At 41.4% G+C, this 72,089-nt stretch overlaps 1 long non-coding RNA gene across 2 annotated transcripts; it reads right to left on the reverse strand.

Moving 5' to 3' along the window:
- Positions 1 to 2,897: 2,897 nt before the first annotated feature.
- Positions 2,898 to 35,723, reverse strand: LOC131402481 (uncharacterized). 2 transcript variants are annotated; one of them, XR_009218700.1, is made up of 4 exons: positions 35,598 to 35,723; positions 35,103 to 35,302; positions 14,708 to 14,800; positions 2,898 to 2,914 (listed from the first exon to the last, which is right to left on the reverse strand). It is a non-coding gene; the product is annotated as an uncharacterized LOC131402481 (long non-coding RNA). The 2 variants fall into 2 exon arrangements; XR_009218699.1 differs by lacking the exon at positions 2,898 to 2,914 and having other exon boundaries at positions 14,641 to 14,800.
- Between the last annotated feature and the right edge of the window lie 36,366 nt (positions 35,724 to 72,089).

Consider the following 72,089-nt stretch of genomic DNA (forward strand, 5'->3'; position numbering starts at 1 on the left):
TTATTTGAATGTCAATTGAAAACTAACGTCAAGTACTTGGTAAGCATGACTAAGAGTTTTGGCTCTTTTTCCCCTTTATTTTCTAATGTGAAAGACAAGCAGCTGAGAGAAAACAGAACCAAATTTGGTTGGTGCTGATACCAAATTTCAACTATTTATACTCCACAGCTACCAACTAAACTTACTTTTAAGAAAATATTAACAACCTTAGCCACAATCTAAATTTGATTGTATCAGCAAACCTCATAAACTCTGAAATCACAACTAATTATAACAAGAGTTAAATCTAGTTTAGTGGGCATGTGAACATATAAAATAACAAAAATCACAAGATAACCGTTACTTTTTCCAATTCATTTCTGGAAAATGCATTATAAACACATTGCTTTTTCCCACAGGAACCTAAAATTGCAATTGCATTCCTGCTCAGTTACTCACCATCAAATAAGTCAAGATTGTAACTAGCAACATATTATAAAAGCAAAGATAAAATGATAAGCCTACAATAAACTTATTAATCAAATTATTTTATAAGTGCAATAAAATTAGAAAAATGTCTTCTCTGTATTTTTTGAGATTCTGCTCAAAAAATTCTACTCAACTTTAAAATGTTGGTAAGTCATTTAAAATTTAAAACACACACACACACCACACTAGAGTGGTCAAAGGAAACATATATACAACCCTATTGGGTGTCATTTTGTAACTTTCCTTGCAGTTCAACCTTCGACTTGAAAAAACAAACTGATACTGAACAAAGTTAAATAACTTGTCGAACATTACACAGCAAGTCAGAGTAAGAGTTGGGACTAAAATTCAGTCCTTCTAAGTTTAGCTAATGTTCCTTCTATGTCAGGAAGGGAACACTTAGAGATACACTTTAAAAAATGGGTAAGACTGTGAGAAGAGAGAGCGTTCTGGGCTGAAGGAACCCCCAGAGCAGGGCCTCACGTATCGTGCAATCAGTGAAACCAGGCGATTTCTGAAATGTGGCAGGAAAATGAACTTGAGCTTATGAATGAGCAGAACCAACCATTCATTTGCTTTCCACAGGCGGTGCTGCAGAAGAGGAGCAAGACAGGTTAAGGGCGATGAATTATGACCGCTGCTCACGACTCCTGCTGCGTGGTCTTTGTAATTCATTTATTCAAATGCATTTGTTTAATAGCTGCTATATTCTACATACTGTGGGGAATATCAATGTAAAGACATGTTTTCTGACATTCAGAAATGGAAAAAACATAAAAAGTAAAGTTAACACACATTTGATATAGATAGAATCAAGATGCTAACTACAACAGCAACAAAACAGTTTACCAGTAATGTTGATCGCCTTCTTAGAATGTAGCTGGGCTTTGGGGACTGATTGGAATGGGGCAGGCAGCTTAAAAACTGTCCCGTGAAGTTTTACTGCTGGCTTGTTTCTGATCAATTTCCTTGTAGCAAGTAGAGACATTTTAAATTATGCTGTTAACCTTACTGTATGCTTGATATTATGTTTGTCGATTTAAAATTTAGACAGTGCAGCATTTAAACACTTAAAGGCATCATTGAGCACTTCAGTCATGGTGGGTGGAAGAGAGTTCCCATCTTACTCTTCTTCTCTTTGTTCTATCATTAGGCCTCTTCTCTACACTCACTTCAACCATGATGGACAGCTTTGAAAGGGAAATATTCAAAGAGGATTTGTTCAAGGGGAGACAGGCAGCCCCCCTAAGTCATATACAAACCGTGGCACAACACAGGACTTTCTTTAGCATAGCTGAGAGGTCTTCCTGCTGCTTTTCTTTCCCTCCCGAGCCTGGAGAAGATTTGTTAGACCTACCTTCTCTGGAAACCATAGACTAGACTAATTAGGTAAAGGTTATGGGAAATGAAGTTCAGGTGTCAATTAGGCAGACTTGAATAAGCAAAGTCTTGATTGTATTGGACAAAAAAGAAAATTGTGTCTGGTACTGTTTCCCAGTTGACAATTAAAATTATTCACATTTTCCACTATATCTTCCAAACACCCTCTATTTTTAACAAGAGGAATTTTTCTTTTTCTATTTTTAACAGGCTTTTCTACTATAATAGACCCTACTTCATAATTACTGAGTTTGTGCTACTATCTATTCATGTATTGGTTTTAGATAAACATAGACATACAGTAATTATCTTTTTTTAGGTAAATGACTAATAGTTCCATTTATGTTTTCTGATATATGAGAAATGTTGATTTTCTCTGATGCAAATCCTAGGTTTGCATGTGAATTGACCACATGCCGTATCCTTTTGTACATACGTAATACTGAAGTGTCCTCATTAGATGATCTTTTCTCTGTCTGGGATTAATATAACATAGTGATTTGAATCCTGGCTCTGCCTCTTGCTAGCTGTGACCTTAGGCCAGTTACTTAACATCCACGTGCCTCAATTTCTCCAATTAAAAATGGGGATGATATGTGCAACTATGACATCCAACTATCTACTGGGGCTTTGGGGAAAAAAATGAGGAGGATTGGCAATAGATGTTAGCTGAGAGCTGGTCTTCCTCAGCAAAAAGAGGAGGATTAGCATGGATGTTAGCTCAGGGCTGATCTTCCTCACAAAAAAAAAAAAAAAATGGGGATGATAGTAATAACAATTTCTCATAAATTTTTATAGGAATTAAGTGAGTTAACATTATAAAACATCTAAACAGTGCCAGACACATAAGTGCCATATGCATGTTTGTTAAATAAATAAAATACTTTTCCCTATTTTACATGTATATGCAAATACCTTTCTAACTCCAAATTTCTTTTCAACTAATAGACTATTTACCTTCTTTTCCTTCTCTTCTTCTTCCCACTATTCTCATATTAGGCTTTAGAGGAGAATAAAATAAGAAATTACCTGGAAAGATTGGCCTGTGTGTGCCACCTTTTCAAACCTGAAAATACAGATCGTATCAGCATACTTTGGAAGTATGTAACAGAAAATTCAGTTCAATCCCACTAGTTTAAATTGGCTCACAAAGTAACATAGAAAGGCAGGATGGGTTTCAGGGCTGGCTTAACACCATGAGTACAACTCCTTTTCTTTGCAGTTTCCTTGGTTTTGTTCCTTCTAGAGTGATGGGATTTCCTTAGGCTGATTTGCCTCTTGGTGGTAAAATGCCTTTTAGAGGTTCTAGGCTCCATATAATGGAGAAGATGCAAGTATTCTATTTTGCTTCTAAAAGCTAAGAAGCTTCTTATCAGAAACATCCAGAAAACCCTCCTTCATGACTCATTGGTCCTTATTAGGTTACAAGCTAATTCCTGAACCAATTTTTGAGGCTAGGGGACTACCACAAACTAATTGGATTAGCTGAACCAATCTCTAGCATGGGGAATGGGATTACTTTTAGATAAGTAAGGCCCAACTCTGGTGCCGGGGTCCATCAAATTTCTTTTAAAAACATTGGTAATTGGGGCCAGCCCTGTGGCTTGGTGGTTAGGTGCGCACACTCTGCTGCTGGCGGCCTGGATTCAGATCCCTGGCGAGCACGGACACACCGCTTGTCAGGCCATGCTGTGGCGGCATCCCATATAAAGAGGAGGAAGATGGGCACAGATGTTAGCTCAGGGCTGGTCTTCCTCAGCAAAAGAGGAGGATTGGCATGGATGTTAGCTCAGGGCTGTCCTTCCTCAGACACACACAAACACAATAAATAAATAAATAAATAAATTTAAAAACATTGGTGATGGTGCGAGGAGTAGATGCCTAAGCAAGAGTGGGATTGTGTTAGAAAAGAGGAAGGAGGAATAGATACCGTGTAGACAACCATGGTGTCTACTACACAGGTTATGTTCTCTAGAGGAGGAGATTAGAAATGCATCAGTGTCAGTAACAGATGTTGAAACGAGGAAACAGTTGTGGCTAGTGCATCTTCAAATTCCATCAAGTGGTCTTTTAACTTATACACATCTTTTTTGGGATTTGGTTATTAAGAACCAGGCATAATCAAGACAACATAATTAACCTTGTCTGTCCATGGTGCTGACTTTGGCATCAGAGCTACACAAATCTAACTGTAGTTTCTGGGTTTATTTTTTCAAAAAATTTAATCACAGTTTTGAGTGTTTTTATTTTAAAATAATTTTAAACTTGTAGAAAATTTGCAAGAATAGTACAATGAACTTTTTTTCTCTGAACCATTTGAAAGCAAGTTACTGACATAATGCCCATTACGCTCCAATACTTAATGTGTAATTGCAAAAGCAAGGACATGCTCCCACCTAAATACCATATAATCATCAAAATCAGGAAATTAACATTGCTACATTACTTCTAGATGGTTGCCTACCCCCTCATGTTTTGGCAGTTGTCCCAATAATATGCTTTATAGCAAAAAGATCCAGTCAAGGACCACATGTTGCATTTAATTGTCATTTCTTTTTAATCTCCTTCAATCTTGAATCTCAGTCATCCTTGACTTTCATGACCTTTACAGGCCAATTATTTGGTAGAATACTCCTCAATTTGGGTAGGTCTGATGTTTCCTTAGATTCAGATTATGTTATGTGGCAGGAATATCACAGAAACACAGAAGCGATGGTGTGTTCTTTTTATTGCATCCTATCAGGTGGTCTATGATTTTAATTTGTTCCATCATTGGTGATATTCAGTTTGAATCTTTGATTGAGGTGGTCTCTATAAGGTTTGTCCATTCAAAAGTTACTTGATTCTCTTTATAATTAATAAGTATTTGGGGAGAGTTTCTATGCAGAGGGTAGATTAGACTTCAGGGCTAGCTTAATGCCATAATTATCTTTTTCTTTTTGCAATTTCTTTGGTTCTTTTAATATGTAAATATCTTATTCTTTGTCAAACTTTCACCCATTAATTTTAGTATCCATTGATATATTTTGGCTGAATTAATGGTATTATTATGATAATGGTTGCTAAATATTTGATTTTTCTGATTTAAGCATTCCTTCTATATTTACTAGTTTCCATTATAGTATAAGATTCTCTTCTCCCTATTTATTTATTTATTTTTATTTATATGGATTCACAAACTCCTATTTTATAAAATGGGCTGTAATTTGTTATTATTTATTTTGATGCTCGCACTGTTCTTGATTTGGTCAGTGGAAGTTCCTTTATATTGGCTTCTGTGTCAGTTTGACGTGTCCTTTTCATTCACTGAGTACTTTATTACTTTCTGGCTCAAAAAGATGTTCCAGACTCATCTTGTACTTTCCCAACTCCAGCCCCAGAATCAGACATTTCTCTAATGGGTGCTGCTTCTTTTAATGGAGAATGGTTTTAGAAACCAAGATTTGATTGCTAGATGTGCTCATTGTTATTGGGGTATCACTGTTCCTGGGATCTTTCAGTAGTCAGAGTAGAGAAAATATTTAAGTACAAACCAATATTTTGTTTCTCAATTCAGCATACCGCAAATCTAATTTTAGCTTTGTTAGAAGGATAATTCTCTTAATCATGTAGAGGATATTGGAATAACACACAAAATGCTTCCATGAAATGTCCAACTATTATTTTCATTTTTTTTTTTTTGTGGTGAGGAAGATTAGTCCTGAGCTAACATCTGTTGCCAATACTCTTCTTTTTGCTGAGGAAGATTGGCCCTGGGCTAACATCTGTGCCCATCTTCCTCTACTTTATATGGGATGCCACCACAACATGGCTTGATAAGCTGTGCATAGGTCCGCCCCTGGGATTCGAACCTGTGAACCCTGGGCTGTTGAAGCGGAGCGTACAAACTTAACCACTACACCACTGGGCCAGCCCCAACTACTATTATTTTCTAATGGCTGCTATAACAAATTACCAGAAACTTGGTGGTTTAAATAATGCAAATGTATTCTCTTACAGTTATGGAATCCAGAAGTACAAATCACTGGGCTAAGTCAAGATGTCGGCAGGGCTGATTCCTTCTGGAGGCTGTGGGGGGAGAATCTGTTTCCCTTTTCTAGAGGCCACCTGTATTCTTTGGCTCGTGGCCCATTCCTCCGTCTTCAAAGCTCATGCCTCTAATCTCTGCTTCCCTCTTTCAGTCTCTGCGTCTGGCTTGCTCTCTTTCTGCTCTGACTCCTCCTGCTTCACTCTTATTAGGACCCTTGTTGGCCTACCCAGATAATCGCCTCATCTCAAAATTCTTAATTTAATCACACCCACAAAGTTCCTTTTACCACGTAGGGTGGCATATTCACAAGTTCCAGGAATTAGGACATGAACGTCTTTGGAACCACTACCACACCAACACTCAGCTAATCAGTTTCAACTTTCTAACTACTTGTGTATAATAAATTTCACTTTTGAATTGCATTAATCAGGACACTTTCATTTGCAAGTGTTATTAAAAAAAACTCAATTTGGCTTAGACAAAAAAAGGGGCTTTATTGGTTCCCCTAAATGAAAGTCGCAGGGCTATGTTCCATAGACCCTGTTGTATCCAAGGGGTCAAAGATGTTGACAGGAATTTTTCTCTCCATCTTGCAGCTCTGCTTTCTTTTGTGTTTATTCTCAGCCCGGCTCTCATCTTCTGTGGGCAGGATGGCCTCTAGTAGCTCCTGGATTTATTCTTCCATTTTGGAACCCCAGGACATAGACAGATTTTTCCCCCTATAGTGTCAATAAAATCTAGTTAGTGAGTTTCATTGATCCAATTTTAATGGGACTCTGTAAATCAAAATGTTACCTGCTCTTACTGAAACTGCAACCATTTTGTATATTTTTAGTTTATTTACCACTTGATATATTATTAGCTTATTTGTTTATTTAAGGTTTGTCTCAACTTCTCCTCTTTTGCTCTATCCCCCTCCTTCTTTTTTCCTTCCCTTCTTTTTCAATATTCTCCTAATTTCAAAAAGAATCAGATAGTATACCTGTATAATTTTTGTTGTTTTTTAAGTTTCTCTTTTAACATTTTTTACTTGTTTTTGGAGATAAAAATAATTTAGCAATAAAATATGATTGTAAGGTTTATTGCAGTTGATAATTTAATTATTTAATAATGACTTATTAATTAACTAATTTGTTAATTATTAAATTTAATAAATTAGTTTTTGTTAAAATTATTTTTATAAAAATGCATTTAAGTAAATTGTTTAAAAAGTCCATTTCTTATCGTGTGTTAGTGAACCCTGAGGTAAGAAAAAAATGCATGGTTGCTAAAGATATTTAGAAATAAAAATATATGAAAAATATGTTTATATTAAAGAGGTTAAAAGCATCATATGCTGTTAGCAGTTTCTGTGGTGTTGATTTCTTTGGTTTTTGTGTTGCTGTTTTCTTTTGTTTCTATAATTGAAATATTTATGATGTGTAAATAGATTTGGGCCACCTGCTGATTTGAATAAATTAGATATAGTATCTTTACTTCTAGCTCTTTTTCAGGATTTTCTAGTATCAAATATCCTATTTTTTAAAAAAATAATTTTATTTATTTATTCCCCCCCCAAAGCCCCAGTAGATAGTTGTATGTCACAGCTGCACATCCTTCTAGTTGCTGTATGTGGGACGCGGCCTCAGCATGGCCGGAGAAGCGGTGCGTCGGTGTGCGCCCAGGATCCGAACCCAGCCAGCAGCGGAGTGTGTGCACTTAACTGCTAAGCCACGGGGCTGGCCCCTCAAATATCCTATTTATTTTCAGGAATAAGCACATGTCAAATTCAAACAAACCCAAGCTTATGTGAGTAATAAAACACACATTTTTAAAACTCAACTTTTCATAAAGTAAGCTTTCTTAACCTCTTCTAATATTCTTTTTTTTTTTAATTTCAAAATCTGTATTGAACTTTTAATTTAATTTAACCACACCTTTTAAGTGTTTTAATGCTTCTTTAATCAGAATCTTTACTCCTTTGAGGGAGAGGGAAAGAGAAATGGACACATAGATGGAGCTTAATCAATACCTTTAGACTGATTGATATGCATATTATAAAGCTGAAGTCTGTTACTTAACAATGCCTCTTTAATTGAAGATCCATAACAAGAACTTGCCTTTTTCCTATTGTGGATATCCAATTGTTATTTGACAGACTGTGACTGTCATACTTGATGCATTGTAGTCTACAGATGCTATTATATTTTGCCTAATAAAAATAACACTTTTCTTTTGGTTTAGTGTAGAATCATTATATTGAAATAGTGGGACACAGAGGGAGTGTGCAATCACGAGGCAGCTTAATTTTCATCTCCCATTATTCTATACTACTTTTTCTGTGGGGCCAATTCTCCTCTTGCTCCATGGATAAACTTAAAGCTGGTTTCATAACTTTTCAGGTTACTTTTTGGTCCTGCGGACAATCTCAGGTCATTCAAATATTTATTTGCATGAAATAGAATTTTTAAGTTCATTGAAGTTAAAGATTCTCCCCTTCTTTAGATTGGCCACCAGCTGTGGAAAGAGGGGCCTAGTTAGCGTCTTTATTTCTCCACAGAGTGCTTCTCCTCCTTCCCCACTCTTGAGGTTGCCTCTCACTCTTTTTCTAGAGTTGAAAGAGGTGTGGGGAAGGCAGATATATTTATGGACACTACTTGTCTGGCACTGATTTGTGTTGGTTTCCTCTGGCCATGGCAGATGTGTAAAGTCAACTTTTACTGGCAAAAGTGTTCTGTGTGCCCTTTGGAGAGCACTGCACCTTCCCTCCTCCATCATTGGAGATACTGCACCTACCTTTCCCTGATGCTGAGGAATACATTTTCTGGCTGACTGTGTATAGCTCCTCCTTTAATTCTTACGAATTTAGAGGGTTTACTCCCTGCTGGATTATCTCATGTAGGAAAGCAATCTTCTTGAGCAGGACAACACCCAGGCCAATTGTCTCTTGTGTCAGGTACACATCGACTACAATGGAACAATCTCTCTTGATTCAGTCTTCAGAGAGATAGGCCAGCCATGGTCAGCCACCAGGCCAGGCAGATTTATCAGGCGTGAGTCTGATGTCAGGCAGGTGTGATCTCCAAATTCCAGAGCAAATATCTCAAGCTTTCTGACTACGCCATCAATGCCCCTCTCCACAGGCTTCAGGGTGGTGTTAGTGCATGCATAGTGGGCCACAGCAACCTCCTTCCTCCTCCTAATCTCTTCTAATCTTTGCCTTCCCTTTTCTCTTCAATCTCATTTTTTTTTTTGGCTGGAGGTGACAGATTGGCTAAGGGGTCTGTGTGACCCCACATGATCCTGGGATGGGGGAGCAAAACAGTTTCTCAGATGCCTTATTTGCATATCCAAATCCTGCTTAGGATTTGATCCTGCTTTAACCTCCCTTTGGAATGTAGGACTGGTGCCATCTATTCTCCAAATCTGAGTTATCGAGTGCTATTTAAATCCTGTCACATTCAAAGAATCACTTACTAGTTACGAACATGATCCACTGCATTTTCCTGTTCAGGGGCCAGTTATTTGACAGCTGAAATGTGATGTGGGAAAATCTAAGTTATGATCGGGTTTTTTCTGCCTATTTGACTACTGAGTATTAAATTTTGTTTGTTTGTTTGTTTTGTTTTGTTTTGCTGAGGAAGATCAGCCCTGAGCTAACATCTGTTGCCAAGCCTCCTATTTTTGCTGAGGAAGATTGGCCCTGAGCTAACATCTGTGCCCATCTTCTTCCCTTTTATATGTGGGATGCCGCCACAGCCTGGCTTGGTAAGTGGTGAGTAGGTCCGCACTCGGGATCTGAACCCATGAACCCCGGGGCTGCTGAAGCGGAATGCGGGAACTTAACTCACCACCAGGCTGGCCCCCTGACTATTAAATTTTTGTTGCTCCAGTTCCTTCATTCATAATATTCCTACTTATCTCCTGGTGAGATTACAACAATTATAGTAGTGTAAAGTGCCTGGAACTAATGTGGGGGAATCTAGTAGTTATCTGACATACATCCCATCATTTTTCTGCCAGGCAGCTATTATACAAGTGCTAACAAGTGATAATAATCTGTATCTTGTCAATGGAGAAATTGAGGCTAAAATGAATACTATTTTGGAATAACAGTGTATTAAACTTGGAATTTGGTTCCTAGAGCACTTACTTTCCAAAGTAGCTACAAAAGATCTGTAGGAGAAGAGAAAGAATAGCTTCATCCTCGAGTAAATATTTTTTACATCAAGTAGTCTGCTCGAATTTTAAGGCATTTGCAAAATAAGTGCTTGATCAAGTTCATTCTGCTCAACAATTAGCCTTATTGGTACTGTGGTTTCATTCATCAACAGTTTGTAAATAACAACAAAAACAGCTTGTTTAAAAAATCTTAAAATGCACAATTGTTAGCAATATTTATTAATGGACTACTAGGAAGCTGCAAAGAAAAATTGTCATTTTAACCATTACTTGAGTGAAAGGGGCAAATAGAATTATCGATGTACACTTGACTCCAAGATCAAGATAATCGCTTTTAAAAAAAAATATCTAGGTTAATATGTTGTGAAATTTGTACATTATTATTTCTAGAATTTGTCATTTTGTATCAAACATTTACATCTGTATACCTTTTAAGTGAGCCATTGTAACTGTAGAAATTTTTCCTTAAAAAAATAGTCAGATAAGTATGATGTGTGTGTGTGAGTTATTGCATTATTTTTTTAGTATAAAAAACCAGAAGGCTAAATGTCCATGGCTAGAGATTGAATAATAACCAGAATTTATGATATGATAAATATATATAATACAATATTATACAACCACTAAAAAGTGATGTATATCTTTATTTATTCACACTTAAATTGCTTCTCAATATATTGTTAATTGGGGAAATGTCTACAATGGATGTGGATAATATTATTCCATTATTGTAAAAAATAATATGAATATTTTTATACATACCTAGAAAATTCTGGAAGCATATGCACTTAAATTTTTGTAGTGGTTGCTTCTGAGTGGTGGAGTTCATCTACATATATATTTCTTTAATTGGGACTGAGCATTATGCTAGGAACTGGGGATACAGTGTAGAAAAAGAGGAAATTGTTGCTCTCAGAGTTTATATTCTAGATACTAAACCGAATAAAAGTAAACTAATTAAAATTATTACAGACTGAGGCAGAGAGTATTTTATACAGGCAATAGCTGTATCTTATAAATTTTGATATGTTGTATTTTAATTATTTCACAATATTTTATTATTTCTCTTTTGATGTATTCAGAACTGTGAGATATTGAGAACTGTGCTATTTAGTTTCCAAGTATTTGGGGATTTCCACATATCTTTCTGTTATTGAATTCAAATTGAATTTCACTGTGGTCATAGAATATACTTTCTATAACTTGATTCACAGCTTTTTAAAATGATAAGTAGTAGATGGGAATTAATCCTATTGATTCAGCCTATTTTCTTCTTAAAACCTTCCCTAACTCTTCTGGCCTTCTTGCCAGCTTGCTTTCTTCTCTTAAATCATCAACAAATGTTTATTCTTTTCCCAGTGTTCATTCACCCAAGTAAATGGCTATATGTCCCTTTGGGGAAAGGCCTGGGAAAATCATCACCAGTATATAATGCAGGGTCTTCTTCCTAGGGGCCTGGCCATCTTTTCAGCCAATGGGTTCCAATTCTGATCCTGAAAATCAGCTCAGGTCTGGAAAATGAGCAAAAGATTGTAAATTTTTATTGGAGCAATCACCTTCAATGTGATGTGCTGTTCCTCCATTCTTGCTCCCCTCTCCCTAACATTAGAGACGTTAACAACACCTTGGTTGGCTGGCTGTCTATTTTGCTTTTTGGTTCACCATTCTCTATTTCCCCCCCACCCCAATGCCCCAGTAGATAGTTTGTATGTCATAGCTGCACATCCTTCTAGTTGCTGCATGTGGGACGTGGCCTCAGCATGGCCGGAGAAGAGGTGCGTCGGTGCGCGCTCGGATCCGAACCCGGGCCACCAGCAGCAGAGCGTGCGCACTTAACCGCTAAGCCACGGGGCTGGCCCTCAACCATTCTCTATTAACTGTCTCAACTCCTTGCAGGTCCAGTGGCCTTGGCTACCCCTCTGACCTTGCTGGTCCTCGTAGTAATTGTAGCCTTGTGGGTCCAGCAGTTGAGCATCACACCACCTGATCTCAATTACTTCAGGATCCCATCATCTCCTCAGATAAAACTAGCCCAGTTCCGTGAAGGTCTTTCCTGCCACCATACCTGGTCTGCGAGGAGAGCTGCCACTGAACTTTTCAGTGGTGCGGGCGCCCCTCTCACCAGCACATTCCTGATGGCCTTGGTGAACAGTGTGGACTCTGGGCCCTCCCATGGAACATAATCCTCTGGTAGTTCTTCTGCCCTCACATATTATTCCACTTCTCCCAGTGTCTCTATTCCTTTCTCTATTTTCTGCTAGGACAAATCAGGCATTTCCGCTTTGTTGACAGTGGCTGTCATTTTTTCCAGCCCTCTAAGAGTCATCCCAGCAGTGAATTGGCCTGGAGCCATTGCTAAGGTGCTAAATCCTGTGTCCCAAGAAAATGCCCCCATATCACTGAATTATTGCTTTTCCAGTCTTATAGTCTTCCTTCACTTGATCAAATACCTTCAAAACCCTGTGCTAGGAGTTCTCCCTTAGCTCCTGCTGGCAAATGCTGACTAATTCTTGCAACTCTTTAGGTATATCATCTCTTTCCTCTCTTATCTGATCCATTATGTATCCCATCCGGTTCTGCTGGGTTTTACCTCTGGTAGTTATCAGCCTGGTAGATCAAATAGGAAGTTCCTGAGAGGAGCACATAATGCTTTGTGAGGGAGAGGCCTCTGCAGCATGTTCTAGCAAGGCAGAAGTGATAGCTCTTATTAGGGAAGTGTGGACCACTTGTGTAAATCTGTAGGTCTCAGGGGTTGCAGAGTCAACATCCTCAGGGGCATCCATTCGGGATGTTTAAGGGCCTTAGGTTTTCCTACCAGGAAGCTGACTTTTACATAACACACCTGCCTTGGCTGAGCATTCCTACATCTCTGGGACTCTAAGACTAACAATTAAGTCTTTAGCTTACCGCTCAGCTATGTCTGTCTGCCCTTCTTCTATTTGAGATAAGGACATCCTGTGGGTTATTAGAGAGGACATAGTGCTTTCACATTTAACCCTTAACGGCTTGTTAACATCCCTTAGTCTCTCATTATCCTTCTGCAGTGTGTCAAAACAACTTGGCAATGACTAGGATCATTTTTCAAATGCCTATCATTGCACATGGCATAGCATTCTCCTCCACCGGGACATTTCCCCAGGTTTCTACAGTTGAAATTTTAACATTTGTGCTGCCACCTTGTGTCAAGGACAATCCGTGCCCACTCTACTAACCAGATGACATCCTATTCAACTGCCAGGTAGCAGGGTAACCAACCCAAATTTTGATCTTACTGCCTTTATCTTGGTTTACTCTTGGTACAGCTGAGCTTAGTTTGAGTCATCCAGGAAACAGACACCGAGATAGGGTTAAATGTAGAAGAAATTCATTAATTAGGGAAATGCCTGGCCTCCAGCATGGCCTCAATAAAACTGTGATGGTTTCAGAGCGCTGCTGGGGCCCTGAGTGAACTGACGCAGTTACACTGCCTGCAGGCAGAGATCTGAGAGGCCCATTCTCATGGCCATCGCGTATGCCAAATGCTAGAAGAAATAAGTTCTGGACATATTTTTATTTTGAAAGCTATACAAGTGATACTAATATATATGTCTAACTTAGATACAATGGTGAATAATGAAATGAAGAAGGTTCAAAGGTAGAAAAAAGTTAATCTTGGGTGACATCGATATTTTAGGGATGGTAAATTAGGAGTCACATGGAAAAAAAGAAGTGGCCAGAAAAGTCAGATCAAAACCAGAATAAAGTGGCCTCCAGCTATTTCTCTTCATCTCCATCACCCCCGGCCTATTCTCAACCATCATCGTCTTTACTTGAACTATTACAGTAGCCTCCTACGTGGCCTGTCCACACTATCCAACCTACCAATGTTTTCTCCTGACTGTAGCCAGGGTGGTCTTTAGTGAACTATTTATATCACGTCCTTCCTCAGTTTTCATCCTTTCTGCTTAGGGTAAAATCTAAAGTCTTAAAAATGGTCTGCATTACCTAGTTTCTACCTACCTTTCCAGCTCACCTTCTGCTATGCTCACCCCTGCTATCTATATTCCAATCACAATAGCTATCCTTTAATTCTTTGATTCACTTCCCTTGTGCCCTGGAGTCTTTATATATGTTGTTGTTTTTGTCTTGAAAGCTTTCTTTTCCTTTTCCATTCCATCCTCCTCCAACACAAAAGCCAAGGAAGGAAAGAGTATCAATAAGACGACAGCAATCAATTTTTTGTCAAAACCAGCTCAAAAGTCCAGTCATTCAAAACTGAGAAATTCCCATTGGGATTATTGATAAAAATGTCACTGGTTAAGTGGGCAATAATTATTTCAATGGCATAGAAGAAGTAGAAGGCACAGGGGAGTGGGCTGAAGGATAAATAAGAGGTCAGAAAGTGGAGACAATTATTATAGACTGTCTTTGAGAAGGTTAACTGAGAAGAGATAGAATGGTGTCTATCTAAGTAGGACATAGGGTCAAGAAAAGTTTGGTTTATTCGTTTGGTATTTGAGAGACTTGGGATAGTCACATATATATATCAGAGGAAAAAATCCAGTAGAAATGGAGATATGAAGAGAAATAAGAATAGGGTATCATTGATTAAGTACAATTCCTGGGAAGTAGGATTGGATAGGATCTAAAATAAAGATGAAGGATTTGCCTTGGGAGAAAGGCACCTACCCTTTCTGTTACCAAATTTGCGAAGAATCAGCCCAGACTTGGATTTTTTTCATGTCTTCTCCCTCTTCTCCCTCTTAACAGGAATCCTGGCATCTGTCTAAGAGCAAAAGGTTTGGTTCAACATACAGGTGGCACAACTTTGGGAAAGTCACTTAATACTCTGAGGCATGATTTTCTCATTTCTCATTACTCTACACATGTTTTAGGGTAATTTTGATGACCACGTGAGTGGTCTTTTGATGTAAAAACTCTTTTGAGAGCTATATAAATAAAGGGCAATATTATGACCATTGTCACTTCAGATGAGGGGGAAACTCTTATTTGCATTTCCTAGATAATTGATTTCCTAGATAATTGATTACTTTTGCCACCTCTCTTGATGAAGGTCTTTCTTCATTCTTAATGGGAGAAACATAGTTAAGAGAGAATAGTTTATAGGTCTCTAGAAAAAAACTACAAGTTTGTAATCTGTGTGTGGTACAGAGCAGTTGGGCAAAATTGGCCTTTATATATCCAATTTTCTCACTAATAACAATTGATAGTGGGAAAAGACAAGTTTACAGATTTTTTAAATAGACTGTATTTTTTGGAGCAAGAGTTCACAGTAAAAGTCATGAGAAGGTGTAGAGATTTTCCATGTATTCCTTGTCCTGACATATGCATAGCCTCTTCCATTATCAACATCCTCTACCAGAGTGGTGCATTTGTTACAATTGATGAACCTATATCAACACGTCATTATCACGCAAAGTCCATAGTTTACATTAGGGTTCACTCTTGGTGTTGTACATGCTGTGGGTTTTGGCAAATGTATAATGACATGCATCCACCATTGTAGTATCACACTGAATAGTTTCACTCCTGTAAAAATCCTCTGTGCTCAGGTTTATGCATTTTATATATAACTTGCTGGCACAGTTGTATCCTTCCTAGCTTCATAAGATCTCTGCCAAAGATGTTCTTGAAAACATTCAAGATTTACACTGAACATAGCTTCTTTTGGAGGGCTGCACACCAGTTTTTGCAGGGCCAGCCCCAGCATACAACAAACCCTGAGTCTTGCAGATGGGAGAGGAAAGCCCTTCACCGCCTCATCTCATTGGAATTGTCTCCTCATTTTAAATTTTTGTTTCTGAGTTCCATACTTGCCTAGCACTCCCTCTATTGACAGAATTCATGAATTTCACATTTTCCCTGGGTTTGATTTTTTTCAATGGCCTTGTCCTGTGATTCCTTCTACTTGTCCTAGGGATGTAATGTTTACCCAGCATCTTCATACCAAAAGCGAACTTATAATATGAATTAATACAGTGGTTTTCAGAGTTTTAAAAACAATGTAACTCTTTATTCAAACAAAATGTCAACACATAAAACTGACAAAATCATGAGATAGCTCTGTAAAAGAAGACGTACGGGAGAGGTAGAGACTCACCCACGCACCTCGTCTTCCAGGAAGTTTATAAGATCCTGTTCCAGAGGCTGCAGGATTCCATGGACGATGAAAATTTCTGCACTAGCTTATACTAACATGGTTATTTCATCACATGAATTAATGTATAGTGCTCCTAATTGAGAAATTAACATTTGTCTTATAAAGGGTCTCTTGGAAAGAATACAATGAAACTAATTAGAGAACATTTTAGACAGTGGTAAAAATATTTTAAGGCTGGTGGGCTATACCATTTAGCTTTTTTCAGTGTTTGTAAGATTGCTCTATCCCTTCAAAGAATTTGAGGACCTCCTTTTCTTGTTTAATTTTAAAATCAGATGGAGAAAGGAGATACTATTTCTTACTTCGATATCATAAGCCCTTCGTCTCCCAATAGTTTTTCTCTGATTGTGATTCTCTGGTTTGGTGTAGTAGACAGAGAATTAGATTTAGAGCTGGGAGATATGAGTTTAAGTCTTGGTTCTTCTATATGGTCCACAACTTCTGTCTAAGCTTCAGGGTTTTTTCTAAGTTGGGGAAGATTATGACTACATCCCCTGCTCCCCCAAAATGGGAAAGTCATATCTACAAATGCATGACTTTAGTGAGAGTGACTTAGAACAATGTACAAATAGGACAAGAAGTCTGATTTTCACTGTTAATCACAGAACAACGTTCATGCAAACATACACATACTCACACACATGCACAAATGCACGCACACATATGCATACGCCATCTTTCCAACACATTTTTACCACTGCCTATTCAGAGTGACCAGAGAGGGGTAACTTCAGATTTGATGCATCTCAAGAAGCACAATTTTTAAGGCTCTTTTATATGTGGAAAGAAAACTAGATTAGACATATCTACTTGGCTCATATCATGTTGACCAATTGATATCCAGGGAAGTTAATACCTGGATAGGTGGGTATTAGGATGGGATTCCTTTAATTAATATACACCCACCAGTCCATTCAGTAAAACCTACTTAGTGCAGCTGGTAGACAGAAAGGCCAGCAAGTGAGGCAGTTTCTCATATTTGACTCCTGTTTGTTTTGAAGTGACAACTTGAATGGCCAGCTGATATTCTACAGGGCCACTTTCATCCTGTAGCTTGTTGTGTATCCATTTTAATCAGTAGAGTCTTCAGGAAACGTGTGGAAATCATCTCAGTGGCACCTGCACTTTGCCTCATTCTCCTTCCGCACTGAAACTTCAGCCTGTTTTTACTGGCAGTGGAATACACTTGTTAATCTCTGCAAATGAAACAATTACATGTTTCAGGTTTGTTCTTCAACATCTTTACACTTTTCTTTTTTACATCTTTTTAAACAATAGCTATTACTAAAGTTACAATTATATTTTGATACATAATGCTTTGCACATCTCACATGATTATTGAGAAGATGGGGTGAAATATGGTCTGAGGAAGTGCTGTTGACCTAAGTAATCAGAGGGTGTGGAATTGGCAGCACGAGTGGGCAAAATATAGAATGATGGGTCAGAACTGAAAAGAAAATGACAGGGGGTTCATAGATGAGAAATGAGGTCTAGAAAAATTGAGATTCAGGAAGGCAAAGCACATCATGGAAATATAATAACATGTTGAAAAGAATGTGAATCTTTATAGACAGATAGGCCTTGTTTTGACTTTCTCTTCTGCCACTTATTATCTGTATGACCTTGGGCAATTAACATCCCTTGGTCTTAGGCTCTTTGACCAATATGGTGAAATGGGGATATCTATCTCAGAGTACTACTGTAAAAAATAAATGAGATAATACTTTATAAATATGTGCTTGTAAGTGAGTAGACACTCAATAAACACTAGTGTGGTAGCCAGCCTCTGAGATGGCACCCAATGACCCCACCTCCTGGTATTCACACCCTGGTGCAGTTCCTTCCTACACTGTGCCTGTGTTGGTCTGTGTGACAATCAAATACAGCAGAAGCGTCACTTCTGAGATTAAGTGATAAAAAGATTGCAGTTTCCATTTGAGGTTCTCTGTCTCTCTTGGTATTACTTGCCATGGGGGAAGCCATGTTGTGTGCAGTCCCAGAGAGGCCTAGGTGGCGAGGAACTGAAGCTTCCTGCCGATAGCTCTCTGCTTGAGCTTGGAAGCAGATCCTCCTGACCCAGTCAAGCCTCGGATAACTGCAGCCCCACCTGACACTCCGACTGCAGCCTGATGGAGAGACGATGAGCCAGAACCACTGAGCTAAGCTGCTGCCCACCCAAACTGTGAGATAATAAATACTTCTCTTTTAAGTCACTAAGTTTGGGTTAATTTGTTAAGCAGCAATCAATAACTAATACATCTATTATTTTGTTAGGATTTTTTTTTTTTTTGGTGAGGAAGACTAGCTCTGAGCTAACATCTGTTGCCAATCCTCCTCTTTTTTTTTTTTTTTTTGCTGAGGAAGATTGGCCTTGGGCCAACATCTGTGCCCATCTTCCTCTACTTTATATGTGGGACGCCTGCCACAGCATGGCTTGATAAGCGGTGCACAGGTCCACACCTGGGATCCGAATCTGTGAACCCCAGGCTGCTGAAGCAGTGCGCACGAACTTAACTACTACGCCCCTGGGCTGGCCCCATCTAGCTATTATTTTGAAGATCTGGGAAGTGAGGTTTAAAATGTAAACTAAGTTGGGGCTAGTGTGGGAGTGAGAATTTTAAGTGGATTCGGGAGTGAGAAGGAAATTTAAGCCCTGGTGTCCTAAGCCAGTTTGCAGTTTGTCATCTAGTGGAGGACTCTGAGGCAGGCCTTCCCAACAGCTATGCTGTGATTGGGTGTGGATATTTGGAGATATTGATTCTTCTCAGTCCTTGGGTGGTTTGGTGAGGTCTGGGGATGCTGGGTTCTTGGGGCCGGTCACCTCTGGTCTTGAGAAGGTTTCTTTCTTTATGCCTGGGTGCCATGCAGTATTATCATTTTCTATATGTGCCATCACATGAAAACAGTCAGACAGCACTGTCACTTACAAAGCTAGCCTCTTTGCTTTGAGTACAGAGATACGAGACAGACAATTTTATATAAAATGTGAATTGTGAAGGTTGGTCTAAGTCAGAAATTTTAAATCTGGGGTCCTGTGGTCCCCTAAGATCTAGAAATGGGATTCAGAGATTCCATAAGCAACACAAAATTTTATGCATAATTGTGTGTGTCTGTTGCTGTGCCATCATGTGTGTTGATGCATTTTTCAGAGGACAAGTTTTATTCCTTTTAGCAGATTTTCAAAGAAGTCTGTAAACCAAAAGAGATTAAAGAGCACCAGATTACATGTTCGCCAAGGCCCTTTCCAGCTCTTAAATTTCTAGAATTCTAGATCTAATAGAATTGGGCTGTGGGAGATCTCTATCTGATTCAAGGTTATGCAGGGCACCTATAATTCTAGGATGGACCCTTTGGGACCAATTTTTGGACTTGTTATGTTTTCTCATAATGTGAGATTAAGAGCATGAGCTGTGGATCCATACTGCATGGATTTGAACCTTCACTGAGTGACCTTGGGGAAGTGGCTCAATCTCTCTGTGCCTCAGTTTCCTTAATTATACTAGCAGTTTTATCCTATGCAGGATAGCTGTGATGATTACGTGAGTTATCCCATGTCAAGTGCTTAGGACTGTGCCTGCCTAGCACATACTTGGTGCTCAATAACGTTTGTCATGATTACTATTATTGCTCCTGCCCCTGAATCCAAACTTCCTCCTAGCAGCTTGAATGCTTGGAACCAAGCTCAGATTAGGTCTTCCTGTATCCACAGCAGAACTGGGTTCTTGTGGCCCAGAGCTGCAACTCTGCTGTCCATGTCCCTTCTCTTGCTTGAGGAGATATGTCCCTAGCAGATGAGTGTCTCTGGGAGTTATCTGTTCATCTCGCCCTGACTTGGCAAGGACAGGTAGAGGCTGTTGTTCATCTCTATGGGTCTCAGATGTCTTCCTTGTAAAATGAAAGGGCTGAACTATACGACTTCTAAGGTCTCTTTCAGTCGTAATAATACATGAATTTATGAATAATAGAAAGAATGCACAAGTAAGTGACATTAGGGTGAAGTGGAGTGAAGGGTTACCAGTCCAATTGCTTTTTCAAGCTTTAAAAAATTGCTCTGAACATTTAGATAAAAACTTGTCTTCCAAGGGTGTCTAGATATATATTACGTATGAAACAAGTCTAGTTTCTGGAAAAATGAGAAATTTCTTAATAATTATGTTATTAAAATTTTATTCTAATTTGATACTAAATTCCATGTTCTGTGTCATGAGGATGTATCTATATCTATATATACACACTTCATCTAAATATATCTGTATGCAGCCACTATGTCAAATAAAAATGAAGTCATTATTCATGAACAAATTTAATTTGCTTTAAAACATTAATAATATTAAAATTAATATTTTCATCCAATAGTCTTACTTTTAATGTTTTTCTTTTTAAAAAGTAAAGCAACTGTTGTGGAAATGAAAGACTCAAATTGCTGAAAGTGCGGTAGAACCAATAATTAAAGTTTTAGGAAGGCAATTAAAGGATTCTAAGTAAAAAGGAATACTTCAGATTAAAGAGAGAGTTTCACCTTTCCTCTTGTCAGTATTATGGTTTAAAAAAAATAATGCCTCAAAACTGCCAGCAGAGGTCCTCAGTCCCATAGTTTATCAATTGTATTTACTGAACAATCTCTCTCCTCGTGGTATATAACAAACTGATTTCAAGGACTCATTTGTTTACTTCAAATAACTAATCATAATGAATGGTCTACAGGTTTAAACTATTAATGCAAAAGAATACATTTATATTAAAAATGCAATTAATATGTACAACAGTGCATAATGTGTTGGAAAACATACAGACAAAAGAACTAGAGAATAAAAGTGCAAGTTACATGTTTTTAAATTGATGGTTTTTAGAAAAATTCAGCAGATAAAGGTGCAGAATGGTGAGGAAAAGAGTCAACTATTATGTGTGGGTATAATTTTTTTTTAATCTTTTCAGTTTTGTTCTTTTCTTGGTTTGAATTATTCTACTTCTGGGAGAAAAATAAAAGGATTCATATAGGATCTCCTCTAGGTAAAAATTCTGAATATTCTATATTTTTTTCATTAAAGATGAATTTTAAAGAGGAAATAAAACAATCAGATATAGAAATAAGTAGTGGGAGGTTATTCTATCTGAAATAATTAGATAAGGCTTTTTGAGTTGCCAGTCTTCCTCAACTCTGTTTCTTTTTTGGCTTTACACTGAGATATCCCTGTAAATTCTTTCAAAAAGAAGCAGTTAATAAGGTGACTGCCAGAGAAACTTGGGTATGCGTCTTGATAGAGCTTATTAGCTCCCTGGTGTTGCATTAGGGGTTAGTTGACAATATATGTGCAAAATATCAAAACTTTACATTTGATCATAAGAAGACAATTAAATTTCAAGGCAATGGCCAAGGCTCAGTCTCTCTGGGCCTCAGTTTCCTAATCTAATCTTCCTAATCAACTTCCTAATGCCTGGGGTGTGGTTGTGGTTATGGAGGGCCTGTTTCAGGGAGTGGAGGCAGAAGGGTGTAACTAAATGATCTGACATAGACATAAATGCTAGGCAGATTAAGTAGGTATTATCTCATGGCCAAGAAGTAATATAATGGAAGTTAGATAAAGAAAAAGGAAAGATTCTAAAGAATGAAATTATGATAATCTCAAAGTAAAAGAAAAGAGAAAGACATTTCTGAGTCTTTTCATTCTTTTTAATTCTTCTTGAGTTTGCTTACGTTTTCTTTTTTTCTGATATTCTCTGCTCCCTACCTTTTTTTGTGGCCCCTGGCTGCCTTGAGAATTAGAGTCTTTTGAAATCAAACTAGAGACAAGCTAATGGAATATGGGAGACATTCTTAGCCTTTCTCAAGAGTTGATCTAGAAGACTCTATCTATGAAAACTAAACAGCCTTTTAATATTTTTTTTTAAGGCTTCTGCAGAGAAGGGGTGGGTGGCACTTAATTAAATTCATGGTAGCTTCTAGAGCAAGTAAACATCTTTGGAGAAGGACTTGTTTATCTTCCTTCCTTCTATACCTTAACCAGCAAGAATGAACTGAGTGAGAAAGAATAACCAAAAGGAATGCTATTGTCATTTTTAATTTGTTTGTTGAGTGTGACTGTCCACTTTCTTTCTAAAAAGCAGGCTCTCAGATATTCTCAGTGCTACACAGAATGATTTGAGTAACTAATTTTCACGTGCATGATAATAAAATAGGCATAGACATGCATAGAGGTTTTCAGAGCTAGTTATCAAAGGCTTTGGTATACATAAAGATGTTTGGGGTATATGTAGTGTTTTATTAATTCAAATGTTGCATGTACATAGCACAGCATCTTTCCGGTGCATTAAAAATGCTGTTCAAGTGTATACATTTTATTAATCTCTGTCTTTTCCTTTCTCATAAAATTCTTTAAGTGCTACTCTTTGTTTGAGGCATTCCATTATACCCAATATTTCTACGAACCACCTCTGAATAGTAATAACTATCTCTAAAATATTTGTTGACCAAGTAAAATTATTATATAACATATTGCGAAGAGTTATAAAGAAACTCATAAACATATCTGTTTTATATACAAATTAGATCTTAAGAGCATATCCAACCATATTATAGAACCCTTAAAATAACATTTTGTTAGACTCAAGCTTTTATGTATTGTTTTGCAATTATACTCATATGCATTCTTAAATTCTCTCCATATAGAAAATGAATCTGTAAATTTCATGATTCACATTGGTAAATTATACTTCAATTCTTGGCTGTTATCCTAGTCTGCTTTGGTGTTTTTCTGTGACTTGATGAAGTTGAGGGGGTTGGATTTTATTTTCTCATTTCTCTATCTCTAAGCAACAGCAAATATCTTAAACTATGGATTAAAAAAATTTGATCCCCTTCTTGCTAACTAAACTCAAATAATATAAATCAGACTACCCGTTTATAGGGTAGGGCATTCATTGTTCAAGAGGCATGAATGTTCTTTCTTCTGTATTTCTTAATTAGTGGGGCTTCTAATCTAGTGTGGTGTTTACTAGTCTTTAAGGGAAAAGAAAAGGCAGGAGAGCTGACCATTGTCCCTAAGGGACTGGCATTGGAAATGCACTAAACATTGCCCAGAGCGTGATGAGAGCAACTTATGTTTCCTTCCTTACACATGTAAATGTTACAAGACACATCCGGATTGCAGTATAATGGAAATTCTGAAATTAGTTTTAAGAAGTGAGTTTGGAAGTATTATTTTCTTTTAGTGCTTGAAAATGTAATCTAGAATACCCAAGGAGTACAACCATTCATTTCCACATATTTCAGAGCCATTTTGTACTCATTTACTCCTGTTAGTTCCTAGGTGGTGAGTTACTCACAGTCTCTTAATCTTTCTCATTTCGTTAGTTTTCAGTTTTGCTCATCAAATATCTTCAATGATGACTGCTTCTTTTCCATAGAGAAATGCTGATGTGCTCAGGCTGTTACAGAGAAGAGTGGAAGGGGGAAAGAAATGGAGAGAAAGCTAATGGACAATTTCTCCCCCAAGGCCACCTAACTGGCAAAAGGATGGATTGGTTCCTAAGTCCCCACATTGGGGTTAGACTTTGGCATTCTAAAAGAAAGTGATAGTGGTGGTGCTGGAAAAATTTGATCTTCTGGTTATATTAAAAATAGAAATAAATTTTAAAATGAAGTTTGAATTTTTAATTTTCACATTAATATTTGTTGCCAGTTCCCTTACATTAGATGGGCAAGAAGAATTATTCTGAAACCAAACCAAGCCAAACAGAAACCAAGAAAACTTATGTTTTATGATTGTGCTAAGAACCTTTACACTGAGATAGAGACAAATATCCTGGGCCAGTATCTAGCCCTGATCATTATTATTATTATTTTAAATCATATTTTTATGTCATTCTATCAGTAACTCAACACAGGTATGTGTGTGAATAAGGAGATTGTAGTGTTCTTTTGATAAAGGGACAATTTGTAAATCTTCTCCTGCTCCTAAAATCATTTACTCCTTTTGGGTATTTATTATTTCTACTTTCTGAAAAAACATATGAATGCTAATCTCTTTCCAATGTTGTACTAACTTTGCCAGGATGGAAAAAGGGTTAAATCAAAGAAAGGTTAAATTTAACATTTGTTAAATAAGCATCAGATTAGATATGGTGGCACAGGGGATGAGCTGACTGGTAGGTATCCCATTGCTTCTGCTTTTATTCAGGTCTTGTTCCTAATGTATGGCCAATAGTGGCAGTAAGACTGAATCTCCTTTTCAGCATTTTCTGGTGGCGGTGGTGGGGGAATCTGGGAGGGAGTTGGTCCGTCTTATGATCAGACTGTTAAGGTTGGTCGACATTTACAGAGGAAATGAAAAGTTCAGAAAGGGAAGGTTCTGGTGGCCGGAAAAGATGGGAAGGAAGCTCATACCATATCAGTCTATATATTTGCCTCTCTCTGTAGTTTTGCTCTTCTACCTTTATCTAAAATGTATGAAGAATTACTTGGGGCAGAATATTGATAGGTCTATTTTCTAAATTGATTATTTTGTAATGCTAAGGCTTAAAAAGTAATTAAGGTTGACAAGGGGCTGGTGGAAAAGGATATATTTGTTTGTAAGCTCTTTTCTTCAAGCTTCCCTATTCTTTTCATTTTAGAAAATATCATGATAAATATTTTCCTGCACACTTAATTTTTTGTTATTTAAATGTTGTCACTATTAACATATAAAATATTTTATTTCAAATTTCATTAATTATGAATGAATATTAATTTGAAGAGGGGCTTAACTGAAATTCACCTTTATGTTTTCAATGAAAATTTTGCTAAGAAAATTAATAGTAAGTGAAATTTCAATGGCATATCTACCTAATTAGGCAAAATAATTATTTTCAGCCTAAAAGTTTAGAAACACTCTAAACTTAATATAGTATAATTGCTATTTATGAAATAAGTATATAAATTAGATTTCAGGTACTTCAATAATTTAATTAAAATTATTTTTATCTATTCATTAAAGTAGGACTGTAATGTTGAGTAGCTCAGTTAATGTAAACAACTGGATAATAAAGCCATACACTTAAAATTATACTATATTTATAATTAGATATATAATAATGGACACTTTTCATTAGATAAGATAGTTTTTTTACAATTAATAAAAACTTGATGAAGTTTTACAGTACCAGTTTTTCAAAAGACAGTAAAGGACAAGGAAGATTTGGAAACACATCAGTTTATTCTTTCGTTAACTCCTTACAGTTAAAAAGATTACATTAGAAGTTACTTCTACATGCTGAAGTATAATATTGGCAAAATATTTTAAAGTATCCTTAGAGATTACAGTATTGCTCATGTAAGTAATTGCTGGAAGTGTGGGTACTTTGATTATTTTTAATAGAAAACACTGCACAGTATAAACATAGTATCAATGCTGCAGTAGTACAAAAACAGTATAATAGTACAAAATAGTATTAATTCATCTTGCGGCATTGATTGAGTCACTAAGCATCTCTGAGTCTCAATTTTCTAATCCAAAATGTGAAGAATTTGGACTGAATGATCTGTAGGGTTACTTGTAATTCTAAAGTAATCTATATCTATAATATTACTATCACATAGCCTCAAAGAACATCAGTGTCATGTAATTTTTAAGGGTGTATTTATTTAAAACAGCAAGACTTCTGGGATATGAGTTTATTCATAAGGTTAGTTTATTAGATCAAAACATTTCATTTTGAGGAGATTGCTGAGATTGCATGATTGTTACTATTCAAGGAAAAGCTACTTTATTCCCTGGCAGAGGGAATGATATGCTATCTGGAAGTTTCATTCTGTTGCTGGCACTCACATTTTAGGGACACCTGGAGAAAGCAAAGTGGCTTTTTCATATTGGTTGTAGTTGGTACTGATGGTACCAAAGGATGTAATCAGTTATTTGGAGTGAGATGTTCAATACTTTCCTTCCTGCATGCAACATTTAAAAAACCTTGCTTGGAAGAGAAGTTTATTTTTCATACAGGAGCTGGTGATCCTTTTGAAATGGAATTATCTTCTTGTTGTCATGGCAACATAGGATTCCATGTTCCTGCTTTCTACAATGTGTATTTCTCTGAGTCTGATTGTAAGTGTTTTATTCATTGGTGGCAGTGTGTGGTACTGGCATCAAGAAAACAGATCAGTCAGATGACATCTATAGTGCCTATCAACTTTGTTTTTTGGTTTTTTATTGAAGCATAGTTGACATACATTATTATGTTAGTCTCGGATGTACAACACAGTGATTCGACATTTATATACATTATGAAATGATCACCACAGTAAGTCTAGTAACCATCTGTCACCATAGAAAATTTTACAATATTATTGACTATATTCCCTATGCTGTATATTTATATCCCCGTGACTTATTTATTTTATAGCTAGAAGTTTGCACCTCTTAATCCCCTTCACCTATTTTGCCCAATCCCCCACTTCCCTCCCCTCTGGTAACCACCAGTTCTCTGTATCTATGAGTCTGTTTCTGTTTTGTTTTGTTTGTTCATTTGTTTTGTTTTTTAGATTCCACATATGAGTGAAATCATACAGTATTTGTCTTCCTCTAACTTATTTCACCTAGCATAATACCTCTAGGTCTATCCATATTGTTGCAAATGGCACGATTTCATTCTTTTTTATGGCTGAGTGATATTCCTTGTGTGTGTGTGTGTATATATATATATATATATATATATATATATATATATATATCCCCCCCAACTTCTTTATGGTATATAGAAGTGTCCGTCTATCGATGGACACTTAGGTTGCTTCCATATCTTGGCTATTGTAAATAATGTTTCAATTAACATAGGATACATATATCTTTTCAAATTAGTGTTTGTGTTTTCTTCAGATGAATATCCAGAAGTGCAATTGCTGGATCATATGGTACTACTATTTTTAATTTTGGGGGGAATCTCCATACTGGTTTTTTTTTTTTTTATTTTGTGAGGAAGATTAGCCCTGAGGTAACATCCCTTGCCAATCCTCCTCTTTTTGCTGGGGAAGATTGGCCCTGGGCTAACATCCATGCCCATCTTTCCTTTACTTCACACGGGATGCCTGCCACTGCATGGCTTGGTAAGTGGTGCATTGGTGTGCGCCTGACAAGATACTGAATGACTCCACGTGAATAGCTTCATATATATGCATATGAATTTAATATGCATACAAATCTCCTGGGAATATTGTTACAATGAAAATTTTGATTCCATAAATCTGGGACGCACAGGGGAACTTTTAGATGACGGAATCATTCTGACAGTACTGTGGCGGAGAATAAATGATTCTATGCATTTGTCAAAGCCCACAAAACTGTGTAGCACAGAGTGTATGTAATACGTGCAAGTTTAAAAAAAAATCAACCCATGTGACTGAGTATCCCAGGATGGAATGCAAACTGTGACAAATGAATCTAACATTATTATAAATTTATGATATCACCATACTGAAGGGGGTTGGGGGGCAGAAGCTAACTTGAGTAACTTTGGAAAACGGGTGTTTTGACTAGAAACTGTAAGGCTAAATATAATAGGAACTGTACACTGTATGTAAACACTGTATTCTAGTTGGTAAATTTGTTTCTTCTGTGAGAATAGCCTAGAAATTCTGCAACTGCTTTACCCATATGCTGAGGGTGAAGAGTATGGATGGTAGGTAGAGGATGGTGGGAACCAGGTTTCTCTGTTGGAGATAGAAATTATAAAGGAGCAAGAAAGGAAGGTTAGGATGAATCCTGTAGTTCAGGATTATAGCTGGAGACATCAGTACAAACTCAAGTTTACCTTAATATGTATACAGATGGACAGAAAGAACTACAGATATGCCGATATACGTGGTTTACTATATATACATATGTTACTAGCTCTGTCTGCTTTGTCTGCTGAGAGGGCCTAGAAGTAGTGACACCTGAGTAGGAATGAGCATACCCCGCACCCAAATCTGCTTTCTAATACCCTTTTCTCCAATAAAAGGGACCAGAGCTCTTTGGAGAAATGAGTGACTCGAGGGCAAAAGAATGGGAATGTGTCAAAAGGACACAGAAGCCAACTCGACAGAAAGCTCACAATGGGCAAGGCTAGAACAATTTGAGCAACAAAATAAATTCATTGGATTATAGCCCAAAGTATAAAATACATATACATAAGTCCATGCTTATATAAATGAATGAGTGACTAAACGGGGGAGAAATGACTTCTCTACAGAAGAATTCCATTATAATATATGTAGACACTCCCTCCCAGCAGGAGATGAACTTAATTTCCACTCCCTCCACCCCCTTGAGAGTGAGCCAGACACAGTCACTTGCTTCCAAAGAATACAGCACGGAAAGGGAAAAACAAACAGTAACTTTACAGCGGAGAAACCTGGCAAATACTACCTTGGCCAAGTGATGGACGTTATCATCAACAGTAATGTCACGTGGATATTATGCTCCCCATACGATGTGACTGGAAGAACACTTCATCTCTGTGATATTCGTGCTAAAAACTGATAACCCTAGTTGATCCTAACAAAAATATCAGACTAATCCAAACTGGGGGACATTCTACAGGACACCTAGCCAGTACTTCTGATGACTGTTAAGGAAATCAAACAAAGGCTAAGAAACTCTCACAGAACAGAGGACACTGGAGAGAGCTGACAATTAAACATAACATGGTACCCTGGGTTGAATCCTGGAATAGAAAGAGAGCATTAATGGAAAAGTCAATGAAATCCAAGTGAAGTTTGAAATTTATTTATTTTTTGGTGAGAAAGATTAGCCCTGAGCTAACATCTGCTGCCAATCCTCCTCTTTTTGCTGAGGAAGACTGGCCCTGGGCTAACATCTGTGCCCATCTTCCTCCATTTTCTGTGGGACACTTGCCACAGCACGGCTTGATAAGTGGTGCATACGTCTGCGCCCAGGATCCGAACCTGCGAACCCTGGGCCGCGGAAGGACAGCATGTGAACTTAACCACTACACCACCAGGCTGGCCCCAATAGCTTTTTTTTTATTTTATTTTTTTTAATGGTTATAAATCTGGTTTCTCCTTCTAGAGAATGGGACTCATAATACTGTGAACATCACAGGAGTTTTGTGAGGATGAACTGTGATACATTCACATAATGCACCATGCCTGGCTCAGTCAGAGTTAAGAGCTCAATGATTATTGGTTGCATTATTGTTTCTAGAGCAATGAAATGTACCCAGCCTCTTGATGGCAGGGCCTATGACACTGTTCTTTGGGAGTTCCCAGAAAATAAAAACGATGTATAACAACATCAGTAACAAAAAAAGCGGCAAGGTGCTGAATGAACCGCTTCATATATATGCGTATGAATTTCATATGAATACGAATTACTGGAGAATCTTGTTAAAATGAAGATTCTGATTCAGAAGGTCTGGGGTAGGGGCCAAGGTTTTACATTTTGAACAAGCTCCCAAGTGACGCCAATGCTGCTGGTCCAAGGACCGAAATTTGGGCTGCAACTTTTCTATTTCTGCATGTTTTTAAATTTTCCTTAAAAAAATACAAAAAAGTTTTCTCCATCTATTCTTTATCTCTTCATCACAAAAAATACTCTCATTTTTAAACCCAACTATATCATATGTAACCCACCAGTCGTCAAGATCTTAAATAAGCAACTATTTCAACAGTACAGTCTTCCCCGCTTATACGCAGTTTTGCCTTCCACAGTTTCAGTTACCTGCAGTCAACTGTGGTCTGAAAATATTAAATAGAAAATTCCCAACTTCGTAAGTTTTAAATTTCGTGCTGTTCTGAGTAGCATGATGAAATCTCGCTCCATCCCACCTGGGACGTGAATCATCCCTTTGTCCAGCGTATCCACGCTGCATAAGCTACCTGCCCATTAGTCACTTAGTAGCTATCTCAGTTATCAGATTGACTATCGCAGTATCACAGTGCTTGTGTTCTAACAACCATGGACATCATCTGCTTATGACATCCAACCATCAACATCATCATGGCTCAATGATCCTCCTCATGTATTGTCAGAAGGTCAATATTAACCTAGCGCTACATCACAATGCCTAGATCATTCACCTCACTTCATCTCAACATGTAGGCATTGTATCATCTCACATCCTCACAAGAGGAAGGGTGAGTACCGTACAATAAGGTATCTTGAGAGAGAGAGAGACCACATTCACAGAACTATTTTTACAGTATATGGTTATAATGGTTCTATTTTATTATTGTTGTTGTTAATCTCTTACTGTGCCTAATTTATAAATTAGACTTTATCACAGGTATGAATGCATAGGAAAGAATATAGTATATACAGGGTTCTGTATTATCCGCAGTTTCAGGCATCCACTTGGGGTCTTGTAACACATCCCCCGTGGATGAGGGGAGGCTACTGTATAAAAAAGGGGTAACTACACATTAATGTTTGCCCCCACATTATCTCATACCTATGTAGATAAAAGTAATGTCTTGCAAAGTCAAGTCATATACAATTCTCTTAGCCTTATCAGTTAAAAAAGCCTAAATACTTTACAGTAACCTAGATTAACCACAATCCTAGGAAATTATGTGAAAATTTTAATTAGGTAAATTCTGCTTGGAAACAGAGTATCCTATTATTAAGGCTCCTGCTTAACGATTTATTGAGTTTTCAAAGGATAAGAAGCGATCTTAGATGATCTTAGATTTAGTAGCATATACAGGATATTTGAGAGAAAAAACAGGAAAAGATGAAGAAAGCACATACTGAACTGAGAAATAGGGAATAACAAAAAATGAGATGTAAAAGAGTCATACTTTCCTGCAATTAATGACATCACAGAAAATTTTAAAAACCAGTTTCCTTAACTCAATGATTTCTAGCCATTCTGGCTTTGTGATTTCACACTTTCCCATCCTCCTTAAAATGTTTCTTAACACAAACTTTGGAAATTTAAAAAATGACATTTTTTTTAAAACTCTGAGATAACTGCAAAATAAGCTCAGCAAACACCATTTTAACTGGTATTGACTTTAAAAACTGTTCAAATTTATTTAGTGAAAGAAACTAACTGATTTTGATGGCAAGAAATCTTTCTGGTATGTGTATACATAAATACAATGTTTCCAAACACAGTATACCATAGTAGAATTCAACAGGACACTAACAGATCCATGGTGCAAACCGTGCCCTGTGTTCAAATTAACTCTGAATCGGTTTTCCTTAAATGTCACAGGTCATTGAGGCTCTAGGGCTTCTCAAAGCCTCTAAAAAGCCTTTAAAACTCTGAATTTCTAAAAAGGAGGTTTTCATTGAGAACATTTCCAGTGATCATAGTCCCTATTCACTGCCTACCCAGAACACTTTACAAGTTGAGATCCAAAGATTCTTGAACCATAAAATGATAATTAAAATATTTTCTATAAGCCAAGGCAATTGAAGTGTTACAGTCCACAAAGCTCCATTGCCAGCTAGAGATTAATTCTAAATGGTTGAGACCATTACAGCACATCACTAACAACCTTCCTCACCCTGTAAGAATTTTTCAAGAGCATAATAGATAGAGACTAATTAAAGTCATTCAAATAAATTCTCAAATTTACATGGACAAACATATTATTAAAAATTTAATCTACAGGCAAGCAGAGAAATTCTTCTGAGTATTAAGCATGTATCAATCATCCAAAAATGAGCAAAATATGATAATATATTTCTGGTCTTTACCCATAAATCTAGTCCTGGAGTAAATCATCATTCAAGATAATTTTAAAATAAAAAATATCTACCCAGGATTTGAAAAATTTGGTTGCAAATAACAACACATCCACACAGTGAGGAACTGATGCTCTGAAATCTTCCAATAGTATCTTCAGAAAGCTTAACTTCAGTTACATAATAAACTTTGTGCTGAGTTGAAACTGACGTACAGGTGCATCCTGACCCAGATTTCTTAATAAAAAAGTTTCAAAACTGTCCGTTATAGCACAGCCCAAGACACATTTTCCTATGTATTCTTCTTCCCTTCAGTCAATGGTTATAGAGAGCTTTCTACATGGAAAGAATCAAAAAACCATTTTTTTTAGTAGAAAGCTAATTATACCAACCAAAAATGCTAAATGACTTCTTAAGTCTATTTCATTTCATAAGCTTCATTTTCATAAAGGAAAAAAGAAACGCTACAGCAAAAATACATTTAAAAATTCTAGCCAATAAAAATCAAATTTTACTTTAAAAACTATTTACAGTGTATATTAATTTTAAAAGGAGAGCATATTTCTCTTCTCATCACTCTATATTAACATTCATAGTTACTGAAACTTTTGTTGTTTGCAAGAAAATCCCTATGTCTGCAAAGTTCACCTCCTCACTCTTTTAACTAACTAGGCACAATCTCCCTTCTCTGTACTGCCCTGTTATAAAAGCTTTGGGGAGGGGGTCTCAGGGTTAGTAACAATGACAGTAGAGCAAAGGAAAAGGATAGCATAACAGCAGTAAGGAAGAAAATGAAAGCAAAATAGAAGCAGGTCTTCCTCCTCCTGATAAACAAACACCAAGGCAGTTGAAAGAATTAGATAACTCGACAATCATACTTCTCAGAAGCACATACCTTGTATGGTAGAAATGGTGACTCAGAATAATTACAGAATATGCTTTGCAATTATTTTAAATGAGTATGCATTATAAAAGACTCCTGTAAGTAAATTTGCTTTCACAGGGTTTAACTTTTTTCAACTACACCATCTAATTTGACTTACTACTCACCTTTGCTTTAGATATGGCAGTAAAATATATAAAAGATTACTCGAAGAGGTAAGCGGTCAGAACATAACAGCACGCGATCTCTCCGCATACTCAACAAGAGGATTTACTCTCAAGAGGCTTACTTCCTATTTTCCAGGTAGTTTTGTTCCTGTGTCTCCTCTAGGTATTTCTACCTATCAACCATTTCACTGCTCACTAATGAATAAGACAATGCGGGACAATGTGACTCTCCTATTCACTTACTATAGTCAATACACCTGTAGAGATCTGAATCAAAACTGAGATTCAAAAGTCTTCTAATTTACCTCTCAACTCTGGTGATTCATAAAGTTTTAGATAACAGAGTTTGACTAGAATCACCAGAAACTCTGTTATCTAAAATTTTATTACACATTGTAAAAGTGATAGGATGAAACTTCAAAATCATTTAGTTCAACTCAATTACTTTACAGTTGAGAAATCATTCAGAGAACTAGTTAGATGGTGTCAACTCAGGTTTTGTAACTCCAGACCAACACGTGTTCTGCTAAATCATGCTGCTTTCTGTAACTACTCCTTCTTCTCTATGATGTTCTTGTTACCCAAACAGTGCACCTGTGAAAGCTGATAAACTCAAGTATTCCTAGAATGACCAGAAAATCCCAAGTCTCAGGTCAAATACATATACCACTGCTTCATTTTCTACCCCAACATTTTTTCTGAAACCCTCCTAACTGCCAAAACTTTCCTGTTTCTTGTCCATCACATTTCTCTATCACTATAATTAATGTTTTAGTTATCTAGTACCCTATGTTACATAAAACATAATGCTAATCATAATAAGCAAATATTGAGTGCTCATTATATCAGGAACTATATTAAGACCTTGAGATGTAGCATCTCACTTAATCCTCAACTTCAAATAAGATAAATAATACCGTAATCCCCATTTCAAAACTGCAAAAATCAAAGCCTCAGAGGTTAATTTTTTCTTTTTCTCTCTCTCTTTTTTTTTTTTGCTGAGGAAGATTGGCCCTGAGCTAAGATGTGTTGCCAATCTTCCTCTTTGGCTTGAGGAAGATTCACCCTGAGCTAACATCTGTGCCAGTCTTCCTCTATTTTGTATGTGGGTCACCGCCACAGCATGGCCACCAATGAGTGATGTAGGTCGGTGCCCAGGAACTGAACCCGGGCCACTGAAGCAGAGCACACCAAACTTAACCACTAGGCCATGGGGCTGGCCCCAGAGGTTAAATAGTTTGTCCTAATTCACAGAGCTAACCAGAAGTAGAACCAGGATAAGTAACCAGGCAGTCTCACTCCAATGTCCATATTCCTGATCTCTACATACAATAAGTATATATAACTACATGGACTTTATTATTAATATGCAGATAACTCAAAATTTGGGGGCTACAGAAGAATTTAAAGAGTCTTTGTATTTGAAGAGGCTTCTTTCACATTAAAATAGCTTAATATGGCTTATTCCCATAAACTATATCTTCCTTAAAAAGACATGGCCCAAGTAAGAACTCTTAACTCACTCATATATAATTAAAACTCAAATTAAAGAAAATAGGAGGAAAAAAGAGTTGCAACAATACTTTAACAAATATCCAGATCAGCATTGTCCAAAAGAACTTTTTGTAGTGATAGTAATGTTTTCTATCTGCACCGTCCATCATGGTAGCCACTAGCCACATGGGACTATTCAGCATTTGAAATGTGTCTAGTGTGATTGAATAACTGAATTTTGAATACTGTGTAATTTTAATTAATTTACATTTAAACAGCCACATGTGGCTAGTGGCTACTATATTGGACAGCACAGGTAGAAGATAAAATGCCAGAAAAAGATGAGGAAAGAAATTCTTATTGCCTTTATTTAGAGAGTGCACTAACAGTCAAATCAATTTAAATCTCTTTTCCTACTTGTTCTAGCTTCAGTTATTAACCCAAACAATATATACCTCCAAGGAGATTTAAGTAACCCAAACTTCTATACTTAAATTCTTCTTTGTGTATCTCAAAGGAAAAAAATAATTAAAACCTGTATTATCAACAAAGCTCTTTATATTAGAAACTTTTTACTGTTTGGATACCTAAGAGGAAGAATTTGAACCTGAAAACTGCCATCTACTAAGAAAACTAAAAAGAGTCACACAAGTTTTCCATTCTCTTCATAATAAATACTTGATAATAAAGTGCTTACCTTGATTCTCCACTACTGTTTCTAACACTTTCTTCATCACTGTGTCCATTCATTGTAAATATCAAGAAGTTTTAAAATAAAACATAAATCTTCCCAGTTTAAAAGATGAATATAAATACTGACTCCTCCTCGAATACCAAAAATTCACAGACGAATTTTCTTCAACATTCACAGGTTTCCTGGGACCCTTTTTGATTCACCTAAAGAAAACATATTAAGAAAATAAGAAAACTTCCTGTAGAGAAAAAGATAAGTCTATTTAGAACTTATACAAATCTACCTAGGCCAATCAGAAATACCTAGGCTTCCATTAACTACATTCCTGACTACTTACTAGAATTTACAGCACACCAGTGCTTATTTTTGACAGAAGAAATCAGAATATCTGCTGAGTAATAAAACTTTTAGACTAACTGCAGCTGTGTAGATACATATATACACATTATGGATAACTAGCTAACTAAAGAAAAACGGTAATATATAACATATACATACATTCCAAGAATAGAAAACGGAGTCTTATTAGATACTTTGTCAAACCAAGTAAGGGGGGAAAAGGTTACCTTTAATCAAACACTAATTCATATCACCAAGAACTTCATACACTTGAATGAGGCAAAGTTTTGAAAATACTCACATAAGAACAGAAGAATAAAAGTATCATACAATCTTCGCAAAAACTGTACAGATCAAAATAAACGTGTACTTTCACAGGTGAGCCGACAGTGGAATGATAAAATTTAAATAATATTTATCCAGGTTGCACTTGCGGAGATTCCATTAAAAAAAAAAAAGGTAATGGAATATACACTATGATTTTTTAAGTAACGGGTTTGGGGCAGAAATCACGGACCAAGACACAGCATTCCCACCTTTCAAGATTTCAGCACAACACTGGAGAGTCACCTACAAGCCATCCACGAATAAACAAAGGAGATCTCTGGCAGGGGAGGGAGAGGAAGAAGCGGGGGAAGGAGACGTCAGATCCTTCCCCAGCCAGAAAGGACCGAGACAGCTGACTGAGAGCAGAGCTGTCCTCCGACCTCAGCAAAGAGAATTCAGTCCTACGATGATTTCCATTCCAAAAAAAAAGAGGAGGAAAACAGGCTGTTGCCAACTTCATCACAGCAAACTCTACATCTAGATCGAGATTTTAATTCTCCAGAGACTAAGGTCCAGTAGACTCTTTGCAAGAACTGGTTATCCAAAAAGTAACTCTTCCACGCAACATTTATTCCTCATGTTAAAGATTAATTCCAACCCCTCAAAGAGCTTTACTGTTCAACAAGTCTTAAAAATCTAGGGACTCTAACAAACCGCCTCTTTCCCGAAAGTCTCTCTGCGTTGAGAAAGTTCACTCCTCTGTTCGTTTTCCTTTCCACCTTCCTTTCGCTCCTCAAAACGGCTTTCTCTGGACATTCTAACTTCCTTTTCCCCCTCATCTGCCTTCCCCGAGTCAGTCCTCTTTCTGAGGCCCTGCTCACAGCCCTGAGTGCTGCAGCTCCAGGCTCACGCAGCTCTCTCCAGCCTTTCCCGCGTCTCAACAATGAAGTCAAACCTCCCCAACCCTCCTCCCCTGTGCCCGGTCCTTCAACAGCTACTCTGCTCCTGCTGAGTTTCCGAAGCGGGGCTCGAAAGGAGGCTGGAAGCCTTCCTCCTCCCGCCTCCGTCCATCGCAGCTTCGCTCCAGTCAGTCTCCCGGCCGGACGCACACTCCCACCCCCGTCCCTCCCAGGGCCTCCCTCCCGGTCCCCGAGTCTCTCTTCCCGCCTCACACTTCCCACCGCCCCGCTCCGCGCCCTCCCGGGCTCGCCTGGGCCGCCGCCCCTCCCCCTCGCCGCCGCCCCCCACGTGCCGGGAGGCCGGGTCGCGGCGGGGGCGACGCGCCGGCCAAGCGCTCGCCGCTCGTGCTCCGCGGCTCCGCCCTCGCGGCCCCGCCGCGCCCACGTCGAGGAGGCCCGGGCTCCGCCGCCCGCCGGCGCTAGGACGCGCTCCGCGGCGCCCCCCGCGCGCCGAGCCCGGCCGCCGCCGCCGCCGCCCTCGCAGAGCCGCCCTGGCCTTCGCCCGGAGCCCCCGCCCCCGCCCGGCCGGCTCCCGGCCTCCCCGCCACGTCCTGACCCGCCCGCCGCCCCCTTTCTTACCGGCGGCCGTGCAGGCTTCGCGGGGGCGGAGGGAGCCCACTCAGGTCTCCGCCGCCGGGTGAGTCCTCGGGCTCCGGGTCTCGGGGGGAAGCAGGAGTCCGTGAGGGGGAGGGGGAGGGGGAAGCCCCGGCCCGCGGCTCCCACGCGCGACCCCCTGCGGAGCGGATCCAACAATCCGTTCATGATTGAAGCACCAACGGCCGAGGGCAGCCAGAGCGAGAAGGAACAGCCGTCGTCGTCGCCGCAGCCACGCGCGCGCTCCCGCTCCCGCCGCTTATCGGCTCCCGGCAGCCGCCAGAACGCCGAGAGAGCAAGCGCAGCCGCTCCGTCATAGCCGCCGCCGCCGCCGCCGAGGTCGCCGTCGCCTCCGCCTCCCGCGCGACGTAATCTCCCTGCTCACTCCCCTTCCCCACTGGGCGCGAGGGGGGCGGACTAGGGGGCGGGCGCGTGCACGCCGAACCGCTCCTGCCGGCGCGCGGGCGGTGGGAGGGGCTACATTGTGGAGTCGTGGGGCGTAGGAAGAAAGCGATTGGTGCTGAGGGGGGGCGCAGAGCGAGTGCGCGCACGCGCGCCGATGGGAGCGCGCACACCGGCGGCCTCCGCCGGACTCTGGCCACAGCCGCGGGCCGCTGATGTGCCCTCCCTCACCCGCCGGGAGTTGAATTCCGGGAGGTGGGAGCTAGAGGCTCGCTGCGTGCGGGTGTGGACGCTGCTGTCGCTCGGGACAGTTGCGCAAGGACTTTGCGGGGGAGAGACTGAGAAGAACCGGGGAAGCAGAGGGAGGGCGAGATGCTGAAGACTGTGTTGGGGCTCGGGGAGCCGCAGAAGCGCCGCGCTGGATAAGCCCAGGGGGCCGGGTCGTGCGTGGGGTCCGGTCGCCCAGGCTTCGGCCCGCATCTCTCTCCGGCCCCCGGCCCCGTCGGAGCGCCTGAGGGGAGGGGTGGAGAGGGGCCCGCTGCGTCACACCAGGCAGCCTGGGACCCCAACTGTTGGGCAGCTGTGGTCACCTCTGGCCGCCTCCTACGCCTAGGCGACCTGCGACAGAGGCTGCCTCGGGGCCGATGGCCCGTGCGGGCGGGGCACCTGAGGAGACGGAGGGAAAACAGAGACGGAGTTGTTGACATCCTGTGACGCTTCTTGATTCCTTTGTGGGTTCAGGAAAAAACTCTTACAACCTTTCTAGGTCCCTCCCTGGAGGACGGGAGGAGGGTGCGCTGCCGAATGGCGACGAAAAAGCTGCTCGAAGGACGTTGATAACTGTCTTAGCGTAGCGTGCTGCCACTTAGTGGACGGTTTCTTCCTGAGCTGTGACTGCGGGCCTCAGTTACAACCCTGGAGATGTGGCGATGGAAACACTGTCTTTTCAAGCCTGGGGATGTCCCGCTTCATTCTTTTTGAAAGCATTTTTTTAATCATTTCTTTTACACTTCATTTTTTTTTCCCCCGTCCACAGATCAGTCTTGAATCGCTCGAGGTTAATGATACTTTTTGAAACTTTCTAATCCCATTCCTCAGTTATTTGATTTGGTGTAAAGGCCAACCTTCCAAGTCAAATGACTTTGAACCGGGTAGCTGCATTCCCAAAATAGTTCTTTTCGCGTGTGGGGATTTCAAGTTTTAGTCTACCAGCTGTTTAAACAGTTTGGGTCAAAGCCTTCAAAAAGATCTCAAAACATGACTCCAGGTATGTGTTCGTTTTATGGAAGAGTATATTCACCCTTGGGAAGGAGGAGGCGGCAAACAGGTACACTTGGTCTACTCCAAAAAAGTGTGTCTGTGACCAGTGAAGAGTGAAACAAAATGGAACACTACCACAGTTTGCAAAATGGTCTGTGCTCCACCTCTTTTTTTCTTTCCTTTTTTCCTAGTTATTAAATAGCTGTAACGCTGGGTTGTGAGGAATAACAAGATCATACAAATCTCCATCTCTGAAGGCCCTAAAAGTAGGAACCAAGTGCTAATTTTTAATATTAAAAATATGATAAAAGTGCCTTAATGATAGGAACTTCCCGTGCCTCTGATTTCTTTCTTGGATTACTGGAGTGGTAAGTGAAAAATAAAAGCCCCTGGAAAACAGTAGCCACGCCAGAGAAAGAATGTTGTGATCAGAAATATAATTCAGATAATAAAGTCCTCAATTATACTACACTTTATAATTGTCTTACAAAAAAGAATTACCGTATGTTCTTAATCTATTTTGTATGTTTTCTGAAAGCCCACGTCAAACCTTTTTTAACTACTGACTTGCCATTTGGATGTGATATGCTACATATAAACTCTAGATCCTTTTTTTGCGGGAAAAAAATCTTGCCAAAATTGTAATAAAATATTGCATCTTGGAGATTTATATTTCTTGTTGAATCTTGGAGATTTATGTTTCCTGTTGAATCTTGGAGAGTTATATTTCTTGTAAAATCATTGTATACTTTAAGACTCCACAAAATTTTAGAATGACTGTTGACAATGTCGAGAAATGCAAGTAAGTAGAAAATTGGAACAATCTTGCCAGTTCAGCTTTTAAAAAGTCACTTGATAAATAAGGCAAAAGTATTTGTTTGACCATTTGTTATCTGCTTAGTTAAATTCTCAGTTTCACTTTGTTTGAATAAACTCGGTCTTTATCTCTACCTATGGGTACTAAAAACAATAGACAAACAGTTGATAATCTCAACACATGACTAGCAAAAATCCCTGAAAAATAACATCAACCAGAAGTTTTTATTCCTATCTAATTTCCCATTTGGGACATTTCATATTCTTTGCAAACAATATTACTTTTACAAAATCTAGGACAGCTCTTTGTGAGTCCTTACTTCTGATATGCTCTTCTAGGGCTGGAAACCCATGAGTTTCCTTAGGTGGGGATAGATTGAGAACCACTTATCCAGAATTGTGAGATGTGTACCATAAAAACAATGATAACTCTTGCTTTCTGTTAATGTTTTGGATGCCAAGTTGGGGTTTTAATTTCATAATTATGTTCTTGTTAATTAGAGGATTTGCATATTAGAAGCTGCTAAAACAATCAGGACAGTATTAAAATACCCTAGAATCTCAACCTATGACGTCATCCCCCAGGTCCTTGCCAAACAGGAAGAGCTTTCCAAATGTACTTAAATTTACAAAGTCCCCTATAAATAGAACGCATGAAATCCTAAGTAACCTACACTGAAAATTTATTGTACATTTTCTGTTTTCTTAATCATAAAAATTATAAGAGAGGAGCTGTGGTTCCCAGTGTTGGGCAGGGAGCAGGAGTCAGTCACCTAGGAAATTTTTTCCTAATTACACATGCCTGACATTCTCATTCCTCCCCTCTTCTGATATGCAGAATTTCTATGTTCTAGGTAGTGCTTGGAAAAATAGCCTAGATTGTTCTGATATCTACCAATAGCTCATCCAGCTTGTTTATGGCCACTGTGTTTGGAGATTTTTACTGATAAATGCTTGAATCATAATAAATTTTAAATGGAAAGTTCTTAAAGATATTGCTAAGAGGCAACTATGTATAAAATCTAATAGGCATTGAAGTGGATACAAAGATTTTACTTCCTCTACAGACAAAATTAAGTGTGCACACAGAGTAAGAAAAAAGTTAAGTAGCTAACCTCAAAATATGAAATTGGGGGCCGGCCCCGTGGCTTGGCGGTTGGGTGCGTGCGCTCCGCTACTGGTGGCCCGGGTTTGGATCCCAGGCGCGCACCGACGCACCGCTTCTCCGGCCATGCTGAGGCCGCATCCCACATGCAGCGGCTAGAGGGATGTGCGGCTATGATGTATGGCTATCTGCTGGGGCTTTGGGGAAAAAAAAGAAGAGGAGGAGGATTGGCAATAGATGTTAGCTCAGAGCTGGTCTTCCTCAGCAAAAAGAGGAGGATTAGCATGGATGTTAGCTCAGGGCTGGTCTTCCTCAAAAAAAAAAAGAAATTGGTGTGTTGATGCTATGTCACTCTTTCCTCTCCCCCAAGTCCTTTATTTACTGTCCATTTTACCTCATATCTGTTGTCTTCAGCCCTTCTTCTTAATCCTCACTACTTTGTTTACTTAGGCCCTATTTTCTCTATATCTTTCCCTCCAGCTCACCCTGTAGGCTCCTTTCAGACCTGAAATCTAATGAAATCACTCCCTTGCTCTAAATATGTATATTTAAATATACTACATACATTTGCATACATGCATAATATTTTAATTACTTAGTCTGTTCACAGTCTGACCCCAGCATCGCCTCCCATCATTCCTAGCAGACACTCGACACTCTAGCCACGTATTTCTTCAGGTCATTGGAAAGGTATCTTTCTCACTGTTAGTGGATATAGTCCATCTCTCCTATGAACAAACCTTGTAGGTTTGTTTAAGTCAGTCATCAAGAACTGACACAATTGTACTGACACCATGTGAGATACATCAGGCAGCTCTCTTACCTCCCTTTTTGGATATCAAATTGTGTATTCTGTAAGTGCAGCATGCCATTATAATAAACCATTTGTTTCCATACTACATTGTGAGCTCCTTGAATACAGACTCTCTGTGTTCCTTATTTATTATATTGACATTCATTCAATAAATTGCATACAGACACTCTGCTGGGGTGGGGGAGGGGAATTAGAGCAAAAACATACTTTCAAGAGTTCAAGTCTAGTGCAGAAAACAATCACACTGCAAAATCATAACTGAGAAAAATGGTATGAAGAAGCATATAGTGCTATGAGGATTCACAATGGAGAACCGTAGTCAGAAAAGTCCTGGAAGGAAGTGACTTGGTCAGAGAACTGAAGAATTATATAGGCAAAAGGGACATGGAGAGCTCCTTTCCCAGTAAAAGACACAACATGAGCAAAAATTCTAGGGCCAGAAAGATGGTGTCAACTTAACATCCCAGTTTGCCAAGGATAGACTTTTTGCACTTTCAGAAGTGGTTTATGGGGCCGGCCCGGTGGGCAGGCGGTGAATGAAGTGCGCATGCTCCGCTGTGGCGCCCGGGGTTCACCAGTTGGGATCCTGGGCACGCACTGGCGCACCACTTGGCAAGCCATGCTGTGGCGGCATCCCATATAAAGTGGAGGAAGATGGGCACAGATATTAGCCCAGGGCCAGTCTTCCTCAGCAGAAAAAGAGGAGGATTGGCAGATGTTAGCACAGGGCTGATCTTTCTCACACACACACACACAAAAAGAAGTGGTTTGGGTGATAAATTACATTGCCATCCTACCTATAAGGGACTGCAAGAAGCTCAGTGCTGCTGGAGCAGACAGAACTGAGGAAGATGAAGCTGCATAGGGGCCAGGCCATTCAGGGCCCAAAGGCCAGGAAAAGAAGCAGGTTCTTCTCTTGGAGCAATGGGAAACCTTTGAAGGATTTTGAACTGGGTGGTAATGGTGAGATTTGCAAATTGAAAAATTTACCTTAGCTGTAAATTCCAAAAAAGGATTAGAGGCAGGTCAAAGTAGATACAATATTCTTAGATGAATTAGGCAGGTACAACAGGTAAAAGATTAGAAATAACTTGATGAACCAGGGTAGTGTTATGGAGGAGGAGAGAGTAGCTTTGGAAGGAAAAGTCCACAGGATTTGTTGATGCAATTGGATTCAAGGTTAGGAGGAGGAGGGAAGCTGTACATACAATGGAATGGAATGGAGCTGATTGATGACATCCATTTGAAAGGTAATATGTTTGGAGATGAGTAGGTGTGGAGATCATTGGTGTAGGACTTACTGAGTTTCTGATGCCTTTGAGTCATCCAAGAGGCTTTTGGATAGAAGTCTAGAGCTGAGAAGTAAGATCTAGACTGAAAACTAACTGTTAAGTATGTAGGGAGAAATTAAAGTCTTGAGTATACATGAAATAGACTTAGCAGACAACCTAGGAGTGTGCAATGAAGAATTTAAATTAATTTTTGGCTAGGTAGAGGAAGATGAGCTGGCTAAGGAGTTGCAGATATCAGATGGGTGTTGTGCAATGGAAGACAAAGGCATAAATGATTCAAGGAAGGAGTGGTGAGTAGTGTCCAATGCTGTTGAGAAGTCACGTGAACTAAGGCCTGAATAATATCCATTAGATTTAGTAACATAAGGGTCATTTACCTTAGCAAGAACTATTTTGTTGGAATAATAGGACCAGAAGCCCGATTGGAGTGGGATATGATAAATGAAGAAATGGAATCAGTGAGTCTCAATTTCTCTCTCAGACAGTTTGACTTTGACTTGAGAGTGAATATGAATTGTTCTGTTTGTTTTTTTGGGGGGGCTTGTCGATTTTTGTTTGTTTAGGTGAAAGATTTAAGGTGTTTCAAAGACAATGGGAAATATCCCTTTGAAAGAGAGGTTGAATGTATTAGAGTTAGCTGTAAGAATTAACACATATACCTTTTTTTTTCCAATCGGGAACTGAACACTAGATATCACTGTTTATAGTTATGGGCTATAGACACTTAATTGGTGTAATTTGAGAATTTCTGTGAGTCTTTTACTCCCCAGCTACATGCCTCATGCTCTACTAATGTTTGAAAAGTCCTTGGTAGAAATCTATTTGAAAGCGTATATTCCTGGGAAGAGTAATATATTAAGAAGGTAGTTCTCAGCTGTGCCGAAGTTTAGACTTACCTAAGGAACTTTAAAATAAAAATGCTCAAGGGGCCGGCCTGGTGGTGTAATGGTTAAGTTCGCGCAGTCTGCCTTGGCGGCCTGGGGTTCGCAGGTTCAGGTCCTGGCTGCGGACCTGTGCACTGCTCATCAAGTCATGCTGTGGTGGCAAACCATGTACAAAAATAGGGGAAGATGGGCGCAGCTGTTAGCTCAGGGCTAATCTTCCTTAGCAAAAAGAGGAAGATTGGCAGCAGATGTTAGCTCAGAGCTAATCTTCTTCACCAAAAAAAAGAAAAAGAAAAATGCTCAAGACTTACCTTAAGAGATTTCATTCCATTGTTCTAAGGTGGGGCCTTGGCATATGCGTTCTTTCAAAGCTCCTCTTTTAAAAAGATGATTCTAATGTGCCATTAGTATTGAAAAACTGTGGACATCATTGTATTAACACTGCATTCACTCACGACATTTGGTTTAGATGAAGTGTGGAGAGGCCAGAATATTTATTTAGAAAATAGTGGTTATTAACAGGGCAGTGGTGGGTGGAGATTTTGCACCTCAGGGGATATTTGGCAAGAATCTGGAAACATTTGTGGTTGTCACAATGAATTGGGTGGGGGCTGCTACTGACATGTATTGGGCAGAGGCCAGGGATACTGCTAAAGATCCTACAATGCACTGGACAGCCCCCCACAACAGAGAATTATCTGGCCCAAAATGACAATAATGCCATTGTTGAGAAACCCGGCTATAAAGGATGGCAAACTAGGTAGTATCTTTTAGTGAAATCTCAGTGGGTGGGGGTTGTGGTTTGGTAAGGGTGCTAATGAATGAGGAGGATCTATTCTATGTAACAACTTAGCCTAAAACTAAGCCTTGCTTGTAACCAGCAACAAAAGAGCCTCAAATAAAATCCGTTTGCAGAACTAAGAAATGTGACTAGCACAATAGACTGATTATATTATTTTCCTTGTTTAAAAAAAGACTATAGTGCAACTGAAAGTATTATTGCTGGTGGGGGTGTAAATTGGTTACAGCCACTTTGGAAAATTCACAGGCAGTGTACATTGTAGCTAAACTTATGCCTATCCTATAATTGAGCAGTTTCACTCCTGAGTGTATATCCAAGAGAAATGAATGCAGGTGTCTCCTAAAAGCATTGTATAAGAATCTTCCTAGCAGTTTGATTCATTTTGGCCTCAAACTGGAACAAAGTGAAGTATATTCATACAATGGAATATTACCCAGCAATAAAAAAGAATAAATTGCTACAAACAATAATTTATGTTGAGTGAAATAGACACAAAAGAATTCATATTATATAATTCCATTTATATGATATCAAGAACAAACAAAACTAATTTATGATGATAGAAGTCAGGATAGTAGTTACCTTTCTGGGCATGGGTATTGACTTGGAAGGGGCATAAGGAAGCCTTATAAAATGATGGGAATGTTCCATATCTTGATCTGGGTGGATATGAGTGTATATGTATGAGAAAGCTCATCAAGTCGAACATTTTAATTTTGTGAACTTTACTGTGCATATGCTATACCCCAATTTTTAAAAATTAAAAATTAGGAAAAAAACCCAGGAAACCTAATTTTGAAGTACTTGAAGTCTTGCATCTCAAATGTTTGGTTAAATACAGGGTCAGCTACTTAGTATGGTCTCAATAAATATAAACAACTCTAATGCATTGTTTAGTGAAAATAAATTTTGGATTTGGAGTCAGATCTAGTTTTGAACCACAGCTTCATTATTAGTTATATGATATTGAGCAAGTTACTCATATCAGGACTTTTTGTGACTATGGAAGAACAGAATAGCAGTGAGTTGAGAGAAGTACTGAAAAATCCTTTTCTTTTGTTTTTGGAGGGGGGGATTTTAGCTTTGATTTGTGATCCCCCAGCACTGAGAAATATCCACAGACGTTTAGGGGTGGCCTCAGCAGGTGTATAGTGTTAGGTGACTTAATGCCTCTGGCTTTAGCAAGGATGAAACCTGACCCCTGTCTGGACCAGTCAGATTGTCCTGAGAATTTACACTTGATTGAGAAAGTTTATCACACAGCTGATCTGTTCTAAGAAACCTGTAAATTTAGGCTAGGGCTACCATGTTTGGTAGCAGCATGTGGAGATTTAGAGGTGTGTTGTAGAAGAAGAATACTCTCAGATCACTTACCACGTCACTCCGTGTTCTAAGTGTTGTAACTCTGTGAGGTTGGTACTGTTATCCCTACTTTATAGGTAAGGAAACTGAGAAGCTTGACTAAATTAAGTAAGGGCTAAAGCTAAAATAAAACTCAGGCAGTGTGACTCCAGAGTCTGTGCTTTCATGGAGCAGTGCTGACATATCAGACACGGATCTGATAGCTGCCTTCGTTCCTGATAGTTTTACTGTTCCTGATCTCAGTCTTTTGAGATGGTCGAGTCTGCTCCCTATCTTTGAATTATTTATCATAATTTATCCTTATAATACAATTTCATGTCTTTGCTTAAACTGGTTTAAGTGAATTTCAGCCAATTACAACTGGAAGAGTCCTGCTCCAGTTTGACTGTGAATGGGGTTGGAAATAACAAACCTCAGAGAAAGTGAAACTGGCTGAATCAAGGTGGCGTAGCAGGCAATAAAGACTTTCCTGCCCTAAAATGGGAACTTGTTTGTGTGTGTGTTATGCAATAGTAAATCATTTACACAGGCTTTCTCCAATAGTGTCTTAGAACTCCAACTGTATAGTCACTGAGGTAGGGCTTTAGAGAACTTGGTAGCCAAATATAAAAAATGTCAAGTGTGGCAGTTACTGTACATGGAGTTTTGGAAACTACATTAGAAAAGAGAGGAATTCTAAACAAAGTTCTCAGATGAAAGTAGATTGGAGCAAATTTGACAATTATTGGAAGCCAATTTGCCTTTGGTCTGAGAATATATAACCAGATCAGGAAGTTACTGAAGAAGCCCATTGCATTGCAACATAATTTTTGTTTTGCCACCTTGTGTCTAACACCAGAGTTTTTACATTGAATGCCAGAAAGTGAAATTTTAGTCATAAGAATGGGACTCACAAGGAGGAACAAATGATATTAAGGAACTCTAATTCCTCAGCTCCCTCCAAAAAATTTTCCACTGCCCATCCCCTTCCATGCCTCACAAAAGTGTGATGATCCTTCACATTGTCTGTCAATATCCACTAGGATTCAGCATCTTGTTACTCCACGTGTCCTGCAACGCAAACGGCGGCCTATTGCTCTGAAGAAACAGTGTACTAAGAAAAACAAGGAAGAGGCTGCAGAATATGCTGAACTTTTGGCCAAGAGAGTGAAGGAGGCCAAAGAAAAACACCAGGAACAGATTGCCAAGAGACGGGGGCTGTCCTGAGAGCTTCTACCTCTAAGTCTAAGTCCAGTCAAAAATGAAATTTTCTAAGAGTAACAAATAAGATCAGATATCCAAAAAAAAAAAAAAAAAGAAGAAGAAGAAAGAAAATCTTCATTAGACAAACACCATAGTGATAATTATCAGAGGCAAAATATATTGAAGGATGCTAAAATTAGTGGGTAAAAGTTTGAGGAGAAGCAGGATATTTGCATAGTCTCAGTATTTCCCCTAAGATATTTTTAATGACAAGGGAAGGGGAATAATTACATGGAGAAACTTGGCAGAGACCACCATGTCTCCTGACTTTATGCTCTGAGAAGGGCACAATGCCATTTCTGTGGTGTTCTTGCCAAAAATACATAACCTTCATCTAAACATGAGAAAGCATCAGACAAACCCAAATCGAGTGATATGCGACAAAATAACTCCACCAGTATCTCTGCCAAAGTGTCAAGGTCACGAAAGAGAGAGAAAGACCAAGGAACTATCTCAGATTGAAGGAGACTAAGGAGATTTGACAACTAAATGCAGTGTGGGATCCTGGATTAGATCCTGCATTAGAAAATGGACCTTAGTGGAAAAATGTTTAAAGTCTGTAGTTTAGTCACTAGTATTGTACCAATATTAATTTCCTGATTTTGATAACTGTACTGTGGTATGTAAAATGTTACCATTAGAGGAAGCTGGATGAAAGGTATATGGAAACTACTATTTTTGCAACTTTTCTGTAATTCTGAAATTATTTCAAATTTGAAAAGTCAAAAGGGCATTTATAGCAGTTCCCTAAATAACTCTGCATAGGTGGTGGGAAAAAAAAGATTTCGATGGCCTTGAAATATCTGGATAATATATCTTTCCAACTCAGTCCAATAACTCTTTACCTGGGCATATACAGTTTGAGAACTTTACCTCTTTTAAACGCATAGAAGGTCATAGCCTTTTTCTATATGAAATACTCTATTTTTTCCTCATATGACATAGGCACTCAAAAAATATTTGTATAAAATGGAAATAATGATTGCTGTCCTGCTTTTCCCTGCTGAACTTACAGTGTGGTTATAAAGTGTAAAAAAGATAAAGGAAGTGGAACGTATTTTGCAAGTTGTAAGCATTATACCGGTGTAAGGTGTTATTTTGATTATTGATGGAAAATTGTCTAAGGTATTTTTGTAATTTATATATACATCGAATCAGTTTCTCCTCTTACTTTCTCTTTACTCTAATCATATTTCCACATGTTTACCAGGCTTAAAATTTCAAAATTGCCCTTGAAAATAAGGACTGAAGGAGAGGGGATGGGTGTCAGTTACCAAAACTCCAGCTAGTCATCTTAAAACATGCCCTTCACCTTTGTCCTTCGCTTTTATTCTCTTCTATGACGTAAGAAATTATAGACAAAAAAAAAGGAAAAAATTTAGAGCAGGGTAGGGCCCTAGAGTAATCTAACTCAGTTCTCTTAAACATACCTGATTATAAGAATCACATAGTGAGGTCATTTCGAATATGAATTCCTGGAACCCTGCAATCATAATCTATGGGAGGGAGCCTCAAATCTGTATTTCAAAAATGAGTTTCGGCTGGTTATTATTGACAAGCAAATTTAAAAGCACTGTCATTTTATAGATAAAGAAATCAAGACAAAATGACCAAATTTATTTAAAAAATAGCATACACTATCTGGTAGATATTAATTTCTGGGATATAGTCTAGAATAGGAAACAATTTTGTAAACAACTCTAGTACATACTTCACTGGGGGACCAACCAAAGCTGAATGCAACTAATCCTTCCTTGGGAGGAAGAGGATCAGGAAAGCCACCAGAGACTTTTGTAATACTGCACCTGCTGGGTAGACAGCAGAGGGTGAATATTCCAAGAAGAAAGGACAATATGCAGAGACACATCCACGTGCATGGCATTCACAGGGACTGGGAGTGCTCCAGTGGCCTGGACTGTGGTGTGCAGTGCTGTGATGGTGAAGCTCAAAGAAGAAAGGCAGGCTGGGCTCAGAATTTGAGAGCCGGGAGTACCTTGCTAAAAGGTTTGTTCTTATATATCACCAGAAACACAGGCAACAAAAACAAAAATAGATAAGTGAGACTGCATCAAACTGAAAAGTTTCTGTGCAGCAAAGGACACCATCAACAGAATGAAGAGGCAATCTACAGAATGGGAGAAAATATTTGCAAACCAGTTATCCAATAAAGGGTTAATATCTAAAATATATAAGAAACTCATAAAACTCAATAGCCGAAAAACTAACAACCAATTAAAAAGTGGGCTAAAAACTTGAATAGACATTTCTTCAAAGAAGACATACAGGGGTCTGCCCGGTGGCGCAGTGGTTAAGTGTGCGTGCTCTGCTTCGGCGGCCGGAGGGTTTGCAGGTTTGGATCATGGTAGCGCACCGACGCACAGCTTGTGAAGCCATGCTGTGGTGGTGTCCCATATAAAGTAGAGGAAGATGGACACAGATGTTATCCCAGGGCCAATCTTCCTCGGCAAAAAGAGGAGGATTGGCATCCGATGTTAGGGTGCCATCCGATCAGGGCTGATCTTCCTCATAAACAAAAAAGACATACAAATGGCCAACAGGTATACGAAAAATGCTCAACATCACTAATTATCAGGGAGATGCAAATCAAAACCACAATGAGATATGACCTCACACCTATTAGGATGTCCATTGTCAAAAAAACAGAAAACAACAAGTGTTGGTAAGGATGTTGAAAAATTGGAACACTTGTGCACTGTTGATGGTAATTAAAATGGTGCAGCCACTACGGAAAACAGTATGAGGTTCCTCAAAAAATTGAAAATAGAACTACCATATGATCCAGCCATCCTACTTTTGGATATTTATTTAAAAGAATTGGAAACAGAATCTCAAAGATATTTTGCGTTCCCATGTTCATTGCAGCATTATTTACAATAGGCAAGAGGTGGAAACAACTTACATGTTCATTAACAGATGAATGAATAAAGAAAATGTGGTACATACATACAATGGAATATTATTCAGCCTTAAAAAAGAAGGGAATGCTATCATATGCTACAATATGGATGAACCTTGAGGACATTATGCTAAGTGAAATAAGTCAGTCACAGAAGGACAAATACTGCCTGATTCCACTTATATAAGGTATCTAAAGTAGTCAAACTCATAGAAACAGAAAGTAAAATGGTGGTTGCCAAGGGCTGATGGGGGGTGGGCTGGAAGTGGGGAGTTGCTGTGCAATCCTGTATTTTCTATTTCCATTTAAATCATAACAATTAGCTAGTTTCTTGAAGTTGAATTCTCAGAATAATCTTGGACCTCTCCTTCAAGATTTTCCTTTTCTTCCTTTGTGCCTTCCTTCTTTCTCTCCTTGTTTCCTTCCTTTCCATAGTTATTTGCCAGGCGCTGTATTAGTCATTGATAGTACTAGTGAAAAAGCAGATGCAGCCCCCATTCCTCACGGAGCTTATAATGTAGTGGGGAATACAGATAATAAACATAATAAATGAATAAAATAATTACAGTTTGTGAGAGGTGCCATAAAGAAAATGTATAGGGTAATATGATAGAAATTTGCTAAGATAAAGGAGCTGGAGGAGCCTAATTCAGGTAGGCCTCCTGAAACTGAGTCTTGAAGGATGAGAAAGCCAATGTCAAATGCTGCCAAAACGTGAGCAATTATAAACATGAAAACTTTTTGTTCTGAAACAATCACTGTTAAGAGAAGGAAAAGATAAACCTACAGACTGAGAGAAAATATTTAGAAGTTTCATTTCTGACAAAAGACTTCATATTCATTGCATGTTCATTGCAGCATTATTTGCAGTGGCCAAGACATGGAAACAACCTAAGTGTCCACTGATGGATGAATGGATAAAGAAAATGTGGTGTATATAGACACTGAAATATTATTCAGCCATAAAAAGGAATGAAATCTTGCCATTTATGACAACATGGATGGACCTTGAGGGCATTATGCTAAGTAAAATAAGTCAGACAGAGAAAGACAAATACTGTAGGATTTCACTTACATGTGGGATCTAAAACAAACAAACAAAAAAACAAGCTCATGCCTACAGAGAACAGATTGCTGGTTGCCAAAGTTGAGGGGTGGGGGGGTGGGCAAAGTGAGTGAAGGAGATCAAAAGGTACAAATTTCCAGTTATAAAATCAATAAGTAGTGGGGATGTAATGTACAGCATAATAACTATAGTTAATACTGTACCACATAGTTGAAAGTTTCTAAGAGAGTAAATCTTCAAAGTTCTCATCACAAGAAAAAATTTTGTAGCTATGCATGGTGACAGATGTTAACTAGACTTATTGTGGTGATCATTTCCCAATATATACAAATAGCAAATCATTATTTTATACACCTGAAACTAATATAATGTTATATATCAATTATATCTCAATAAAATAAGACTTTTATTCAGAATATAAAGAATTCACAAAATTCAACAAGAAATAACTCAAAAGACAGAAACATAAGTTTTGAACTGACACTTTACTCAAAAAGACATATTGATGGTAAATAAGCATATGAAAAGATGCCAATACTCATGATGGAAACACAAAGTAAAATCACAATGAAACACCACTATACGTCTATTAGAAGGTAAAAAAAAAAATCCTGACACTACCAAGTGTTGACAAAGATGTGGAACAACTGGAATCCTCATGCTTTGCTGATAAGACTATAAAACAGTATGGCCACTTTGAAAAACTGTTTAATAGTTTTTTTAACAAACAAATTTAAACATATACAGTGCTTATATGTTTACTTATTCTTATATGGGAGTAGCAGTCTTACTCCCAAATATTTACCCAACAGAACTAAAAACTTATGTGCACACAAAAATCTGTACACGCATGTTTATTTCAGCTTTATTTTTAATTGTTAAAACTTGGAAACAACTCAAATGTGAATAAATGAATCAACAGTTTGTGGTATATCTATACACTGGAATACTACTTAGCAACACAAGGGAGAAAGTAACCCTGATGGATTCATGCAACAACATGTGTGAATCTCAAAGGTATTTTGTTAAGTGAAAGAAACTAGAACTCAAAGGCATCATATTGTATGACTCCATTTATATGACATTCTGGGAAAGGCTAAACTATTGAGATAGAAGACAAATCTGAGGTTGCCAGGAGTGGGGTGTGGGGAGGGGTTGATCACAAAGAGGCAGCAAGCAGGAATTTTTGGGGTGATGAAACTTTTTGGATCATGACTGTGATGGTATACACAGTTCTATGCATTTGTCAAAATCCATAGAAATATACATCACAAAGAGTGAATTATGTAAATTTAAAACATGTAAAGTGTTATTATTGATTTCTAGTTTAATTCCATTGTGGAATTAAAGCATTATATAATGCTTTTATTTATCTCTGATAACTTTCCTTACTTTAAAGTCTGCTCTGTCTGAGATTACTATAGCTACTGTTGCTTTGTTTTGATTATTGTTAGCATGGTATATTTCTCTCTACCCATTTACTTTTAATCTATATGTGTCTTTGTATTGAAAGTGGGTTTCTGGTAGACAACCTATAGTTAGGTCGTGTTTTTTGATCCCTTCTGACGTTCTCTGTTTTTTAATTGGTACATTTAGATCATTACATTTAAAGTGTTTTTTGATATAGCTGACATATATTTGCTATATTCATTACTGTTTTCTATTTGTTTCTCTTGTGTGTTGTTTTTTTTTGTTTGTGAGGAGGACTAGCCCTGAGCTAACATCCAATGCCAATCCTCCTCTTTTTTCTGGAGGAAGACTGGCCCTGGGCTAACACCCGTGCCCATCCTCTTCTACTTTATATGGGACGCCGCCACAGCATGGCTTAGCAAGCGGTGCGTTGGTGCGCGCCTGGGATCCGAACCTGCGAACCCCAAGCTGCCGCAGCAGAGCACGCACAATTAACTGCTGCGCCACTGGACCGGCCCCTGTTTCTTTTGTTTTTTGTTCCTGTTTTTGTCTTCCACTCTTTTTCTGCCTTTTCTGGTTTTAATTGAGCATTTTGTATGATTCCATTTTCTCTCCTTTCTTAGCATATCAGTTACAGTTTTTTAAAACTTTTTTAGTGGTTACCCTAGAGTGCAATATATATTTACAACTAATCCAAGTCCATTTTCAAATAACACTATACTACTTCCTGGGTAGCATAAGTATTTTATGATAACAAAATAATCCTAATTCCTTACTCCCATCCCTTGTATCATTGCTGTTATTCATTTCACTTATATGTAAGCACACATAAGCATACATATTCGTAAGCGTACATAATCAAATACATTGTTATTTTAAACAAACTGTTATCTGTTAGATAGATTAAGAATAAGAAAAATAAGAGTTTTTGGTTTACTTTCACTTATTCCTTCTTCAACTCTCATCCTTTCTTTATGTAGATCTGAATTTCTGACCTATATTATTTTCCTTCTCTCTAAAGAACCTCTTTTAACATTTCTTGCAGAGCAGGTCTATTGGCAACATAGTCCCTCAATTTTTGTTTGCCTGAGAAAGTCTTTATTTCTCCTTCACTTTTGAAGAATAATTTCATAGAGTATAGAATTCTAGGTTGGTGGGTTTTTTACTCTGAACACTTTAAATATTTTACTCAACTTTCTACTTGCTTGCATGGTTTCTGAGAAGTTAGATGTAATTCTCATCTTTGTTCCTCTATAGGTAAGATGTTTTTATACTCTGGCTACTTTCAGGATTTTTTCTTTATTTTTGGTTATAATTTGAAGATATACCTAAGTGTAATTTTTGGGGGCATTTATCTTGCTCAGTATTCTTTGAGCTTCCTGGATCTGTGGTTTGGTGTCTGACATTAATTTGGGAAAATTCTTGATCATTATTTTTCCAAATATTTCTTCTGTTCCTTTCTCTCTTTTTTCTCCTTCTGGTAATCCCATTACACGTATGTTACATCTTTTGTAGTTGTCCCACAGTCCTTGGATATTCTGTTTTTTTTTTTTTTCAGTCTTTGTTCTTTTTGCTCTACAGTTTTCAAGGATTCTATTGATATATCCTCTAGCTCAGAGATTCTTTCCTCAGCCATGTCTGGCCTACTAATAAGCTCCTCAAAGCCATTCTTCGTTTCTGTTACAGTGATTTTTATTGCTAGCATTTCTTTCTGAATCTTTCTTAGGGTTTCCATCTCTCTGCTTACATTACCCATCTGTTCTTGCATGCTGTTTACTTTATCCATTAGAGCTCTTAGCATATTAATCACAGTTGTTTTAAATTCCCAGTCTGATGATTCCAACATCCTTGCCATGTTTGATTTTGATACTTACTCTGTCTCTTCAAATTATGTTTTTTGTGTTTTGGTATATGCCTGGTAAATTTTCTTGATAGCTGTATATGATGCACTGGGTAAAAGGAACTGCTGTAAATAGGCCTTTAGTGATGTGGCAGTGAGGTGTTGGGGAGGGGAAGCATTCTATAGTCCTAAGATTAGGTCTCAGTTTTTCAGTGAGCCTACGCCTCTGCACTGTGAACTTCATGACTGTTTCTCAGTTTTTTTTTTTTGCCCCCTTAGGTGAGACAGGATGGCTAGAATGGGCTGGAGTTGGGTATTTCCCCTCCCCTAGGTCAATTAGGCTCTGATAATACTCCAGTAGGTTAAGCTCTTGTTAGGCAGTTTTCCCTGAGGGTGGGCCTTGTTAAGAAGAACAGAGTGCTCTGGAGTATTTCAGAATGGTTCCTTTTCCCCTCCTCCTGCCAGGAGCACAAGGGGATTTTTCTCAGATATTTACTGTGGGAACCTAGTCAAGCTCCTGGAGGTAAATCTCACAATGTTCTGGGGGCCCCTCTATGGCTGGATCACCCCAGAGTTCTTCACTTTCGGAGTTGTCCACACTGAGCCTTCACCAATCTGTCCATTACAGTTCAGGTTTTCCTACCCTGGCCCTGGTTCTGGAGGTGGTTTCTGCGCGAGTCTCTGCTCTGGTGAGCTGCGGCTCTCTGTGTTTGCCTGTCCATCTCTCCACTCTTGGGGGCCGCAGTTTACCCTGTGTCCTCCCCTGTCTTATGGATCCAAGAATTGTTGTTTGTTGATTTTTCAGTCTGTTCAGCTTTTTACTTGTTATCAGGATGGAGCGGTAACTTCCAAGCTCCTTACGAGCAGAACTGGAAACTGAAAGTGAAAACGTATAAATTTTTTAAAAATCAAGCAAGATAAGGGTCAGGAAAAAACTTGTGGATTTTTAAAGTTGTGTGTGTCATCAGTGACTGAGCAGTTTTGATGAAGTGGAGCTCACTGAATCCAAATTGCTTTATGTTTAAGAGGAAGTGAGGTGAGTAAATGGAAACATGTAGTGTAGACAACTCTTTCAAGATGTTTGGCTATAAAGTGGAAAGGGAAATAGCTGGATGAGAATGTGAGTCCATAAAAGTTTTAAATTTTTTATGTGAGACCGATTAGGACTAAAACTAACAAAAATGTACTGACTTCTACTGGGAAAATTATAGAATTTAATAAAAGATATAAAATGGCCAAATAAGTAGATATATCATGTTCACTGATGGGATAACTTAATGTTATGAAAAATTTCTGTGTTCCCTGAATTAATTTATAAATCCAAACAATCTCAATAAAAATGCTAATAGAATTTTTGTGTGTGTGGATTTTGCCAAATGGATTCCAAAATTCATTAGGACTAGCAAATATATAAGAATGCCAACATATGGGGCCGGCCCAGTGGCATAGTGGTTAAGTTCTTGCACTCTGCTTCAACGACCTGGGGTTCGAGGATTTGGATCCTGGGCGCAGACCTACACACTGCTCATCGAGCCATGCCGTGGCAGCATCCCATACACAAAATAGAGGAACGTTGGCACAGATGTTAGCTCAGGGACAATCTTCCTCAAGAAAAAAGAGGAAGATTGGCAATAGATGTTAGCTCAGGGCCAATCTTCCAAAAAAAAAAAAAAAAAGAATGCCAAAACAATCTTTGAATATATTAGGAATTGCCTTATCAATTTTCAAGACACATTATAAAGCTGTATTAATAGAAACAGTTTGGTACTGGTGCAGGAATAGATATTCGAAATTGAGATATGAGTGGGGTCCCTCTGAGGAAGAATGCTATAACCCTGCCAACATAGTATACTGTAAATCTTCCTCTTTGCCCTTCTGAAAGTGACCTGGGACCCTTTACCAAGGTATCTGTGCATGGGAAGAGGGAAATAGCCAGATTTTTTTGGAATGACTAAGATAGAATTGGAGTTGATGTTAATTCCTGGGGATCCCAAATGCTTTTTGGTCCAATAGTCAGAGTGGAGATTGATAGAGATTAGATGATAAATAGTTCTTTGGTCTGATTCCTTCTCACAGTGGGCCCAGTGGGTCCACACATACAACTCAATAGGAATTCTCTTTGTACCTAAATTTTACCTGAATTTATAGTTCTCAAGAACACATTTGCAAACTAGCAGACTCTTCACACTGGCTCCCTGCCTGTAGAACAATGGCTTATATAATAGGAAAGACCAACTGGAAACCACTGGAATTTCCATGCTCAACCAAAATAATAAATCAAAAGCAATATTGCCTCCCTGAGGAAGTCTGTGGAGAGTAATGCCACCATGCAAGTCTTGAGAGATGCAAGTGTGTTGACTTGGCCTGTATGCATGGTAGTGGGGTTTTGGAGAGTGGTAGCAGATTTTCCTACACTTAATCAGGTGGTGATCCTAAATGCTGCTGCTTTTACAGATGTAGTCTCCTTACTGGAGCAAAACAGCACAGTCTCTAAAAACTGGTGTGCAACTATTGTTCTGGCAAATGCTTTATTCTCTCTACATCAACTGTAAATTATGTTAAAAATTTAATATGTTAACACCTTAAGGGGCAGTTGGGGCGAGTCTTCTATGAATAGAGTCTATCGATCCCAACTGACTCTGTTCGCGGAAGACTCACCCTAAACTGTTCAGAGAAAATTGAGAACAAGGGAGTGCTACAGAGGGATAAGTTTGGGAGGGTCGGGGTGGAGGGGGGCCAGGTGGGGACATGTGTGTGCACCTTGATAGCTGTTTCGCGCCGTAGCAATTCGCACCATAAAATGTAACTGTCTGAATGTTTTGAATTAACCAATCATGTAAAACCGCGCCAACCTTTTCCCGCTTTATGCTCCCAAATCCTATAAAAGAACTTGCCCCCTAAGGCTCGGGGTCGACCCCTCTGTCTCCTGCGAGGGACACGAGTCGACCCGGAGCTCCGCTCAATAAACCTCTTGCGTTTGCATCAAGTTCGGTCTTCTGTGTCTGTGGGCCCGCGTCATCCCGAGACCTGGTGAGTTGGGATTTCCCTCCCCTTCCCCTTGGGAATCCAACACAACCAAGAAGTAATTTGCTTCCACATGATCGGGTCAACAAAACATTCACTGTTGCTTTCAGCTCTAGCCCTCTCTGTCATAATCGAGGCTAAATAATCCATGAAATCATGCTAATAGATTTGTTGGGCAGGAAGTAGCAAATACCCTGGAAGCTTTAGTAAGATATATGAGTGGGAGATAAACCCCATGAAGACTTGGTGGGTTTGTAGGGTTTGTAGGGTTCTGGGGCATACTGAGATCCCTCCTTCAGTGTGAAAGTTAAGTTGATGTATCTTCCACCTATTAACATTAAAAAAGATCCAATGCTTTGTAGGCCTCTTTGGGTTCTGGAGCCAATATGTGTCTCATTTGAGTGATTTACTTCGCATATTTACTGAGTTTCAAATGGGGCTCAGAGCAAAAGAAGTCTCTGAAGCTGGTCCAGGGTACAGTATAAGCTATTCTACCATTTAGGCCATATGAATCAGCAGGTCTTTGGCATTTAGGGCTGTTTTCGGGATCTTCTGGCAGCCCTCCACAAGAGAATGACAATGCATGCACCTAGGATTTTAAAGCAAAACCATGCAGATATCCATTTTCCTTTTGAGAAATGGCACCTTTCTTGCTACTTGGTGCTGGTTGGGACTAAATACCTAATTATGGGACAGTCTGAGATGACTGTTATGAACTGGGTATTATCTGATCCATAAAGCTCTAGAGTTGGGCGTGAACAGCAGCACTTCATCATAAAGTGACATGAAACAAGCAGGAAAAGGACTTCTAAGGGCATGGGCCAGGATCCCAGGAGGATTCCAGTCTAGGCGAAGGGTGAACAGGGAGCCCTAGAGGCGGCCTGATGGGGATGTCCTGTCGGCCCTTAGTCCATCTGCACCTGGTCTTCCTCTGTCCTTGTCTGTTCCACATGCAAAGTTTTACCTTTTTACATTTTTTCCTCATTTAGTGTTGATGCGAATCCAGACACTGATTAGAAAACGGCAAGTTCCAATATCTGATCCAAGAAACCTCAACAAGAGAAGCAAAAAACATTCCTTCTTCCTGGAAAGCTGTAGAAAGACAGCCGCTGTCCTGGGGAAGGACATGGTCCTGGTAAGTGCTATTTGAAAGACACCCACATTTCAGTGGTTATTGCTCTGCCTGGGAAAGTCCTTCCAACCTCTACATCCAGGGAGATCTGAGGGGCTGTCTCTGCTCCTGGCCCAGGTGAACCACACTGAAATCCACCTGTCCTCTGAGGAAGGGGGACTTGAGGGTTTCATTCAGTAGCCAGGGAGGAGGCTGGCCCTCCTCCATTCTCCCACATACAATAAGCTGTGACCATACACAAGTTCTTCATTCAAGGAGGAAAGTGAGATTCTGTGTCTCATTTACATGAGCATAAGAAGTGAAAGAACCACACCACAACACCCAGGCTGTGAAAGAAACAGGATATAATGTAAGAGTCAAATCTACCATTTACTATTAAAGAAATAATATCACTCCTCCCCAATGGGTTAACAGTGGCTGGCGTGGTGATGTCAGGGAGAGGGAGGGGGTGGTGCCCTCCCTCTGGGGATTTAGGGGAAACCAGGGAAAGTCTTAGGATGTCCTCATTCACTCAGGGTGGGAAGACCTGGCCCGGTGCACCCCGAGGGTGCCAGTGTCCCTGCTGGTCAGGAGGAGCTGCACTTGTGGTCTCCAGAGTGTGACGGCTCATCACCAAGGGCATGGTGGCTGAAGAGAAGAAACAGACTATTTTGGGGATCCTTCCTGAGATTCATGGCACAACTCCCTGTCCCCCTGCACTCTAATCCAAACCCTGTACCGAGTGCTCAGTCCATCAACAGCACCTCGTTTGTCCCTGATGCACAAGGCATCATTTAGCATCACCCATTTCAGAGGATGCAACCGAGTCCCAGAGAGCAGAGGGGAGCGGCCTGTCCCAGGCCTGCTCAGCAGTGGAGCTGGGATCCAGGCCCATGCTTAGCCCGAAGCTGTACTGAGCCCCTGGATTCAGTCGCTCCTGGTCCCAACACTCACTCGGCCCTGAACTGGAGGATGTCCGGTTCCTCTTTCTCCTGAAGAGCCGCATTTTGCTCGCCTTCTGGTGTGCGGGCTCCAGCTGGCAGGAGACCCAGTAGCTACAGGACAGAGTGGCCTGTGAGCTACCAGGAGCCACACCTCAGGTGCCCCTCCCAGAGCCTGCCAGCAGCTGAGTCCTGGTGCCCCATGGGTCACCACGCTACGAGTTCTGTGGCTGATCAGCGAGCCAGGCCACAGGCTCTGGAGCTGGACATCAGAGAGAGTCTGCCCTGCCCTCACCCAACTCCTGTCCCCCTCACCTGTCATGGAAGCTGATGGGCTCCATGGCCTGGAACCAGGCCCCAAATCGCTCGTCGGGCTCCAGGTCATACTGATTTGCAGCCTGCTGGAGCAGCTGGATCCTCCGGATGAGTGTGAATTTCTGGGAGGAAGGACAGGATGCAGACAGGGCTTGGGTGGGGAACGCTGTCAGGGACTTGTGCGGAGTGAGGATCTGGTCTGGGGTCTGTGCTCACTCGGGAACCCTCCTTCCTTCCCACTCCATTCAGGACTTGCCTGTCCTCACAGTTGGCTTGAATTAGTTCCTCATCCAGGAAGGTGTCCTTGATGCCAGCCCCTCCCGCACCCGCCAACGTGATGGGATGCCCAGCTTTGTGGATCTGACTCTCCTAATAAATGTAAGACCCAAGGGATGAGGCCAGAGAAAGTCTTGCCAGGGGAAGTCTGTGATTTCCACTTCCCCACCCTCCCCTTAGCTGCTCATGTCACACCATTTCTGAAAGTTGACCCGATTTCCCTGGAAGGGAGACAGCCAATGTCCATCAGAAACAGCCCCCTAAGCCCAGAACCAACCCCCATCCCAGCCCTTCTCAGGCTGCAGGAATGTCAGGGCCCAGCAGAGGGCAGACCTTCCACAAAGAGAACTTGACACTGGGCCAGGCTCTGGGCTCCAGAGCAGGAGGGACAGGGGAGCTGAGGCCAGAGACCTTATGTAGCACACCCTCTCTGATGACAGACAGGGAGACTGAGGCCTCAGGGAGGAAGGGACAGCTGGAACACAGAAGTGCTTCCTCACTTGCAGGGGCTGATGGCACTCCCCCAGGGGCAGGGCCCGAGGGGGAGGCTGAATCCGTCTCAGACACAGCCTCCTGCAGCTCTGCAGGCAGGCAGCTATGAGCTTCACCAGCGGAGCGTCTATTCACGCATTGCTAAGATGGGCGTGACTCCCCAACTCCCAGGGGTGGCCATGGGGCTCTCATGAGAGGAGGTTTGCCAGGTACTGAGAGCTCAGGTCCCAGTGCAGGGCTCTCGCCTCCCAAACCTCAGGATCCTGCTCCCTGGCCCCACCTCCAGGCTCACTCACTTCCAGATCATCCTCCATCCCAATGTCCAGCAGCTTTAGGTGATAGAGGATCATGCCCAGGAAGGGGACGACACCCTGTGAAATCAGGGTGGGAGTGGTGAGATGAGTCCCACCTCTCAGGTGCCCCCATGGACCCTCCCCCAAATCCCTTCACCCCAGCCTCCTGCCCACCACAGACTCTCACAGAGAACAGCCTAGGACCCTCAGCGGCCTCCCCCCAGTTACCCCCTCCAGGACCACCCAACTTCCCCAGTCACCTCCCAGGGGCGGCTTTTGGCAAATCCCAGGGTATGTGGTCCCTGCCCCTCCCCTCCCTAACCCATCCTGGGCCCAGCCCTTCCAGGCCTCCTCCTGGTCACTTCCAGGGCAGGCATTTCAGGCTCTTGGGCTCCAGGAGCTGGGCTGGAGGAGGAGGGACCCCTCTCTTAGGGAGGCCTCCAGCCATGAGGTGAGTGACCCCTCCTCTGACACCTGGATCCTCCCCCTCAGGCCACCTCACCTGCTGCTGCTGTCTCTCCTGAGCTCCCTGGGGGTCCATCTGCAGGGTGGCCCTCACAGATATCACCTCCTGCAGGGTCAAAGACAGGCTCAGGGAGGCCATGTTCCCTTCCCCATGTCTCCCAGGCCCCTGATCTTGGACCCTGGCCATCTGGTGTCTATGGCTGCTCTCATTCCAGGGTGCCCTGATTCTAGATCACTCCCAGCTCCAACACTCCCTCTTCTGTGCTCTCAGGCCTGCCCATGCCCCTAAGCCTCTCTCCTCATCAGGAAAGTGTGAGGAGGACTCCCCATGCATCCCAGGGTCCCCTGAGGACTCAGTGTCATCTGACTGTCACCAGTGCTGTCCCCTCCCCCCTCGAGGAGGAGGAGCACAAAGCTCCTGCACATTCCTCTCCTCCTTGTACCTCATCACCCCTGTCAGGCCTGCAGCACAGATCATCTCCCTCCATTTCTCAGATGAGGAGACCGAGGCCCACAGAGGGGCAGTGACTTGCTCAGGGGCCCACAGAGGAGACCGCTCCCCCTCCCAGCCAGAGGCCCTGGCCCCCGGCCTTCGCTCTTCCTCCAGACACACCTCGGACTAATGTCCTGTCCTCTGGACTCTCGGGGTGTGTTGAGGCCCTCAGTCAACCTGAGCCATGGATGGAGAGGCACAAGGTGTCTTGGGGTCCCATGCAAGTGGCTTCTGTGTTTTCCAGCCCCCTGGGATTCTCTGACACCAGGCTGGACCTGAGGCCATGCCAAAGTCCTAAGCTCCCTAGGATCCCCTCGGGATGGTCCCTGCACAGAACTCCTCCTTCACTCACTCAGGAAGGGGACCCCCGTGTGCCACATCTGAGTGACAGTGTAGGGGCTGACCACGGCACTGTGTAATGGTGACATTTGCATCCTTTTTCACTTGGAAACTTCTAATGTCCCTTCTCCTTTCTCAGCTCTCATGTTTGAAGTCTGTGGTCTGAGCCTTTGCACAATCCTTAGGCCCCTCCTGCCAGGGCCTCGATGGAGGCCATTAAGAATCTGTCATGAAGGTCCATTAAGTATCTGTAGGTTCCTCGATAATTTTCATTGCCATCTGGGGTGTATCCTTGTCGACAAGCACCGGGGGAGACTCACTGGTTTGTCAGCAGTAACCACTATCGGCCTAGAGTGCACAGTCCCAGAGAGCACACAGTTCTGTCCCAGATCCACCATTTGGCCCAAGGCTGTGCAGCCCCTGTGTCCACAAGGCCTGTGTGACCTCACAGTGCCCATCCCTGGGACAGGCAGAATGCCCTCCCCTGCGAGGTGCAGTGAAGACAGAAGGAGCAGCAGGGGCCTGGCTTCCTGAGGACAGACTGGGCTGCTTTAGGAAGAAAGGAACCCCCACCCACTCCATCCACCCGCCAGCCTGGAGGATGATGAGGGCCAGCTGATGGGTCCGCATGGAAGCCAGACACCTGCTCTTTCTGCCAGCTCCTCACCTCTTGGAACAGTCCAGGCGACACCACTGTATCCCGTGACCAAGGCCTCCTGCCCCAAACAGTCCCCACCTGCCCCTGCAGCTCACACCCCCCGCTTCCTGTCCAGCTGGACAAGACAGACCGTTATTTCTCGGGGAACCTTAAGTGAAAAACTTACCAAAGCACATCCTGCCTGGTCCCTCCCCACCTCACCTCCTGTCCTTCCAGTTCTCCAGCCTCCACTCACCTCCTTGAGAAGCTTCCTGCTCTCCCGGTGGCATGTTCGCATGATGTTTTTAAGTATTTGCCAGTTCTTCCTGAGGAGGGAAAAATGAAAGAAACACTGTGGAGTGGTTTGAGGATAAATCCCTTTTGTTTGAAAACCCAGAAGATCCAGACAGCCTGGATGAGCATTTTCACTGTGTCCTCTGAGCCCTGAGGTGTCCGGGACTGGGGAGGGGGCTCTCCTATTGTCACCTGGGGCCTCCATTCTCTTATTTTCTCAGCAGATGTGTTTTAAACAGTCTTAATTTCACGTGGACAGAGAGTTCTGTTGCTGCAAACACTTGAAAATCTTCAATTTGGTTCAAGCCATGATCTGTCACTTAGGGAAACTGATTCCTGAAGCAGAACCACTGGCCTAAGTTTTCAGAAAGACTTCAAGCCTGCCAACCAGGTCAGACCCTATCCCCAGGGTTTGCTGTCTCCCAGGGGGTCCCAACTGACGGAAGGGCAATGCCAGCCCTGTGGGGGGTGTCTGGTCCACCCAGGTGGTGCTCGCATGGAGAGAGGCCTACCCACCTGGACACCTGTCTCCACGTCTCTTTTAAACGTTGAATGGAGGGGCCCTCCAGAGCCCAGAAGATCGCATGGAGAGAGGAAAGGTTCCTCAGGCCTTGGCATTCCTGGGGAAGGGAAGAGAATGAGCTATGAGGGGGAGCTGAGCCCTGCTTCCTCTGGCTTCTGTCGCCTCATTGACGTCTCCTGTCCTGGATGAGATAGCGGCTCAGGGAACCCGGGAAAGGCACAGCTGGAACCTGATGAGGAATACTTCCAGGGAGGAGGATTTCAGCTCAAGCCAAGAAAGGAGCCCAGGAAGGGGTGAGCTTCCCACCACTGGGACCAAGAGTCAGGTCATCGAGGCCTGGCAGGAGGGGCCTAAGGATTGTGCAAAGGCTCAGACCATGGACTTCAAACATGAGAGCTGATAAAGGAGAAGGGGCAGTTCCCCCGACTCCAGAGAGGGGCTCCCAGGGCCTCTCACATCTTACCTTGGCCACCTGGATCCAGAGCTCCACCACCCTGGCCCTGTCCTGGGCCTTCATGCTCGGGTCCCCAATGCAGGTGGTGACGATACATTCAACCACTCTGTTAAAGTGGGTCATGGTGGCATGGATGGTCGGTGCCAGGTGCTCATTGCCCCTGTTGTCACACTGGGACCAGATGGAGTCCAGGAAGTCGTGGGGCCTCACTGTCTTGAAGAGCTCCTGGGGAGGACAGGGAGTGTCACCCAGTCCTGCCACAGCCCAGCTCAGCTTCTGCAGCCCCCAGTCCCAGGCCGGGTCACTGGTGAGACCTGGAGCTCAGGAAGCTGAGAATGCGGCCTGAGGCTTGTGGGAGTCCCTGGGTGTTGCCTGTGTCCCCTGAGGGCACCCAGCACAGGATGACCCAGGAACCCATACTGTGGCGCAGGGAAGTGGCATTTGCTCGCCACCCAGTCTCACTTCCTCTAAGCACCAGAACTCGGCTCCTGCTTGACCATCTCTAGGGGCATCTTCCACCCATTCTGACTATCCTGGGGTCTGACTCCTCTTTCAGATGCACATTCCCCCAAGGCAGGAACAAGCAGGGGCTTTGTTTGTCTGCCTTGTAGTCATGTACACATTAAGTGCCTAATTAGTGTTGAGGCTGTTGAGGCCTCCTGGGCAAATGAGTAAACTACCCAAGGACGAGACAGCACTTCAGTGTGCTCCCCTCCCCCACCAAAGCGCAGACTCTGCCCAACTTCCTCTCTGCTCCACCTCATCCAACTGCACAGCCACTCTGCATGGCAGCTGCTCTCAAAGTCCATCCCTACTGTCCACATGAGGACAGCAAAGGCTTGGGAGTAAAGAAGGCTGCTCAGGTCACATGAGGGTAAGTGGGGAAGCAAGAGGTTGGACCGAGATCATGGGATTCTGGATGAGGAAATGGCAGGTCTGGGGCAGCTGATGGCACAGGGAAGGCCGGCCCCACCTGCCCTGAGAGCCCCGCTGCTCACCACATCCATCAGTGTCAACTGCTCTGCCACCAGCCGGGGAGGGAACTCCAAGAAGTCAGGCTTCTCCTCCCTAAGCAGGTTCTTGTTGGTCACGTCCCAGGGGCAGGCGGGCTCTGGGGCTGGATCTGGCTCTGCTGTTATCTCTCCAGGTGGAGGGAGGATTCTCCCTGGAGCCAATGGTCCAGCTGGCTCCAGCTCAGGAGCTGGCACTGGGGCTGGAGCTGAGGTTGGTGGTGGCTCTGGCCCTGGAGGGACTGATGGAGGTGACACTGGCTCCAGCTCTAGCACAGGTGGTGGAACTAGAGCTGGAGCTGGATCTAGCCGTGGAGCTGGCCCTTGCTCTGGCGCTGGAGCTGGAGGGAGCTCTGGAGATGGTACTGCAGCAGGAGAAAGAAACAGTGTCACTCAAGTAGCTGACTTCGCCTGTGCCTGTCAAAGCCAGGAAAGACCGCACTGCCTTGAAGTGAACCAAGCCTCTGACCACTCTGCAAATTGTCATCCCAGACTGCAGTCGCCTCACCTTCCAGCTCTGCCTCAATGGGCCGTGGATGCTCCAGCTGGACCTGGAGAAGGTAGGCGTGGCCCTGAAGCCCCGAGCCAGGCAAGCTGAGATGCAGAGAGGCCAGCTTCATGCTGAAGCAGGGGTAGTGCAGGAGCTCCCAGAAATCCTGCCCTGGGTCCAGGCAGGTTCCCACCAGAGAAGAGATGGCACTGAGGGAGGCAATTGGGCAAGAGAGTCAGAGGCCTGGCCTTTCCCTCCACACTTCTCACCCAAGGCACCCTGGCTTGGGGCTGGGCCCTATGCCTGCCCCTGTCCATCCAGGTGAGAGCCACATGGCAGCCCTGACCCCTGTGAGGCTGTCCTGGCAGTGGCAGGCCTGCATATCCAGCAGGTTGACACAGAGTCTGTTGTGACTCTCTTCCCACTGACTCTCTTCTCCTGAAGGTCTGGGACACAGCCCACCCCAGCACTCCATGCACTTGTGCAACTGGATTGAGCACTGAGACAGATTTGTGACCAGGTTGCTCACACACCTCCTGTTCTGGGCCTGGAGGTGGTGGTCAGAGGAGGTAGTTGTGGAGAAGGGGAGGCAGATTAAAATGGGTCTGTGGTGGGTATGGGTTCTAGGGGAGAACTCAGCCCAGCCACCCCTCTGGTTCCCAGGGGTCCTGGCACCCATCCATAGCTCTTTGACTCCTGTCCTCCTGGACTGGAAGCCACCGGACCTCTGCCTTCCCATGGGAATCAAAAGATGCGTGAGATGCGTCTTCTGACAGGCTCCCCTCAGCCACAGCCTCCATCTCTCCCCCCACAGCTTGTTCTTTAGAGACAGGAGGCCGTCCTTCTGGACCCAAAGACCACTCACTTTTTTAGGTGGTCCTGCGCTCTGCCCTCCTGGCTGGAATAAGGGGAGGTGCCTCCAGATGTAAAGGAGGCTATGAGGGCATCCCTTAGGATGGACGGTGGATGACAAGACCTGCGAATGATGTCTAATGTCAATGTCTGACTCTCAGACGGAAATTGAGGCCACGCATTGTGTCTCCTTCATTCACTGTTTACTGTCTCCAAATGTCCTGCATGCAGTAGGTGCTTAATCTACATGGTTGAATGAATGTAGTCCACCCAGAACCATCCCAGGCACGTGAGTGGGCCTAGGGCCTCTCTGCTGCCACAGAGATCCTTGATTGGCTACCCCAAGGAAAAGGACCAGGACCAGCTGGATGGAATCTCCAACTCCTTGACAGGGTGGTTTCCATGTGCTTTTCCAAACTCAGAAAGGCCGCATCTCAGAGATGGGTGAGGCAGACTACTTTTCACGGGGAAGAGAGAAATAAACACCATGCACAACCACAGCACGTCCACAGCCCTCTCTGCAGAGCCAGGCACCAGGTAAGCACCCGCCATGGCTGATCCCATTAGTTCCTACAAGATCCCTATGAAATTTATCCTCTCCCACCCTGCTTCTCAGAGGAGCAAACTGAGGCTCAGAGAGATTTGGTGACACTCCCAGGACACACAGCTGGCAGGGGGCAGAGTCACCACTGTGCTGAGGAGGGAGTGGCCACTCACCTAGTAAAAAGCTGGTGCAGGACCTGGTGGGATGTGTCTAAGGCCGAGTAGTTGACCACGAAGGTGGTGAAGCTAGAGATGTTCCTCCTCAGGAAAGCTGGTGCGATGGACTCTGTCAGCTTCTCCATCATGCCTGTCTGGAGGGCCCGCATCCTGCAGGCCTCATTTAAATTCACGGTCAACTCATCCTCACACTGAGGGAGAGACGGAGGTACATACACTCAATGACATCATGATGAACCACCGGGAGAATTGAGGTGACTTTCTACCCTCCTGTGTAGCTGGTGGGAAGGAGTGGAGGTCCAGATTCCTTTGGGAGTGGGACTTGGAGCACTCTAATGAGAAAACCCTGGGGGGTTCCAGGGTTTTGAGATCCAGAGATTTGAGTCTGCATTCTAGTAGTGCCTTGGTCATCTCAGAGTCCTGGGTATGAAGACCCCTCTGCACCCACACTCACCTCAGACCAGCCCTCTTCATTGATGGACTGGTGCACCTGTGTCCTCTCCAGGGAGATGGTGAACTGGAAACCATCTACCAGCTCCTCAACCATCACTTGGGTGCAGCTCTGCAGTGACAGTGCCCAGAAGTCAGGCCAGGAGGCATCAGGGGCCTTCCTGGACTTCGCCACAGAGGGAAACCCCACTACAGTTCAGGCACAGAGGGGCATCTGCATAGTCTCCATCAGGGAAGTAATGTGTTGACACCTCGAGAGCCTTGGATTCACATGTGGGTAGAAGAGCTTGGTCCCCAGCACTCACTTTCCTCTCCTGCAGCCAGATCTTCAGTATGAACATGACACACCACCAGATCTCCACCATTTAGCTACCTGCTCCTGCTCAGGGTCATTCCTCCTCATACTACCTTCTCTAACTCCACCTCCCACATACACACACACACACACACACACACACACACATACACACACACAAAATGAGGTTCAAGGGGTGTGGGGCTGTCCATTTGGGATCACAGTTGTGGCCTGACCTAGAGGGGCCTGCCCTGGGCTACGCTGTTACCTGATGGTTCCTCCTGCCAAAAGGCCACAGACATTCGAGGTGAGGGCTGAGCCAATGTCTAAAGCGACTTAACATGCTCTCATTCTTGGCTTTCCGGGGGCCAAAGCCTCGGAAAGTCACGGGACAACACGAGAACATCCTGCTGTGTCGAGTGTCTCCACTCAAATGAACTGGACAGGAGGCTATGGTTACAGTGTGGGTGCCTGGTAACCAGAGTTCTAAGTTCTGTTGGGGGCTGTAACCAAGGAAGTGAGGTCACTTCTTCAAGGTTCTATTACTTGGCCCCTTCCTTCAATCAGACCCACCCAAAGCCCCCGCTAGGCTGTTGGCTGCTCTCCCTCCTTGCCCATGTCATCTCCATCACTGTACACAAATATCCATCACCACCCTCCCCACATCTCCTGGGAGCGGAACCAGTGGCCAGCTTTGAGGAGACAGAGCTGAAGTCACACCTCTTTTATCCTACCTATTGTGTGTCCTGGAAAAGACACTGTGCCTCTTGAGATCTCCCCAGTCTCCCAACCTGCACAATGGGAATGGTGCTAAAAACAGCTTTCTAGGAACATCGTCAGGTGTATACGAGATAATACCTACAACACCTGTGGATTGGTGTCACATGTGTCTAATGCTGAACCTCCCATCTATGTCAATTCCATCTGTGCAGCCTCCACAAACCCCCACTCCATACTTCTTGTCACACATCATTGGCCTGAATTTGATCTGGTTACTCTTATCTGCAGGAAGGGTTAGGAATTTTATCTTTTAGTTTGTTGAATTGCCACCCAAAATAAAACTGATTCTCTGTTCTGAATATTAAGGGAGAAGTTGAACAGTGGAAACTACCCGTGCTGTCTCCCTACACTAACCTTCAAGTTGAAGGGGAGGAGACGACATTTTCAGATGAATCAAGCGTGTATTTACCTACCACAGGCTCTCTTTTCTTGTTGTTTATTCATCCACAGAGAACAAGAAATCTTGCTTCCAAACCAGAATGTATGAGACGTCCACTGCCCTCTGTTCCCAGCAGAATGACCAGAACCAATTTGTTGAATCAGTTTTGGTAATCACATTTTCAATTTTTAAACTGTACAAGGCTGTGTCTCTTAGACTCCTAAGTGTTTTCAGTTTTAACTCCTTCAAACTTCTCCCGGATGTTTCTGTCTTATGGTGATTCCTCCTTCATGGGAGCTCTGAAGCTCTTCCTAGCTCCCCGGTTGTTGATGGTGGCAGATACACAGGTTTGATGGGGCCGAAGGTGAGGCAGTGTGATTGCCAGCCTTCTGCTACACCATTCTCAACCCACAGACACCCTGCTTCTCTGCTTGTCCCAGAGCCTTCAGTTGTAATTACTCTTCCTCCCCAGGGCTGTCTCCAATCTCATGTTGATATTATTGCTGTTCTCTGAAGCATTTGATGATGTGTTCAAATGAACAAGCATTTTGGATCCTGAACCAAAGAACCATTTAGAAAACACACTCTGAATGTGATCTGCTTTTCCATTCATTAAACTTTTCTCATAAACTTAATCACTTTTCTCCATGTGTGTGGAATTCAGTAAGGATGTTCCAGAGCCCAGGTGATGTTACTTGATTTAGCTATAAATTCTAAGGCTTCAAGAGAGTTGTTGCCACAGATGGAATGAGTTGGCTGGGCATTCTTCCTTAATTAAGTGGTTGCATTGGATTTGAAGATAATTGTGGTTTGAGTCTTTTCCCTAAGGAGCCCCATCCCTCTCAGCAGGTTTCAGTATAAGAACTATCAGTATGTTCTGGCCTTGGTTTTTGCCATTGAGGAAATCAACAGAACCCCCATCTTTTACCCAACATATCTCTGGGAGTTGATCTCTATAATGTCCTGCACAATGAACAGAAGGCACTGGAGAGTTCCCTCATTTGGGTCTCAGGGCTGGGCAAAGACAACCCAAATTACACCTGTAGGAGAGAGAGTAAGTCTCTAGCAGTCCTCACTGAAACAACATGTGCAATTTCTGCCCAGATTGGAACACTGCTGGAACTGTACAAATTTCCACAGGTAAGGCTGTGTGGGATGGGGAGACATGAAATCATGTCTACTTTGATGCCATTCTCAGGTGCCTGAAAAGGAAGAAAGGAGGAGACTGTGTTTATGCATCTCTCACAGGATGTAATCTCCAAGGACGAGTGTATAGAGTCTTAGTGAGGTATGCACATTTCCTTTATTTGGTATCCCTAAGCACTATGATTTCATCCATGTCCATTGATAACAAGGTTCCAGGGACCATCTGCACTTGGCCAGATTGGGTCCCAAGCCTGAGTCAACAAGTCATTTGCATGAACATCATTTGCAGTGATGCAAATGAACTGCATCAGAGGAGGCAATGTCAGGTGTAAGGTGCAAGTGTCAGAAAGGGCCCATGTCACTCAGGGCTCAGACAAGAACATTCCAGCATCACAGCCTCCAAAGTGCAAGACAGGGAGGGACAGCCTCACACACCCAGGGCCCAGGGCAGCCCAGGACATTCTATGTGTGACCCATGCAGGGCTGCACACCAATCATGAGTGCAGAAACATCACAAGCCCATGAGGCCCTGCCTGGGGAAGCAAAAGTCATGCTGAATTTATAAGATTCCAAATCAGTAACTCAAGATCAATGCAGAAATAAAGTTGCATTTTTGATTTTCTAGAAATTGACCTCCTCTCCTATTCCTCAGTTCTTTTAACCATGCTAATTCCAGGATCAATATGTTGTGATGATCCACTTCTGCACCCTCAACATTGCTTTCCTACATTATTAATGCTGTTGTGAGAAATTCCTCCCTTTCCTCACCCTAAAGCAGAGGATACTAGCTGGAACGAACCCCTGTATTCACCATCACCCCAAACATCTATGACTATGACAAAGGTCACACACATCTCTATGGCCCTGGAGCAAAGGGGATTTTAGGGCAGTGAAACCATAGTTCCATATGATTCTGTAATGGCGGATACATATTACTATGCATTTGTCAAAACCCGTAGGATGTACAACACAAAGAGTGACCCTGATTCCAACTATGGACTTTCATTAATTATAATGTATCTGGACTGGTTCAGGAATTATAACAAATGTACCACACTAAAGTTAGTAATTTGTAGTTAATAATGTTACAGTAATAATGTTATATAAGTTATAATGATTGCTAATGAGATGTTAATAATAAGAAAACTATGCTGGGAGGGATGAGGGGATATATAGGAACTCTCTATAATGTCCACTTAATTTTTCTGTAAACCTATAACTGTAAACCATTATATGAAATAAAATCTATTTTTTTAAACCATATTTTCCTATCTGGTAGCCTGTAGATACATGTCACCATTGAGAATTTAAAATGTGGCTAGTCTAAATTGAGATGTGCTGTAAATGTAAAATACACTATGGGTTTCAAGGATTTTATATAAAAATATGAATGTATAATACCTCAATGATAATTACATATTAACTACATGTTGAGATAATAATTCTTTGGAGATGTTGGGTTAAATCAAATATATTAAGATAAAAAAATGAAAGGCTTACATGGCTACTGACTTGGGAATTGCAAGATGCACCACCACACACACACACGAGACTCTGGCTGAGGCAGGGGGTTCTAGGTTTTGCAACCACCTCATAAATTTATGGCCTCCCACACTCAAATCCACCTCTCCTGACTTGGAGCAAGGCTGTTGCTATGGGTTGAATTGTGTCTCCCAAAAGATATGTTGATGTTCTAATCCCTGGAACCTATGAATGTGACCTTATTTGGAAATAGGGTCTTTGCAGATGTGATCAAGTTAAGATGAGGTCCTTAGTGTGGACTCTAATCCAGTATGACTGGTTGGACAGGAAACAGCATTTGATGACAGAGGCAGAGATT

This window comes from Diceros bicornis, unplaced genomic scaffold (genome assembly GCF_020826845.1).
Source record: "Diceros bicornis minor isolate mBicDic1 unplaced genomic scaffold, mDicBic1.mat.cur scaffold_111_ctg1, whole genome shotgun sequence".
Lineage (NCBI taxonomy): Eukaryota > Metazoa > Chordata > Mammalia > Perissodactyla > Rhinocerotidae > Diceros > Diceros bicornis.